The sequence below is a fragment of the Typopeltis vanoorti genome, chromosome 24 (assembly GCF_054136105.1).
Source record: "Typopeltis vanoorti isolate ZY-2024b chromosome 24, IOZ_Tvanoo_1.0, whole genome shotgun sequence".
NCBI lineage: Eukaryota > Metazoa > Arthropoda > Arachnida > Uropygi > Thelyphonidae > Typopeltis > Typopeltis vanoorti.
Genome location: NC_143572.1, coordinates 64927552 through 64999640, shown reverse-complemented (window position 1 = coordinate 64999640; position 72089 = coordinate 64927552). Strand labels below are relative to the sequence as shown.

The 72089-nt window shown below is 36.1% G+C and overlaps 1 protein-coding gene across 2 annotated transcripts; it reads left to right on the top strand.

The window, feature by feature from the left end:
• Positions 1-22020: 22020 nt before the first annotated feature.
• Positions 22021-28522, top strand: LOC150093333 (uncharacterized). Of its 2 annotated transcripts, none has more exons than XM_090413676.1 (2): positions 22021-22247; positions 25470-28522. In XM_090413676.1, the coding sequence occupies exon 2, from the start codon at positions 25949-25951 to the stop codon at positions 27044-27046; it is 1098 nt and encodes a 365-aa protein (XP_090269802.1). In that variant the 5' UTR covers positions 22021-22247; positions 25470-25948; the 3' UTR covers positions 27047-28522. The 2 variants fall into 2 exon arrangements, with proteins under 2 accessions (XP_090269802.1, XP_090269801.1); XM_090413675.1 differs by having other exon boundaries at positions 22021-22346.
• Positions 28523-72089: the final 43567 nt, after the last annotated feature.

Here is a 72089-nt window from a genome sequence, read left to right as displayed (position 1 = left end):
AAGTGTTGTCTGTATCCTTTGAAATGGAAAAAATTGAGTATCACGTGGTTATAATTTTTTTTTTTTAAAGAAGGTTTAACGCCAAAAGAAATGCATTCGAAGTTAATAAAAGATTACGGGCACTCTTCTCCTTCATTTTCAAGAATTAAGAAATGGGCTACCGAGTTAAAACGCAGCCATACAAACCTTGAAAGTGATCTACGTGAAGGACGTCCAAAAAGTGTAACAACTCCAGAAATCATTGATCAAGTGCACGATATGGTATTGGATGACTGGTGAGATAAAAATGTGTGAAATTGTTGAGACTATAGGCATTTCAAAAGAACATGCAGGATATATTTTGCATGAAGAATTTCAAATAAAAAAGCTTTGCACAAGATGGCTGCCACTCTTGCTCACAGTAGATCAAAAAGTCACTCTCATGAAAATCTCTGTACAATGCTTGGAGCGTTTTAACAAGAATTAAACTGATTTTGTGCATCGATTTATAAGTATGTATGAGACTTAGATTCACCATTACACACCATAGTCCAAACAGCAGTCAAAACAGTGGACACAAGCCAGTTGTTCATCGCCAAAGAAGACAAAGTCAGTTCCATCAACAAGAAAGATCATGGTATCGGTGTTTTGGGATGGTAAAGGCATTTTGTTTATTAATTATCTTGAAAAGGGTAAAACAATAACCACGGGAATATTATTCCAATCTTTTAACCAGACTAGATGAAAAAATTCATAAATTCATGTGAAAAGGTCCAGTTTGCCGAAAAAAAAAAATCATCTTTCATCAGGGCGATGCAACTGCCCACAAAGGTGTTTTGGCAATCAAAAAACTAAGGGATCTGCGTTATGAATTATTGGAACATCCACCCTATTCCCGAGATTTGGCTTCATCTATATATTCTCAAAAGTAAAACTCCTCCTCGCTGGTCAGTGTTTTTCTTGGAATCAAGAGGTGATTGCAGCTGTAGAGGGGTATTTTGCAGATCTTAATGAGAACCACTACAGGGATGGGATGATGGTGCTGGAGCATCACTGGAATAAATTATTATTATTATTATTCTTGACACCTCCAAGGAGTCCGAAGACTCATCGCGGGAGGACACCTACAATTGTCTCAACCACTACACCGAACCTCTACTACAAATCATCTCCATCAACACCATCTATGGCCCACCACAACTAGTATTTTTTGTCTGTAAATTGCATGTGTTCTGAAGGGCCGATTTGTCTGTATGCGGGATGAAACCCCGAGTTTCCGGGAGAAAAAAACCCTGCTACCTCCGTATGAGATCAGCTAACTCACCTTTGATTGAAATCGTCCAGATAAAGATTCCTCCCATTACAACAAGAATCGAACTTAGGCCTTAAACGTATTAGTCTTAAAGGAGATTAGAACTTAAATGTATTAGTCTTAAAGGAGATTATGTTGAAAAATAAAAATAACTTTGAAATTATAAATTCATTTTTTCATTGTTAGACCGATAACGTTTCAGACCACCCTCATATATCTGCTCTCCAACCAACAGGCCATTGGGTCATATTCCACTGTAAGCATGGAAGTATTGCACATGTCTTTATATCAAACTTGAATTTCCCCAGTGTGCAACCATCACTGCGCTTACTGAAGGCTTGAAATGGCTTGAAAATGTTCCATGGTTGGTCTCTAAAGCAAGATATCCAGTTTATCTCATCCTTATAAGCCCACTGATGACAGTATTAATGTATCATAGGTAACAGCCTTTTGTGAATTAGATTCACATAAAAAAGGAAGGGTAAAAAAAAAAAACATAACTGAATGAGACATGTTATTGCCCTTAATTGTTACTTTTTTTCATTAAAATTTCACTACTTTAAGTGATTTCCATGTTCATGGATTTATTCTAATTTGGCACATGTTTATTATGGCTTTTAGATGTATTCTTAAACCTGTTTGCAGGAAGAAAAACTGAGTTTTCCAGAATAAAACCCTGTATTTCATGTAAGACAAACTCATTTTTATTTGAGAAGAGACCTACCTAATGAAGTTTACCCATAACAGAGAGCATTTGAACAAGTCTCTTTCATAATCAGATGACACATATTAAAACTACTCATTTGGGGAACATTTTCATTAATAAACATAGAGATATTTTTATTATTCATGTTTGTTAATTGCCAAATTCTCAGGGTGCCTATATAGTCCTATAGAAGTGGTGTCTACATCATTAGTTTTAAATCACCAGAACAGTGACTGCTACAGGTTTGATTCTAATTTTGCCAACTAGAAGGAACTAGAACTATTTTCAGGGCACTTTTTTTCCATCTGATTCTTGACTTAGATGAACTTTGTCACTGGTAAGTAAGATACCCGATTACTGTCTAACATTTCCATCTCATTGGCAGACATCTTTACAAGTTATTTATTTTTATGACAATCCTGCTCCTGAAAGATTGTAATCTGTGATTGTGAATATTGTAATCGTAATCTGTATTGTAATGCTTCTGTAATACATTGGAAACAAACATATGATCCTTCCACATAGCATTTGCATTTACAAATAAAATTGATTGCCCACGATGTGTTTGTTCAGAGGTTTGTCTAATAGTTCTAAGTACTGTAGTATCATCAAAATATAAGGCATTTACAAACAAAACACCAACAATATCAAAATATGTCAAGTGATTTTATTTTATTTTTCTTAAGAGAAAGGAGAACAAACTCTTGGAAAACATGATATTAGTATTAGTATATGCCTACAGTTAATGAAAATAAGTTAGTTCTTAAAGCATAATTTTTTATATCACTTTGCATTGTGAAGTCAATAAAAAATTAAAATAGGAGTAGACTTGCGTACGTTATGCATATTATTAAATACATGCTGTTTGTTGTTTGGAAGTAAATTTGCTAAGAAAATAAAAACAATACTCCTTTCTGACAATGCTATTTGAATCCTTTTATTCTCTGATTCTCAGCAACCAAAAGTTGTCAATATCAAGTACATTAGTACCACAGGTGGGCTAATGATTTTTTTTTTTTTTCTGTTTTCATTAAAACATAATCACAAAGGGTTGTTGAGCACAAGCAGTACTAACAACTCTTATTGTGTTTTAACGATGTTAATACTTAATTGCAAAGTGACTTTTTCCAAAGCAAAATGTGTGATTATCAGGACATACCTTTATAGACCATCATTTTGTATTTTGGTTTAAGCCAATAAGAATACAATTTGGTCGGCTAAATCCCAAACTGCCAGCCCATCCTCGTTCGTTCAGTATTCAGGTAGATACCCAACAGGGTACACAACAAGAAGGTGAGTATTCGACATTAGGTCTGAAGCCCTGGTCGGTTCTCCGCATTCCTTTAAAGCTATGTGGAGGTCTCCTCTCAGTTATACTGCTTTGACCCTTAAGCACCCCCAGGATTCCCAGACCCCTGGACAAATTCCCGATGATTGAAGTAGAGCTCTCGTAGTACCCATATATAAAAAGAGAAATAAAACTGAATGAGAGAATTACAGATGTATTTCCCTATGAGTGTTCCTGGCAAGATTTATGCAAGTATACTTGAGAATCGGTTGAGAAGAATTGTGGAAGAAAAGTTTGGATTCAGGCGAAATAGACACTGTCAGGATCAGATCTTCACTTTACAACAAATAATTGAGAAAGCATGGGAATATAACAAAGATCTGTATTTAAGTTTTCTCGATCTGGAAAACGCTTATGACAAGGTGCCAAGAGAGAAGCTATTCAATACGCTACAGTTGTAAGGTGTCAATGGGGCATTATATCAAGCACTACTTTGTCTTTATTTGAGTTGTAAGTCAACAGAATTGAAGGAAGTACAGGAAGATGGTTTAATATTAAATCTGGTGTGAGACAAGGATGTACATCATCCCCTCTGTTATTCATTATCTATATGGATCACATTATGAAGGAAAGTGGTATTAAACGTGATATCAAAATTGGAGATGTTAATGTCCGCTCTTTGCTTTATGCAGACGATGTTATACTTCTAAATAGATCCGCTACAGGTCTGCAAGATTCACTGACTAAATTGAATAACTGCTGTAAGAGATACAACAATTAAAAATATTTAATTATTAATTAGAATAAAAATAATTAAATATTTATATAATATAAAATATTTAAATATAAATATTTATATATTTCTATTTAAATATAAAAATAAAAAGCAATAAACAGACAAAGACAATGAAAATATGCAGAATCATTGAAAATATCAACTGTTGTGAATGGGGAACCTGTGCAACAAGTAAAACACTTCAGCTACTTAAGCACGACTTTTAGTGAAGATCGTAAATTAAATATGGAAAGAAACCACAGAATCAACAAAGCTGGTATGGTAGGAAGTCAAATGAATAAATTTATATGGAATAAGAGAGAAATTAGTCAGAACACTAAATTAGCTGTATACAAGACAGTGTTCAAACCAGTTTTAACTTACAGATCTGAAAGTTGGGTCAGAAGTAAAACCAAAGACTAATGACTGCAGATATGAGAGTCCTGAGAAAGATTAGAGGCATAAACAGATGGCATGAATGGCAATATCATATTAAAAACAAGAATATTAGGAAAGAACTTGACATTGTCAGCATCCAGGAATGCGTCAACTGAGCTAATCTCAGGTTGCATGGTCACTTAAACAGAATGAGTGAGGAAAGATTAGCAAAACAAGTGTTCTTTGCCAGGTTGTCAGGAAAATGATCCAGAGCAAGACCAAGATATAGATGAATTGATAAAGTTCAAAGTGCCTTAGACGATAGAAATATAAGATCTGATAATGTTGGAGTCTTAACAAGTAACAGACTGATTTGGAGGAAAATTGTAGATAGGAAGTCAGTAATGATATAAATTTTTCATGTAGTACTATCGTATCCTGTATACCCCTTGAGGGTACATGGCAGGAATTTGATGATGTTGATGACCTTTATAGAGTGTCCAAGAGATTTAATAACACTAAAGATGTATGTGTTGTTAGTCTGAATATTTTTCACTTTTGTATGACACTCATCCATGAAATGGTGACATCACCATTGACAACCTATAGTATTGTAGATGAGCTAAGAATGCTTACTTTTTTTTTTATACTTTTTTGCATGGTCCCGACCCTCTAGCGACCAAGAATGGAAGTTTTCAAGTCACTTTTGGCATGCAATAAAGAATTCAATAGTTTAGTATACTGAAGAATGAAATTTGTCTTCCATCTAAAAACAGTTACAAACATGAGTGTACCCATGTTAGAATTCAAACTTGAGCCTGTTGATTAGAGGATAAGTACATTCAGTGGCACACCCAGGGAAGGGCCCTTGCGCCCCTCATAAAAGGAAAAAAAAAAAAGAAAAAACACTAGAAAATTTTCCAAAAATCTTTTCCTAATTAAAATTATTTTTTAATTAGGAAAAGATGACAGTGTCGTATCTTCTATTTCTATACTATTTATGAATTAGCGGTCACATAAGGTGGGAATAACCTATAACTCTCGGGAATCATGGCCACTGTCAAACACAAAAAAACAAAATTTTGACATCATATGTATTCACAATCTCTCTACCCAACTCTGCATCATCGACAAATAACTGAACATCTCTCAGATACTTTCCTATATCATTAATGAATAAATTAAACAGCAGCGGTCCATGAACAGAACTCTCCAGTCCACTAGTCACAAGCCTTCTTTTAGAATCTATTCCTGAATAAATTATTTTTTATATAGTTTGAACAAATGCATAATTTTAACTGCCTAGTAGTCAACACTATCATCTACATCTATATGCATCAAGAGATGCATCTAGGAAAAGGAAAAAAATTGAAAAAGTCACCATATTGGATATTTTGCAGTCTTACAACTAGAATTTAAAATTGTGGACAGACTTATGTGTTCGTCGAACATGTTGTTTATTATTTTAACGGTATAATAGAACACAGAAACTAAGTAAATAATTAATTTATTAACTTGATGCTGATATTTCGCTGGTATTATAACCAGCATCTTCAGAGCACAAAAACACTTTGTCACAATACGCGAGACTAAAACAACATGGTGTACATTAACAAAATTGTAGCAGCAACACAAAGACTAGAGTCCTGATTTTGGCGCCCTCTATCTGAAAAAAAAAAAAAAAAAACACGCTATCATATATTGCTAGAGTCCTAGAAAAGTGCTAGTTTTTCCTTAATATGACTGTCTCCCAGATCTTCGGCAAGTTAATACAGCCATATTTGTTGAGATTTGGGGTGTGTTTTAGGGCTTCTGTCGCCTCTAAGAACAATCTCTCTGATTTATATGCTACACAGAAACCCATATAAATCAGAGAGATTGTTCTTAGAGGCGACAGAAGCCCTAAAACACACCCCAAATCTCAACAAATATGGCTGTATTAACTTGCCGAAGATCTGGGAGACAGTCATATTAAGGAAAAACTAGCACTTTTCTAGGACTCTAGCAATATATGATAGCGTGTTTTTTTTTTTTTTCAGATAGAGGGCGCCAAAATCAGGACTCTAGTCTTTGTGTTGCTGCTACAATTTTGTTAATGTACACCATGTTGTTTTAGTCTCGCGTATTGTGACAAAGTGTTTTTGTGCTCTGAAGATGCTGGTTATAATACCAGCGAAATATCAGCATCAAGTTAATAAATTAATTATTTACTTAGTTTCTGTGTTCTATTATACCGTTAAAATAATAAACAACATAGAATTTAAAATATTATCAAGAAAATGCAGAGGAAGAAAAACTGGTTAAGCTTCTTACAATCGATATTAAGCTATCAGTGTGCCTGAGTAGCTCAGTGGAAGTGATATTTGCACTTCTTTTTTTTTTTTTTTTTCAGCTAGACATGGAGTTAATCGACCACTGAAACGACCAAATATTTTTATTTATTTCCTTCCTTGAAAGCGCGAGATTATGGCTTCGATAGAAGTCATAGTTTTGGGCAGTGATGATATATAGGTTAGGATAGGGACCTCAAGATAGCAATGGTTATGCGCTATTGTGGTTGTGATGTTCTCAGATGTCTGATAGCCTTGGACCAGCTATAGTGATGGCTAAGGGTGGTGAGTGACTGGCCATTAAACGTAAACAACAAAAAAAGTTACTTAGGGCTAAAAGGATCTCGACTACTCCCTTTAAGGGAGAAGAGGCGCTAGAGGATATTAGGTTTTTTTTATTTTTATTTTAAAAACGTAATATTAGAAACATTAATATTAAGGATATAACTATCCTGGCACCAGTTAGTCAGAGAGACCATGCAGTCCTGATTCAGATGTAACTAACTTTATGAATGCCACATTTGGAATACATTACATGCTGAACTACAGAGCAGCAAATTATGTTCAAAGGAGAAGTATGCTGGATTCTGCACCATGGTATCTGTTCTGAATGATAAGGATATCGAGAGTGCATGGGAAGGGTTTTAAAATACAAAAATTATGTAATATCCGAATATGTCCCTATAGTTCGAAGAATAAATATGATAGATGTCAAATGTTTAATCTTATTAAACAAGAGATTTTTAAGAAAGTAATGATGTAGAAGAAATACCGTGTGTATAAGAGAGAGAGAGAGATGTGAAAATTATAAGAACAGCCCTGAAGCGCTGTTGTATGCAGAGCTAAGTCTAACTATGAAAACAAACTTGTTCTGCAAGGTAAAAATAAATCAGAAGAATCCTATCGTTTTGCGGCAAGTAAAAGAAAGAATAACTACTCAATGGAGATGGTATGCAGGCGATAAATGCAGAGGAATCCATTCAACAAATAAGTGCCCATTTTCTTAAAAGCTATCAACCTAATGTGTGAAACATTCAACCGATTGCTTCCTATTCACTGGATGAAGGAACTCGGGTTTCTAAGGAGTAGGAGGAAATTCTATACATATATTGAGTCTTCTCAAGCCAGAGAAGATTCCACAGGAGCAGAAATTGTGCATGATTGATAATCTCATTTCACAAGTTGGTGCGAAGACTGCAATGGCGGCGAAGATTTTTGAAAAGTTGTTTAGGACTCGCATACAGAAATCATTGACATTTAGAGCCTACTGGGAATGTATACTTTGCAATAAACTGTATGGGCTTACTAAGGGAAAGTCATATATTTGAATAACTTGCTCGAATATTGTAATAATAGTTCCATTAAGCAAGACAAAGGTGATGAACGTACCATGTTACTTTTGGATTTTGCTAACATTTCTGACAGAAAATAGCATGAAAGCCTGCTGTATCAATTAGAGAATATGGGATTAGATTATAAAATATTAGTGTGGATGAGAGGATGGCCGACTTGCAGATATCAAATAATTTCAGCAAGTTGTTCGTATATCACTTTCCCTTAGTAAACCCATACTGTTTATTGCAAAGTATAGAGTCTCAGTAGGCCCTAAATGTCAACGATTTCTATCCTGTCTGCAAACCCTGACCAAATGTTCAAAAATGTTTGCCGCTATTGCAGTCTTTACACCACCTTGTACAATGGGATTACCATACATTATTTCTGCTCTTGTGGAACCGTCTCTTGCAGATATCATATTTTGAGTCTCAAAATAGGGAAGGTTCCACAGGAGCAGAAATAATGTATGGAAATCTCACTATACAAGGTAGTGTAAAAACTGCAATAGCGGCAAACATTTTTGAACAGTTGGTCAGGGTTTGCAGACAGAAATCGTTGACATTTAGAGCCTACTGAGAATCTATACTTTGCAATAAACAGTATGGATTTACTAAGGGAAGTCATATTTGAACAACTTGCTCAAATTCTTTAATAATAGTTCCTTTAAGTTAGACAATGGTAATGAATGCACCGTGTTACTATTGGATTTTGCTAAGATTTCTGACAGAAAGCAGCTGCGTAAATTGGACAGTATGGGATTGGATTTAAAAATATTAGCGTGAATCAGAGGACGGCCGACTTGCAGATATCAAAAATTGCATCTGGGGGAGGGAATGTGAGCCTGGAATAGTTAAAGTTTACAGCAGTGTTCCACAAGGATCAGTCCTTGGTCCATTGCCATTCAACCTTTACAGTAATGATATTGTGAAAGATTTGACAGCAGATATAGCTATTTGGCGATAATACCAAGATAGCCAGGGTAATCAAGAATGCAACTAATAAGCAGTACTTCCAGAATGAGCTGAATAGTTCGGAATTGTGTGGATGTAAAAATGGCTATCAATTCAATGTTATTACTGTATATGTCAAGTCGCGGGCTTTGGTGTGATGAGATATCCAATGTCATATTTTATTATTGGGATTATGCTAAAAGAAACTGGTCATGCTAGGGGCTCTAGCACTTTTAGTTCACTTGAAATTGAAGTTCAAGGGCCATATAGCAAAGAATTCAAATACAACTCAAATCATAATTGGAATGCTGAGACGAACTCTAACATGTAAGGAAAATGAAGTGACTTTATTTATTACAATGCCTTGATAAGACCTCGCATGGACCGTTTTGTGCAAATCTGGTCTTCTATTTCTGTGGTGTTTCTGCTACTGAGAACACATCGCAAAGGATAGTGTTACAGCTGATATGAGGACTGTAGGAGAGTTTGTAAAGTCAGATTGAGAATTTCTGGACTGCAGTCCCTAGCAAATAGGAGAAAGTGGGGTGAAATGATTCATAAAAGAATTTCTGAAAATTCCATAAAGGATGCGTCAAGATTTAATTTTTTTATTTTTATCAATGTTGAAAAAAACAAATGACAATATATTTTTTTCCCATGGTGCTAATGGATTGCCATTAGAAGTAGTGATTACAGATTGTGTAAACGAATTTAAGAACAGGTATGGCAGTTGGTACAAGCACTATATGGCATCTCTAGATGAGTCCGTGACTGGCTCGGGTGACTATAATAATAATTTTTAATAATAATAATTATAATGTTCTTGTCATTTCCACGATGTATCTGATTGTCTTCATGCTCTTTATACATTAAAGTATCTCAAATAAACTAGGATGGTATTTCTTCCAGATGGCATTCAAATAGATTCAATTTTCTCACAGACTGAACCGTGCTTCGAAAGCATTGTATAAAAGATGAACTGTTTCCGGAACTGCTTCCTTCACGTCACATTTTATCCTACAGTGGGCCTTATTGTCTACTTCAATATTGTTCAAAAAGAATGCTTTTTAAAAATCTAAGGAGACTTTGATCTAGTGTGCATGTGGAAAGATGTATTCACAGAGAAGAATGTTACTTTTATGTTTTCATGATATTCACACTCAGTTGTTTGGGTTATCAAGTGGATTATCCATCAGCAGTAATTTTTAAATGGTGAATTGCTGAAGTTCTGCAACCACATGTCGTAATCTGTAAATGTACCTGACTTGAATTCATGTTAAGTCGAGCGCTCACTATAGTTAATAATCTCCTCTGTGAAGCAAATAAAAAAAATCAGCTAATGCCTTTTATTCGCTTATAGTGAGTAGGTGAGGCCTTTATACCCTATCTAGCTTTTGGAGACTGAGTGGGCAGTTCAATCTCCACCAGTAACCAATCAGAGATAACTGGCTCATGAGATATCCAGTGTCTATCACTAATTATAGCAGCCACCGATGAAGAGGATGGCAAACAACTCCTGCTATCTCTTGGTACCTATCCCTAACAAGATATGTTACTATCTGAAATAATGTGGGTACTACGGTCGATTTTCTTGAGTTTACAGGATAAAAAACCCGAATTTCTGGGAGGAAATCCCGCTTGCCTGTGCCAGAGATCGACTAACTCAGGAATCGGTCGAAGAAAGGCTTATAAAAAGTTCCTTTAGTCGGCAACTAGACTTGAACTTAAGTCTGAGCGACCAAGCACCACTTCCACTGAGCTAAATAGGCCTCCCTCTGAGAAGTTAATTATATAAATTCCAGAGTTGAGATAAGGCAGCATTCTTATTGTTATTCAATTCACAATGTTGAGTGAAATACATATAGATGCATTCTTCCTTTGTTTTTCACTGAAGAGATGATAGATTTCTCTGACTTTCTCGATCTACATGATGCTGATTACATTTAAATGATACTTGTGCTCGAATTTTCTTTTATCCTTACCTTGAAAGTAGGGAATATAAGAAAATAATTTTTTAAAGAAAATCAAAATCAGCTACACCATCCATTCCCCTGCAGGGAGTAGGCGTGGCCTTTTATTAAGCCTATGTAGCTCTTTTAGACTGATTGGGCACTTCAAAGTCCACTGGTAGTCTATCACTAATACTAAATGGCAATCGACGAAGAGACTGACGAACAATTGCTGCCACCTCTTGAAGCGCGTGTATAGATCAGTGGAAGTAGTGTTTACACTCCTCAGCGCTAAACCACCCGAAGAAAGAGCATCACGTGTTGGATTCTAGTCGCCGAATACAGGAACCTTTACTAAGCCTTTTTCCCGAGTTAGGCGATTTCTGGCATGAGCAAGCAGGTTACTCTCCCAGAAACTCGAGTTTTTGTCCGGTAAACTCAAGAAAATCGACAATGGGAACATACACTATTTCCTGACATTAAAAATATTGTGTTAGGATTAGATATCACGAGATAGCATCCATCTGTTCACTGCATGCTGCTTAATTAGTGATAGCCTTGGGCCAGCTATCTGTGATTGGCTACCTGTAGAGACTGAACTGCCCAATCAGTATTCAAAAAAGTAAGATAGGTTAAAACGGCCTCAGCTACTCCCTATATGGAATATAAAGGCATTAGCTGATTGTTTTTTCTTGTTACCTAATTTGAACTTTTCTGGAATAGTATGGGTTTTATGGCTGATTTTCTTGAATTTACAGGATAAAAAACTAGAATTTCGTGAGTAAAATATTGATGGTGCCATTAACACTTAGAACTATCAATAATTTACTCACCAAATTCTAGTTTTTCTTCCTGTAAATTCAAGAAAATCACTCGTGTAAGTACTAGACAAAAAAGTTTCTTCAGAAACTAAAATCGTACTTAGAGTATCTATTTGGGATGATTGACGTTTGACTAGATGCAAACAGCAATCTGCATACCCCTTCTTAAATTTTCATTATTACCAAGTACCCCCGAATTCAAATAATAATAATAGATAAATAAGGTATATATCGTTGTAAATGTCTATTTTATTTGAATATATGTTCATGTAAACAAAAAATATGATTTATTTTTTAATAGCCCAAAATTTGGAATAGGTTCCTCTTCATTTCCCATCCATGAAAATCCACATTTCAAGTAATTCATATCATACAAAGATTTCTCACCTTCTTCCTAGTTGGTTCTCTAGAGATGTCAGACAACACATCCTTATCAATTTCCTTTTATCCAGATACAATATTAACATTTTCTTGTTGCTTACAGCTACTTCTATTTGTTATATTGCTCTCTTTTGTGCGTTTTATAAACCCAGTCTTAAACCAATGATCGATACTTGCGAATTTGAAAGCCAAAAAATTACCGTATTTACTCGAATAAAATTTTAGCTATAATTTTGGAAACAAAATTAAAGCTAAAAAATTTACGAAATATATGCTTACCAAAAAGCTCCTATTCGCTGTCGCTACTTTTGGCATAGGGAACAGTTTCCTTATGTGCATTGTCAAAGTCATCTACCCACATAGTTTCCTCTCCTTTTCTATTATTTCAAGCAAAAATTAGAAGTAATTGATAAGACTTTTGATACGTAATGAACAATCCTACACAAATGACTAATGAGAAGTATAAGCAGAGTGCGAAACAGACAACAATGGTAGGCCAAAAGAGATAGAACAGCTATAAATAATTGCATATGATTGGTGGGTGTTAACAAAAGATTGCGAACCAAAGGACAAAGGCAAGCCAACAGTTGTGTTGAAATGCTAATTCTCTTCAACGGAATTCCATAATATCTGAAACACATTCGCTATATATATATGTCTTATCTTAGTTTTAACACGTTCACAACGGGGTGGTGTCAAGCAAAACTGTATGATGCATAGGCAACATATGGTTTTGCTTGAGTCTATAGAGCAGTTTCTGTTGGAGGGGAAATGTGATTCATTTGTTAGTGCCGTTTTTATCACAATTGTCTTTAATTGCACTATATGTTGAGAAATATATTACAGAGACTTTGGCAGTCTCTGTACCTTATTCGGTGATTCAATAAACTACTTGTTTTTCTTGCATCTTCAGTATGGTAATGCTATTGTGGAGTGCATGTTGTTTATCGCAGGGAGCGACTTACTATCGCCAGGACGTGAACGTCGTGGAGATAGTACCTCGCAATTTGAGTAAGAGAATTCATACTTAACCACGCTACCTGCCAAGACGTCTATAGACGTTCACCTTATCATGGATGCGAAGTGCTTATTAAAATTGTAATACCATTGTTATAACAATGAAATATATGATGGATACGAAGCGTATGCGGATGCGTATTTGATCCATAACGGCCGGTAAGGTGGTTAATATATCATTTATTGAGAAATATATACGTTTTTGAAATAATTATTTTTTCTTAAAAATGATTCCGTGTGTTAATGATGTATAGCCGAAAAAGAGGGTATGTATACCGCATTTTGAGAAACACTGTTGTAGTGGAAAGCACATTTCCTTTCAGACATGCATAATGTTATATATTATGGGAGAGTGACCACCCAGTCCGGTTTCGACCTTATTGAGGTTCCTTGAGCAGGAGACCCACGACGGTACTAAGGTTTCATTACTGAAGAAGTCATATATTTCCTTGGTACAACTAAGATACTTCATGTGCAACCTCTTTTTACTTATTTTTATTCCTTTTTAATTGGATGAACAATGGAACAAGAATTTAATTTCTTGTAAGGGAAACTCTACTCTTCGACGAAGTGAATTAATAACTTCATTAATTCAACATAAGTTTCTTTATGGATCTAGCTCCCACTGATGTCAGTTTTCCATTGAAGTGGTTATGTACTGCTTTATAACGGATGCTTGCCTATGCGAAAACTTCTATTGAGATGGTCTTGATCAAGGGTCTTCCATGGATAATTGTCCACGGAACAAGTGATTGTGCTCAGTGATAAGCTTCTGCCTGTCACTGTGAACCATGTCTCATATTGGAGTGACCAAGCGATAATGAGTTAAAGTGATCTTTCATGTCATTCCCGAGATTAGGGTGATCTGAAGGATCGTTTAGTTTTTAGCGAAGATTCTAATCAGAAAAAAAATCAGCTAACGCCTTTTTTTTGTTCCCATATAGGGAGGAGGCGAGGCCGTTTTTTAGCTCTATCTAACTTTTGGAGACTGATTGGGCAGTTTAATCTCCACTGGTAATCAATAAGAGATAGCTGGTCCAAGACCATCACTAATTAATCGGCACGCAGTGAAGAAGGCGGCTAGTAAGTGCCGCCATCTAGTGGTCCCTAACCCTAACACAATAGTTTTCTAATGTCTGAAAACAGTATAGGTTTGACGGCCAATTTTCTTGAGTTTACGGTACGAAAAACCCAAGTTTCCACGAGTAAAAACCCGCCAGCCCGTGCCAGAGAACGACTAACTCTGGAACCGGTCGAGAAAAGGCTTTGAATAAGTTTCTCTAATCGGCGACTAGATTCTAACGCCTTTCGTCGTGCGGTCAAGCGCTGGAGTGTTCAAACGCCACTTCTACTGAGCGACGCAGGCTCTTGGGAAGAAAACTGTCTAGGTAGTACTGACTCGTCGATAATGCATAACATTATTCACGACCGAAAAGAAGTGTGCTTTGCATTAAATTGCGTGAAGGCATTTAACATACAAACGATCCTGGCTTACAGTTCAATAAAGAATTAAACTAGAACATTAATGATTTCTTGGCAAGGATAATTTGCTCTGTAGGATTACCAAACTACTGAATACCCCTTTAATTATTCCCTATTATTAATAAACAAACTGAACATTAATGGCCTTAGTCAGTGGTGTATTTAGGTATAGGCCTGGGTTTAGAGCAGCGGAAATATCTGGGCTCTCATTTTTGTAACTATATTTATATTACGAATTAACGATATACATAGGTTATGCATGTAAATCAACATTTTCATTAAATATGGTGGGGGGGGACTTTCTGCAGGCCTTGGGGTGGGAAATACCTAAATACGCCACTGGCACTAGTACAGAATCTCGAGGCACTCCCTCAGTTACCCCATTCTGCTAGATTACACTACAACATATTATGCTCACTGTCTCGGACACATCTCCTATCTACGCGAAAAGTTACATATCCATTCCTATTTGTCCATTTTATGCAAGAGTTATCCATGCAATATTCTGTTAAATGTTTTTGCGACGTTCAGTGAAATAACATGTGGATGTTTAAGCTGTTAATCTGTTTAAGTTATCATATACGAGAGAGATAAACCAAGGCGTCCGACAGGGATGCCCCCTCTCAGCAACTCTTTTTAATATCTACTTAAATGAAATAATAATAATATGGAATACAAATTTACACAAGGAATTAAAATTTCTCCTACAGTAAACTTAAACACTCTCCCCTTTGCCGACGACCAAATAATAATTACAAATTCTGAAGATAACTTACAGAAAGCTATTTTAGATCTAAATAAGATAGCCAAAGATTATGGTATGATAATATCAACAGAAAAATGAAAAACTACGGCCTTTAAAGGACAAGATCCAGCAAGAACTAAAATAGTATTAGATAACAAGATCTCAGAACAAGTAAATTCGTTTAACTGCCTTGGATGTATGATCACATACGAAAATGAAAAAGATATAAACGTAAAAATTGCAAAATCTTTAAAAATAACAAATGTGATTAATTCTATATTTAAACCAAACCTAGTTCAAAAACAAACCAGACTAAAAGTATAATACATTAGCCCTACCACTCTTAATGTACGGAAGCGAAATCTGGATAATTAAACAAAATGACAAACAAAGATTAATAACAGCAGAAATGAAGTTTATGAGAAAAACTGCAGAGTATACCCTATTTGATCACAAAAGAAACGAAGAAATTATGAAACAATTAAACCAAGAACGAGTAATAGAAAAAAATAAAAAATATAAACATAAATGGATGAAACACGTTCAAAGAATGAAAACAGAAAGATTACCAAAATAAGCCTTAAAGTACAAGCCATTAGGAAAAAGAAATAAACAGGACGTCCTCATAAACGATTCAATTTCGTTCAAGAGGACGGAACAGACCACGCTAGGCCTAAATCCTTGATACGCATGATGATGATGATGATGATGATGATTTAATCTGTTGGTTAGGCTTTTATCTAAACAATGTGCCAAGTATTGTCCGATGATATAATCAAGATCTGTCAGATTCCCAAGAAACGTCAATTCATGTTGAAGGGGAGAAAGAATTAAGGCGATGTACGAATTGTTCAACAACACGCGAAATCACGTGGATTATACGTAAAATTTTCCAACTGTTATACAAGCAAAATAGTTACCACTTTAAAACTACAATGATAATAAAAAGAAGTTAATTTTCCTACTTGTAATAATAAACTCATCTCACAATATTGACTTATTACCATATTCAGGGCCGGAGGAAGCGGGCATGCGGCGCATGCGAGCGCCGCTACGAAGGGGGCGCCGGGACACGGTCATAAGTTCATTTTTAAGAAACAAAATTTTTATCATAAAAACAAAAAATTCTTAGAATGATCAATATGAAAATAAATAAGGCCGGATACACCGAATAAAAATTTTTTAAAAATTGTATATTGCCGGCTGTTTACAATTTTCCAGCGAGAGCAGGCTAAATGCTTGCCTCCAGAATTTAAAGTGAAACGGTGATCGGTTTTAATGCGCAGAAACGAATTTTCGTACAAAACATTTTTTGCTACGTAACCAGTCATATGGTACTGTAAAAACTCGATTGTACTTAAATATTCCAAAGCACATTACATTCGATTGTTTAATTAGGTTATGTCCCATGTGAATATTGTAAAAAGAAACTTTGTGTGTCTCTGTATAGTTTGTTTTAGATGTTATTGTAAATAACACTCTGGAAGTTAACTGTATATACTGCTTTAATAAGAATATGTTAGAGTGTTAAAAACAAAGACAATGTTTATTTATATCGCCAAAGTTGCATGTAATAGATCTACGTGGTGACATTAGAAAGATTATTATTAAAATTTGTTTGTATGAGAAAGGCTTGCAGGGCTCTAAGTGTAAACATCTGCTAAGTCAGTTAGAAAGGTTCAAACAACTTTCCGATGGTCGGCAACTTACAATTAAAAGAAAGCGGAGGAGAGCAAAATGTGTGCCAAACTTGAAAGTTAAGATGAAAGAATCATACTGATTCTTTGGGGGTTGCCAAACTTCATGCAAGGTCTCAGAGGAAGTATAATAAAAATGGACTGAAGCAAACTGAAGGGGCTGCACGGATCCAGAGATTGCTGCAGAAGTAGAGGGGGCCCAGTTCCAGAAATGTCCACAGAGAGACAGGAGAGGCTGCCCGGTTCCAGACGCTGTCAAAGAGGAGGCAGCTCGGATCTAGACATTGCTAAAGCTGCCCGGTCCAAGACGTTGCCGAAGAGAGACAGAGCTGCTCGGTTCCAGACATCGTCAGAGAGCATCCAGGATCCAGACGTTGGTTGAGAGAGGAGTTTTCCGCTTCCAGAAAGGAGTTTCTCGGCTCGAGACGTCGCTAGAGAGAAACGACTTCTAGGCCCTTTCAAATTGCCGAAAGGAGACCTCCCAAACGCCGTAGAAGAGAAACGTTTCCGGTCCAGAGGGATCCTGATTGAGAATTGACAACAGTTTCATTTTTCTTGGAGGCGGCATTTTCAGTTTCTTAGAGGTGGCAATTCAAGCTACTTGAGACGGCAGTCGTCCAGGCATTTTCCGCGAGCCCAAGTAGAGGAGAAAAAGCGAGGCAAATTTCCCGAAGTACCTTCGCTCGTAAGTTTTTCTTTTCGCCGTGGATAACATTTTTCCGGAACTGTACGAGTCCCGCTACATTCCCAATTGATATAGCCGAAGCCAAAATTCCAGATGAAGATCTGAGATGAAAGAATTGCCACAGAACTTTTAGTGAAAGACTTTTGACTAATTGTGAGATACAGAGCCTTAGTACGTTCAAAACTTTTATATAATTCCTCTTATAGTTGTATTAGAAAGACTTTTAAGATATATGTTTAATGTTTAATAAGGTTAAGAAGTGTCCTTAAGAGAATCAATTGGCATGTTAGAAGTTGATATCAAATTTGTAAAGATAACTTAACAGAGAGATTTAGGTAACCACTTTGCGAGTAAGCTTGGAGTTTAATAAGTAAAATTTGTAAACTGAGAGTAGATAACGTTTTGTGTTAAAGAAAGTATTTTAAAGTTGAAGAAAAAAGGTTCTAAATTTTGCTAAAGAGTTTTTGTAAAAGGATAGAGAAAGCAATCACCCTAATGCTTAAAGTCGTGTACATTTCATAGTAAGGTAAATAAACGTTATTTGACTTTCTTGTAAACATAGCAGTAATAATATAAAGAAGAGAGAGTCTGAGAGAGAGAAAGCGCGCATAGCTACATTAGAATAACGGAGAATAAAGTATAAAGAAAAGGAAAAAACCATCACAAGTTATTAATAGAAATTACAAGTATACAAACTTAAAATAAAAATAAAATTTTACACTGTCGCAGTAATGACAGGATAGCAACAGTAGATTTATAACAGTATGCATCTCATTAGGCTACTGACAGTAGCGCAGTGCGGACTATTGTTTCGTCTCGGTGTCGTGTTGTGTAATAATTTCTTCTGGGTATAAAATAGAAATGGAATCAAAAATTTAAAAAAGTTATCTGGTGCACAAAATCGTAAGCGTCATGCTGCGAAAGAAGCAGATATTAAGAAACAAACTGGGGCTCTTAATAAATTTCTTAAATTATTAAAATATTCTGATCCAGATTGTAACCAACTCGATATGTCAGAAATCAGAGTTGACGAACCATGCACATCATCCAGTTTGAATGAAAGTACTATTACAACTGTTGAACAAGATAACAAGATGCAGGATTTAAGTGAAAAACAGTTAGGAGAAGATTTAGTTGTAGTTGACCATGAAACTAACACATTGTTACTCTCTGTAAATTTAGAAGATCCAGGTGTATGGGGGAATACTGATGAAAAATTACAAGTTGTTTTAATTGAAATGGGGCCTGTTTATAAGAAAAATATAATATTCCCAGATATACATATGGTCGTAAATTTGGCGACACGTATTATAATAGAAAAATGGTAAACGGGGAGCTCGTGCCAAGAACATGGCTCATTTATTCCGAAACTTTAAATTCTGTTTTTTGCCTTTGTTGCAAACTTTTCGCACCTACTGAATCAAGTAGTCTTGTAGAAGGTTATAACGATTGGAGAAATGTAAGTACAACTTTGCATAGACATGATACTAGTTTAGCTCACATGAAAAATTTCTTAAAATGGAAGGAAATTGATAAAAATTTAAAAAACAAAACTACTATTGATTGCCAGACTCAAAGCATGTATGAAATGGAAAAGAAACATTGGACGAGTGTTTTAGAATGCTTGATTGAAATTATAAAATTCCTTGGTAGCCAAAATTTAGGTTTTCGCGGATCATCTGATAAATTATATGAAAGGAATAATGGCAATTTTTTAAAATTAGTCGAACTGTTTGCGAAGTTTGATCCCGTTATGGAAAATCATGTTGAAAGCACCCTACAAGGAAACAATAGAGTACACTTTTTAAGTAAAGACAGTCAAAATGAAATATCGGAAACTTTAAGTAATGCGATTAGGGATACAATTTTATTATCAATTCGAAAATCTAAATATTATTCCATAATTTTAGACTGCACACCTGATGCAAGTAAAACAGAACAAATGACCATTATTATTAGCTTTGTTTCCTGTGACATTGGAATAGTCAAGATCAGGGAAAACCTTTTAGGTTTTGCAGATATATCAGATTCCACAGGACATGGTTTATGTGCAACAATAATGGAACAACTAGAAAAATGGAATATTCCCATTGAAGACATGTGAGGTCAAGGGTATGACAATGAGGAAAATTATGGGCTCCAAAATTTGCTTTTGAACAAAACTCCTCGAGCTTTTTACATGCTGCTCATACTCTAAATTTAATCATTAACGATGTAGCCAAAGTGAATGCAGATACAATTAGTTTCGTTGTAATTATTCAAGAAATATGCAATTTCTTTTCATTCTCTTACAAACGTTGGGCAATCCTTTTAAAGTTCTTAAAAAAATTAACATTGAAAGAGCCATCAGAAACGCTATGGGAAAGTAAAATTAATGCAATCTACCCTCTACGATATCAGTTAGGAGAAATTTACGATGCACTTTTTGAAATTTTAAATAATGAAAATTTTAATAAAGCAACTCTGCATGAAACACGAACATTATGTGCTAAAATGACGGATTACAAATTTATTTGTTCTCTTATAATTTGGCATGATTTACTTAACAGAATAAAGCCTGTGAGTAAATTGCTTCAAGACAAAAATATGAACATTACACTTCCTTTAGAATCTATCGAAAACTTAAAAATATTCTTACAAGCGCATTGATCAGATACAAATTTTAAAGAAGTTCTAAAAACGGCAAAAGAATTGAATGAAGAGGTGGATGGAGAACAAGAATTTAAAACAAGTACGGAAGTTCGACGACGAAAGAAGACAGTACAATTTGACTACGAGCATCATGACGAAACGCCACAATCGCCAGAATATAAATTTAGAGTGAATGTGTTTTATACACTTCTAGACGTTGTAATGTGTTCGTTAATAGAACGTTTTGAACAACTAAAAATACACTTCTAGACGTTGCAATGTGTTCGTTAATAGAACGTTTGAAAAACTAAAAACATATTATGATAATTTCAATTTATTGTATAGATTACTACAAATTAATAACGAAGATTTACGAAAAAATTGACAATTTTTTCGTAAATCTTCGTTATTAATTTGTAGTAAAATTTCAAAAGTAAAAAGTCAAAAATTTCGTAAAAATGACAAATTAGAGATTCGCTTGATGGACGACGACAATAACGTAAATGCAATAGAACTATATGATGAGTTATGTGCTTTCCGGGATATTTTTCGAAAGGATAATTTAAATATTCAAAACCCTTTCGATATTCTTAATTTTATTGTGTCCAATAATTTATCTTTCCCTAACTTTTCAATTGCTTTAAGAATACTATTAACCTTACCTGTTAATGTAGCGAGCGGTGAACATTCCTTTTCCAAGTTGAAATTGAATAAAACCTACTTAAGAACAAGTATGTCACAAAAAAGGCTTGTTAGTTTGGCGTTAATAGCTATTGAAAATGATATATGTGCGGAATTAAACGTTAAGACCATTGTTTCTAATTTTGTGAATGTGAAATGAAAAACCTTGAAATTTGAATAAAAAAAAAATCAAGTATATTTATGTAATTTAATTTATTTTCTGTTATTCTTTAAAGATTTTATTTTTTGAATACTTATATTAATATTAATAAAATGTGCTAATTATTATTTCTGAATTCTTTTCTTATTTTATCTTCTATCTTGAGTTTCTTTTATTTTCCTAAAAGATAGTTCCACTTATAAAAATTATTAAAAAATTTTTACAACTTACTAAGAATTTAGTAATATGCAAGAATTTTTAAAACTTTAGTTCAAATAAATTTTAACTTTAATTAAAATTCATTTTTATTTTGTTTGTGAATCGGATCAGTGAGAAGGCTATAATCCCTGTATCATTATATTCAACGATTAAAGAGAAGTGGCTTTATCAAAATTTGCTTTAACTTTTGAGAATTTTTTGAATATTCGGGTTTTTAATGATTATCCTGCCTAGTCAACACCCCCGGTTCGTTACATTTAGCGAACCAACGTGTGGCTGTTCTGTCAAAATTTATTTAAGAAATTTCAAATAATTTAAATTTTTATTATCGTAAAAGAACCACACACGCCTGGATCGTTACAGAGGCACTTAGATAGACATTGTATGCGGGCGACAAAGGCCCTATCACCCGCTCTGACCATATTATCGGAATGGATTCTTCTTCTTTAGACATGCGCAGAAGTGTCTAGGAACTCGTATCTGTGGGCGTACTATAGTTGAGAGACATTTAGTGCGCATTGGAAAATACGGGTGTGTCCATCTTACCTTTCTGTGTGGTACTGTGATCGTTTATTTATTTATTTTTTTTTTTATTTCGCCTATATTTGCAGCCTTACAAACGGTTTCGAGGATTATGATTTTGAGATTCACAAAAACTGTGTTCGAGATATACGTGTTAGCAATGATATGTTGTATTTGAGGATTAAAATCCCTTAAGATGAGGAGGTATTGCCTTTAGTAAAATGACTTCATATATATAAATAAAATTTAACTTAGGAATAAAGTTCTGGAAGTAAAATATTGAATTCAATAGTGCATTAAAATGTGAGTATTAAGTTTGTTTGGATATAATGATAATGTTCGCTAAGCCACTGTTAAGATTATGATTTATCCCTTTTCCTTCATTCAATAATTAACAAGAAAATCTTATCAGGCTATTCCTTACCTCTGTACGACATTAGAGCATCCATCAAAATTTTTATTATTATAATTATGTGACACATCCAGGGAGTCCAAAGACTGATAGAGGGAGAGTGTGCCAACAGGATCGAATGATTGAACTCTTCCAACTACTAACCGCGCTCAAACTTGCATAACGTTTTGTTGAGCCATAAGTAATAGAGGCTCGACCAACCTTTGCAATCAAATATTTTTTATTTTTTTAACATTCCTTTAAGAATAGCGAAAACAAATTACGAACTCCACAATGTATATCACCTTTATTTATTATTGCCTTTAGATTTATCCCGCAGTTTAGACTTAGTGTGCCTAATGATGATTAGGTAATGCGTCCAATGCGTGCCATCGTAGCTTAGTCGGTATCGGTGATGTCCTTTGGTTAGAAATAGCTGGTTTCAAAGCCCGAAGCCCCTGTATGGCATGAAGAACTTTTATTATGACTTTTCAACTAAAGGTGGATTCAGCAGTCTCATGTTTGGGGGGGGGGGGGGGTCATCCTGCAAACCAGTCATAAGTACATACACAATTCACAGATATTATACAATAACCTAAACAATAGTTTCTTCAGCCCTAAATCAAAAACAGTCAACCAACCCCTAGTTGTTGCACTATCACTGTGTTCTGTGGCATTGGGTTGTTTTGTTTTGAATTATGGCAAAACTTCTTTCCCCTCCTTGTCTTTCATTTATCTTCCCTTTTATAATCAATTGAAGTATCTTATATTTTTCATTACGAAGTATTTGACCAAGTATGTAGTTTTTCCTTTTTATGGTATCTTATGGTTTGGTATCTCTAAGGAATAAACAGGTATTCATATTAAGTGAACAGGTTGAGGTTTCAAGTTTCTCTGAAAGATAATATTACACTGAGTCAAGTTTTAAGTCATGTTTGGTTAGTGTTTCAAATGTACCCAACAGTTGAAGGATAAATTGAGTGAATTCTTAGAAGAGAATATTTAGAAGTGTGTATTTGACAACAGACCTTCTCCCCTTTGAAACCAAGCCATAGCAGCCCTCTGATAAGCCATTCACACATGGCTTATCACAATTTTAGTCCACCTCGTATGTTAAAAGCAGTATACTATTCATTCTGCAATCAGGTCAGTGATAGATGAATCATCTCGAGCCTATTAACTGAAGTTGGTGAAATAATTAGAAATGGCAAGCATTATGAATGTTTCCATAATGAAGGAAAATATCTGAAACTAGAAGCATGAAACAGCTAATTGAAAATGCACTACAACAAAAGGAGTTAGATGATAAGGAAATTAATGGTGTCTGAGAGGTAGAGATTATTAGATAACAACAATATCAGACTATTCTGGCAGATAGAGTGAGCCTAGTGTGAATAATCGAGATTAGGTAGGAGATTTTGCCTTAAGATTATAAAGTGAAGCTGGTGGAATATTTTGCCAAAAAATTTCAATATTGATAAAAATTCATGAGGTGAGATTATTGTTATTATTATTACCACCCCAAGACCTCATGGAGTCAAAGACTTATCTGGGAGGTCCTTTATGAAGTAGGCTCCTTTTCTATCCTTTACTTGTAGCCCATACTTGGCACTGAACCACAACAATTTCAAACCTTTCATGTGTGTGTGTGGGGAGAGTACTATATTTAAATTTTTGCCAAAAAAAAAAAATCAAAGAGAAATTATTATCTAACACTGTCATAAATGAACAGTTTGCTTTGTATTCACCTAATGAATGTCAAAGCATTCATTAGTGCTAATGAATGCTTTGACATCTCTTAGGTGAATGTCAGATAAAAGTTACCATTTCAAGTTACCAAAGTTATATTTATTGTGAAGAATGACTTGTGTAAAGAAGTTACAATAGAGAAACAAATATTTCCAGGGGAAAAAAAAAAATTAGAAAAGCATCTAGAGTGATTTGTCAATTTCCCAAAAGTAGTAGAGACAAAAAGTGAATAAGCAAGAAAAGAAGAGACAGAAAATGAACGAAATAGATGTTTCGAGAGAAAGGAAGGGAAGACTCCTGATTAAACACCTTTGATATAGAATGTTGCATTAAATATTTTCGAAATACCCTACAAGAAGTAAAGAATGGTAGGTTATGTAATTAGACTATCTAAGATGAGTGGTGCTTTAGGATGGCAATAGTCATTGAGTACTGTTACTTTTAATGGTTATGATCAAAACTTGGTGAAACATGAACTGTGATGAATGATATATGTAACATATATCAGAAAATTTTAATATCATTTTTGCTGCCAAATTTTAACTGAATTTGAAATTGTATGATGCTATTGTATTATTATTATTACATAAAACCTCCAGGGAATCCAAAGACCCATCGAGGGAGAGCACCTACTTCACAACTCTCCATCTCCACCAGTCAGTCCAGCAACTACAACTACGTTCATCATCTACACCAACGTCATCTACCTCCGACCACCAACACTAGTATTTTCACAGATAATCACAAACATCCATGCCCACAGTTGAATTCGAACCCGCAGCCTTTTGGCTGGTGACCGGATATGCTAATCACGCGGCCAGCCAATCTGCAAATTTATACTCTGTATAAATGTTAACTTAGTAATACTTTTACTAAAATTCATTTGTATGCAGAGTGCTATCCTCATGTTGTACTTAGTTGTAAATACTAACCAGGGAGTAACCTAGTTTTGGTAGAAGCAGTAATTTATTTCCAGTTTTTTATTTTTTATTTTTTCCATTCCAAGTGGAAAATTAGCCTCAAGTTGAGAATGCTCACATTCATACACATTGCACAAAATATGTAACTTGCAACTCCAGTCTGTGAATGGCCTACAAACAATTTTTTTGTTAATAATATAATTTTTGATATGATTCTTCCTTTTGATCTTAGTATAATCAGCAGGTGACATTGTTTGTTGAATAGATGTTTAATGTTAATATAACAGCATATGATTATATAAGATGCAGTTGTTTAGAATTGTAAAACCTACATTAATAATCAATAAATGTTTTCTCTGAATTCAGGAAACATAATTGAAGATTCAGTTGAAAAAAAGACAAAAGAAGCCAATGAAAATATTTCCTTCTAGAAATCAAAGAATGTCAAGTTCTGAAATTATAGAGAATGCATGTGTATATGTATAAAAGATATCCACATAGAAAAAAGAAAATATTGGATTCATTTTTATAAGTATCCTTAGTTTTCTGCAAAACATCTGAAATATTGTTCGAAAAGTAAGATATTTAATAATTATTTCACTGACAAAACTAATAATATAATACATTATTAATAATATTATTAAATGTCACATTTTATGATTCTAAGGATTTAATACGACATTTTTAAACATAGTCATTTGTTCAGAATCCCTTAGGTCTTGAAATAGTTTAATCTCTAGCAACCCTTTTCAAAATATTCCATAAAAAACATTTAAAAATATATAAATAAATAAAACTGTTTGTTATAGTCAGAAATGTTGTACTTTTGAGTATTCTTTTAAAAAATGAAATCTTGTAGCATGGATGAGCCATTTAGCAATGATTACATAACCACAGCACAAGTATTAAATGAAAACAAAATTGTTCCTGAAGGAAAGCATACAGTTTTTGAAACAGAAAGAAAAGATCATTGTGATCTGAATACAGAAATAGGTGTAGATAATCGAATGAAAAAACCTTTCTCATATGAAATTTCAGATATTTTATTATCCCACTCATCGCCTTCAAATGAGAAAATAAGACAGATTGTCAAGGAAAATCCTTTTGCGTGTGAGTTATATCGCAGGTCCTTTCCCAAATCATCAGATCTTAATGTTCACAGCAGAGTGTGCCACCCAAATGAAAAGCCTTTTGCATGTGAAATATGTGGAAAGTCATTTTCACAGTTATCATATCTCAAGTCACACAGAAGAATTCACACAAATGAGAAACCTTTCACCTGTGAAACATGTGGTAAATCATTTTTAAGAGCAGCACATCTCAAAGAGCACAAAATAAGTCACACAAATTACAGACCTTTTGTGTGTGAAATATGTAACCGTTCATTTGCTCGATCATCACACATAAAAAGACACAAAAGAATTCATACAAACGAAAGACCTTACATTTGTGAGATGTGTGGTAAGTCGTTTTTAGGTGTATCAAATCTTAAATCGCATGAAAGAATACATACTAATGAGAAACCATTTATGTGTGAATTATGTGGTCTGTCATTTGCACAGTCAAGTATTTTGAAACGACACGAGAAAATTCACACAAATGAGAAACCCTTTACATGTAAAATATGCTCTGCTTCATTTGCCTGCTCATCTGGTATGAAACAGCATCAGGGAATTCATACAAATGAGAGACCTTTTAAGTGTGAGACATGTGGCGTTTCATTTGTTCGGTTATCTTATATGAAACAACATCAGAGAATTCATACAGATCAGAAAAGCTTGACTTGTGAAACATGTCATAAGTTATGTTCCAATATATCTGGTTTAAAAAAACATAAAAGAATTCATACAAATGAGAAACCATTTATGTGTGAAATATGTGGCTTTTCTTTTATTCAGTCATCACATTTGAAAAGACACCAAAGAATTCATATAAATCGTTAGAAATTCACATTATTCCAAATCCAAGTCTAAAATGTGCAGCTCTTAATTTTTAGAAAACAGTTTTCTGTGCTCATAAGAGAAAAATTCTACAAATTAAAAACACTGTTATGAAATATATCACAAATCATTTTTTAAATCATCAGATATAAAAGTACACAGACCATTCATTCTAGTAATAAATAATGTTGCATATTGTTATGAAAGTCTGATATGGAGATTCAGCAATAAGAGTTAAAATCAGTAGCACATTCCACTAAAAAGTAATAGATTAAAAAAATCAACTGTGCTTTCTACTAAAAAAAAAATAAACAATTGCACATTCTCAGTAGTAAATCTATAGAAAAGCTTTCAACATTTTTGCTATTTAGGCATGTTTTGTGGTGAAGATGGAAATAGATATTGGAGCAAATAAAACTGCATGGTCTGAAAGCTAGTTGAATAAATTTATATGGTAGAACAAGAAAGAAATTAGCTAAAGCACCAAGTAGCATCTGAGACAGTGTTCTGACCACTTTTAATATATTGGTCCAAGAGTTTGGTACAAATAAAACAGTTGATCAGAGGCTACATAAATCACACTTTTAGAGAAATTATGAAAGTGAACAGATGAGATCATTAGCAGAACTATATTAAACAATTAAAGAACTCAACATAGGCAGCATTCAAGAATGTGGAAATATAGCTAATCTAAGCTAGCATGCTTAAACAGAATGAGAAATAAAAGACTTGCAGAACAAGCTGTGTGAAGATTGAGATAAAATAGCTGATCAAATTCGGAACGTATCAAATAACAGGTCAATTTGTAAGAAGGTTGTTGAATGTGAAGTACTCACGAAGGTATTTTATGCAGCTATCTGGTGCATTTTGTGAAGGTATATGCAAGAAAATGATGTTAATCAAATTTTTAAGGAACTTAATGGAAGAAAATGAGGCAGAGGGATGGAGATAAAAGGAAAATGAAAAAAAGAGACAAAGTAAGAAATAAACAAAAGAAGACACATCAAAAATGGAATGAAAGAAAGAAAAGGAAAATAGATGTGCTAAATAACTTTGTCACAGCGATATGTCTACATTAAGAAAGAAAGCTGCAGTATAAAAAAATTTGCACTGAATAAGGAGCACGAGACCATCCATTACACTAAATATCAGTCTCTTTTTAAATAAATTTCAAGTTTGATTGTCATATAATTACAGAAATATGCATTGCTTTTATTTATATAAACCTTATTTCTAAAATGTATTACTTTATGAACTTCAGATAATTAAAGTTGTTATTGAGGTATTAATTTGTCAAAATTATTTGATAATCACAGGAGACAGCACAGAAATGTTTCTAAGGTATGGTGACATCACCTTTCTCAGCTATGTCTCATATCTCATGCTTTTGTATTAATGAAAGTCATTTGTAGCATTCAGATGGTAAAAATATTTGTAAATACACAGTTGTCAAGAGAATAAAAAATAGCAGATGTGAAATCTGAGAGTTCTTTAATGAAATAAATACATGTTATAAAATTATGTAAACATTTTATATGGAAGTTTTTTCATAAAAAAAATTGAAGTCTGCTTTTGTTTCATATTTAGTTTATCTACAGTTAGGAATGTTACGCTTAATTTTAGATGCAGCAAGAAATATTCAAAAGAATTGTTCTGGTTGGCTAAGTAGTTAGTATGAGGGTGGTCTGAAAAGTTCTCGACCTCAACCATGGATGGAAACACTATTAGCAAGGTTTTTTTTCCTAAGATGGTATATCTGTCATAAGCATCCATGTGAAATTGAAGTCTTTTTACCAAGTACAGGGGGTCCTCAACATGCGTCGTTTCGACTTTACGGCGGTAATCCCATAAATAATTTAAAAAATAAATTTCGACTTGAAGCAGTGCAATGTAAAATTCAAACATCGCAGGTGAACTTATTTGTGAGCGCGGCAGAAGAATATGCCATTACGTGGCGTTTTGTTTCAGAGAGGTGGCATCGCTTGGGTCCCAGCATACACTCTTTGGGTACTGTGTGCTTTGTTTACATCTCCGCTCTCACTTTTGTGTTTGTGTTTTTTTGACTTTTTACCCTTCAATATAGCTTCCGAACGTAAGGCAGACTCTTCCGATGGCAGTGTGTCAAAGAAAAGGAAAGCCATTATATTAGAAGTGAAAGTGGACATTATTAAAAGGGCAAAAAAGGGAGAAACGCCAACGAACATCGGCTGCACGTTGAACTTAAGTCATACCACAGGCGGGACTATTATCAAGGATAAAGTTCGCATCCTTGAACACGTGAAAGGATTGGCGCCCATGAAATCGACTGTGATTACAAAAAAACATAGTAGGCTCATGATTGAGATGGAAAGGCTTCTTGTTCTTTGGCTGGAAGACCAGCATCGCCGTATCCCAATCGATATATGTATGACTTTAGGGTGTATTAGGTTAGGTAAGTAACTTAGGCTATGGTAATTCCAACTTGCATCAAAAATTGCCTTACGTCTATAGGAACGGATCTCTGATGTCACTCGAGAACCCCCTGTAGTTTGTTTTATAGCTGTCTGAAGCAAAAGTGTTGTGTGTATCCTTTGAAATGGATAAAATTGAGTATCATGAGGTTATAATATTTTTTTAAAAGAAGGTGTAACACCAAAAGGAATGCATTCAAAGTTTATTATTCTTATTATTGTTATCAACACCCGATCTCCATGGAGTCAGAGACTCATCATAGCAGGTACTTGCTATTGCAATGTTCATCCAACTGCTTCTTAAACTGGTTCAATGTGTCTACATCCACAACACACCCATGCAATGCATTTGGTTACATGAAAATTCAGTGAAAAGGCAATTCATCTCAAATGAACAATTAATCAAACGACAATTCGTTGAAAATGCAATTCTTCGAAAAAATAATTCACTGAAAATTTTAAATTTTAGATAAGTTATGATAAAAGTAATCCATTTAGAACAAAAACTGAATCATGCAGACAGCTTCTTGTACTGGCAACTTCTACTAATTCCACTAAGTCAGAGAGATTTTGTAATACAGTACGTAATTTGGACACGTTATTTCTTTGTCGTCCCAAATATAGCTGAACTGAAAACTGGAACGGTTCGACATTTTCTTGTAGAACTTTCAAATAGCGAATCTAAGCAAAATTCATTCCATAATAATTGCTGTATTGAAGTCGCATATTACTACTAGCAACAATAATAATAATGGAGCCTGTGTAGTTCAGTCGGTATAAACGAAGCTGTTTAGTTAGAAAGACCTGGGTAGTTGGAATCCCATTTACGACGTGCATAATTTTTATCAGTCCTGTTCAGCTGATGGTAAGTTAGCAGGCATAATACGGAGATGGCTGGGCTTTTCCTCCCAGAAACAGGCACATCAGTCCCATGAATTGACATGAAACAGTTATTGGACAAGAAAGACTAAGAAATGATATTGTTGTATAATTTTTGCCAATTATAGTAGCATTGCTATCTCCCTATACCCGGATCGGTTTTTGTTCTGTTTTTTGCATGTTTTCAACAATTAAGAAATGGGCTGCCGAGTTTAAACACAACTGTACAAGCCTTGAAGATGATCCACGTGAAGGACGTCCAAAAAGTGTAACACCACCACCAGAAATCCTTGATCAAGTGCAAGATATGGTATTGGATGACTGGCTAGTCAAAGTGCGTAAAATTGCTGAGACTATAGGTATTTCAAAAAAACATGTAGATATATTTTGCATGAAGCATTGCGCAAGATGGGTGCCACGATGCTCACAGCAGATCAAAAACAAACTCACATGAATATCTCTGAACAGTGCATAGAGCATTTTAACAAGAGTAAAACTGATTTTGTGCATCGATTTATTATTATGGGTGAGACTTGGATTCACTGTTACACAACATAATCCAAACAGCAGTCAAAACAATGGACACAAAGTTGTTCACAGTGACACCAGTTGTTCAGTGCCAAAGAAGACAAAGTCAGTTCCATCAGCAGGAGAGGTCATCGCATCGGTGTTTTGGGATGCTAAAAGCATTTTGGAACATCCACCCTATTCCCCAGATTTGGCTCCCTCTGAGTTCTGTCTCTTCTCAAAACTAAAACTCCTCCTCACTGGTCATCGATTTTCTTCGAATCATGAGGTGATTGCATGCTGTAGAGGGGTATTTTGCAGATCTTACTGAGAACCACTACAGGGATGGTATAATGATGCTGGAGCATCACTGGAATAAATGGATTAGTCTTAAGGTAGATTATGTTGAAAAATAAAAACAATGTTGAAATTATAAATTCCTTTTTTCATTGTTAGGCTGAGAACTTTTCAGACCACTCTCATATATTTGCTGTCCAACCAACAGGCTGTGGGATCATATTCCACTGTAAGCACAGATGTATTTCACATGTCTTCATGGTCAAACTTGAATTTCCCCAGTGTGCAACCATCACTGTGCTTACTGAAGGCTTGAAATTCCATTGTTGGAATTTAAATATGAGATAAACTGGATATCTTGCTCTAAAGCAAGATATCCAGTTTATCTCATCCTTATAAAGCCCACTCATAGTAGTATTAATGTAGTATAGGTAACAGCCTTTTGTGAGTTAGATTCACATAAAAAAGGAAGGGGGGAAAAAAAACATAACTGAATGAGACATGCTTGTGTCCATATCCTTAATTGTTAAATTTTTTTCATTAAATTTCACTTCTTTAAGTGATTTCCATGTTCATGGATTGATTGTAATTTGGCACATGTTTATTATGGCTTTAAGATGTATTCCTAAACCTGTTTGCAGAAAGAAAATCTGGGTTTCCCAGAAGAAAACTATGTATTCCATGTAAGACAAACTCATTTTTACTTGAGGAGCAGAGACCTATCTGATGAAATTTATCCGTAACAGAGAGCATTTGAACAAGTCTTTCATAATCAGATGACAAATATCAAAACTACTCATTTGGGGACCATTTTCATTAATAAATATTGAGATATTTTTATTTGTTTGTATTACTTGCCGAATTCTCAGAGTGGCTGTATAGTCCTATAGAAGTGATGTCTACCTTATTAGTTTCAGACCACCAGAACAGTGACTGCTACAGGTTGGATTCTGATTTTGCCAACTAGAAGGAACTAGAACTACTTTTTTTAAGGGTCATTTTTTCCATATGGTTCTTGACTTAAATGAACGTTATCACAGGTAAGTAAGATATCTGATTGCTGTCTAACATTTCCATCTCATTGTCAGACATATTTAAAAGTTATTTATTACCACTCCCACTCCTAAAAGATTATAAACTTACCCTGGAATCATACTTCTGAGATCATGGTACTTTTTCAAGCCTTTTTCTTATCCTTTACTTTCCAGTAAATGGCAAGACCACCCCCACCTTGTTTCTGTTATGCCATGGCAATTTATCCACTGTCTCGGCTTATTTGTTTTTTCACATCTTCTCTCATCATGTACTGTCTCCTTCCATGTCATTTGCATTCATTGATACAATCATTTCTACTCCTCTATTTATGCTCATGACTTGTTGCATCATGAATGTTATCTTCCCTCCCTCTCCAGCACAAAAAATGCTTCAGTTGTCCATCCAGTACCATTAATCACTGGATCCATGTACTACAAAGAGTCTTCTCTCTTATGTTAATATGCCATTATATTCTTTTTCTTCTAACCTAACAAACTGTTTCTCAACTTCGCTCTCTCTAAAGAGATAACATTCATTTTTTTTCCCTGAATTCTGTATAACTTCACTGTCTGAATTTGTTCCATTCTGTTCTTCAATGATAGCTTTCATTTCTTCTGATAGATCATTTACTTTTAATTCAGTTGTCTTTCATTGCTCTACTGTATAGTTCTGCTTTCATGTTGACTTTCATTACTTTTCATATTATTGTTTTCCTGACCTCCATGGATTCACAAGATCCATTGTGGGAGGTCAGCACAAAGTCTATCGTACTGCTTCTTAAAATCATCCAGTCTGCATGTTCAGCAACCTCTCTGTCAATGCATTCCATGCTCCTACCAATCTCCATGCAAAATACTTATTACTTATCCTTTTACTCACCACCTCCTTTGCAACTTCCAGGGATCGCTCCTTGTCCTTGCTCCTTTCCCTCATTCTTCTATATGAAATAATCTCCTCAGTGTTAATATGATAATAACCCTTGCCTTCTATCTACAAAAATCTACAATCTGCATGCCCTCAGTCTATCCTCATAATCAACATTGTACAGTCCTGATATTACTTTCATTATCCGTCTCTGAGCCGTCTCGAAGGTTACTTCATCCTCTTCAAATCCCAGGGACCAGTTCTGAGCACTGAAATCCAGATGTGGTTTGATCAAAGCTTTATACAATGGGACTAGCATGCTTTTTATCTCTCATGGTCAGTGTACTCCTAAACATTGCCACAATTCTCTGAGATGTCTTCACAACCTTTGCAATATGTCCTCAGAACTTCAGAATAATATCTAATATCTTCAGATCTCTATTCACAATCAACCCAAGATCACTTGCTTCCTCTACTTCTTCCAGGATAACTCCAAGTGAGTATGAAGCATTCAATCTGTGGATCCCAAATTTTAAAACCTTACATGTAGTTGCATTAAACTGGATCCCCATTCATTTACTCATCTTTCCAGCTTATTCAAATCCTCTTAAAGAGCAAAAAACATCAGCATTATGAGTAATAATCTTCCAACGCTTCACCTGATCTGCAAACGAATGGACATCTCCCTGTAGTCCTTTGACAATATCATTGGCATAAAGATTGAACAGCAACGGTCCCAGGACTGAACCTTGTAACCTTTCTACTCCCTGATACTGCTGTCCCATATACAATTCTCTGATATGTATCAGTGAGCCAATCCACTAACCTGATATCCAGTCCCATATGATGCAACTTAAAAATCAACTCATCTTGTGGTACCCTGTCATATGTTTTGGAAAAATCCAAAAAAATCATAGTGTATGCTTTACCCCCATCCACTGCCCTTGTTACTCTGTTGTAAAAGCTAACCAAATTACTGAAACAAGAATGCCTTTTAACAAATCCATACTGGCCTGCATAAAATAATATTACCCTCATCAGCCCAATTCTGTATATGAGTTCTTACTAGTTTCTACAAATTCTTAACTACATCAGAAATTCAAACAGGCCTACAATTGGATATCTCCATCACCCTTATGCAATGGTTCTATGTTACCCTCCTTCCACTTTCCACGAATCTACCCCATTGTGAGACTTGTGTTAAGCAGCCAAGTTAATTTCATGGTCAGTTCCACAGCACATTCCCTTAAAGCACTTAGGGAAATTCCATTTAGTCCCCATATTGATTCATATTGATGCCCTATTGATTCATACCCTCTTCATTCACTTCATCACTCATTATCCTTGTTGGAATAAAGCCTAGTACCAGGAACACTGTAATAAAGTGATCATTAAATACCTCAGCTATATCATCTGCTGTGGTCACCTGATTCCTATCTCCACCCAGCAAGATAATCTGTCCACTATAATATTTCCTCCTACTCACACCATAACCAAAAAAACTTCTTGGGATTCTCCTCTGATATTTTAATTTTTCTCTCCTTACAATACTAGTCGCTTTCCTAGCCTAAACCTTATATTCCTCAAGCAACTGCTCTCCACCTCTCTCTATATGCCTCCCATAATCTTTTTCTTCTGGAGAAGATAAAACAATTTGAAGTCAAAATGGTTTATCTTCTTCTTCACTCGAGGTGTACAATCTCATTGCTGTCAACCATTTTTTCTTTAGTATCTCCCATGCAGTGCCCCCTCTTCCTTCAGATTCTTTCATTCATTGTACTGCTGCATGCTGGTTTCTGATTTGTGATAGTTACCTTCCTTATAATTCCACATAACTTCCTACTATTTTGATTCCTCCACATGCTCATTCATCCTCCATGTCAAGACTATGTGGTCACTCTCACCAAACAGGTACAAGTATGTCATCTCAATCACAATCAGATCATCTGATCATTTGCTGGTAAAGTTGGTCGATTGGTAGAGACGATTGGATTTACTCATAAAGATGATTGCCCACGACTTATGTTTGCTCAGAGTTTATCTAATAATTCAAAGTTCTGTACCATCATCAAAACTTAAGTCATTTAGAAACAAAACACCAACAATATCAGAATATGTCAACTGATTTTTTTTTTTTTTTTTTTTTTTAAAGAAAAGAGAACAAAAAAAAAATGAATTTAACAATATGCATGGCATAATCAATCTCAGAAAACATAATATTGATATATGCCTACAGGTAATGAAAATGAGTTAACTCTTAAAGCATAATTTTTTATATTACTTTGCATTGCAAAGTCAATAAAAAATTAGCATAGGAGAAGACTTGCTTATGCCTTGCATATTGTTAAATACATGCTGCATTGATGTTATGAAGTAAATTTGCTAAGAAATTAAAAACAATACTCCTTTCCAACAGTATCATGATATTCTGTGACTCTCACCCACAAAAGGTTTTCAATCTAGAGTACATTAGTACCACGGGTAAGCTAAGGATCTTTTTCTGTCTTCATTAAAACATAATCAAAAACATATATGCTCACAGCAGGATTCAAATCCTGGCTGTGAGCCTGTTGGTTTGAAAGATATGCTACTCGACCAACCAGACCAGTAGCAGTTTTTAAATTCATTGTCAACTTTGACATAGATTGGGAGTAAAATGAAATTAAATTAAAGGAGAAATTTTAAAGTGTTTGGAAATCAAGTGTCATACAGCTGGCAATGAAATTTTTTTTCATTGCCAGCTGTATGACACTTATTAACAATATTATTAATAAGTGTTATTAATAATACTGTTAATAATGTTAATAAGTATAATAAAACACTTATTAACAATACTTAATCGACATAATAGGGAACCAGGGCGAACAGCGAAAAGTCAGCTACTGGAACAAATCTGAAAACACACACCAACATAACATCGCCAGAGTTAAAGATTGGTACAATCGACACACGAAGCCTGAATGGCAAAGAAATGGAGTTAGTTGAGGAATTAGATAAGTACCAGATTGACATAATAGGGGTGACTGAAACAAATGAGAGAAACTGGTGAGATCTTTCTGAGCAATAAATACAAAATGTCATATTCAGGCAATGACAATTAAGGAAAAGAAGGAGTAGCCATAGTATTCAACACTAAATATGAGGCTAATCTTCTTGAATGACAGGCAGTCTCGATTAGAGTGATTCGGGCAAATATCAGAATGGGGAACTGGACAATGAGACTTATTTCTGCCTTTGGTCCCACAGAAGGTTCTACTAAGGTAGAAGTGGAGGAATTTTTTGAGCCTTTAGAGAAAGCAACTGATACAATGAAAAAGGAAAAATTGGTCCTTGTTGGGGATCTTAATAGCAGAGTAGGAAATGATTGTCAGACATACAAAAATATTTTGGGAAAATTTGGAGAAAAGAGCAAAGCTAATTATAATGGCAAATATTTGTTGGATTTCTGCTCAAGACATGGACTGGTTATTACTAACACCATTTCCCAACATAAAAATCTGCACAAATTCACATGGAGAGAAGAGGCAAGGAATAAGAAAAGTCTCATTGACTATGTTGTTGTTGATAGTGATGTTTTCTCCCTGGTGCAGGACACCAGAGTGTACAGAGGATTTGAAATTGGAAGTAATCACTATTTAGTCTTGAGCAGGATAAAATTGAATTTCATATTGAAAAGAATAACATATAAGAAAGTTTTAAAGTGAATAAAAGTTGAGCAGCTCTCAGATGTGAACTGTAGAGTAAAATACACAAAGATTATTGAAGAAAAAATTAAAGAGTTTGAGAACAGAAACCAAACCTTGGAGAAAACCCTGATGATTCAGCCAGAGAGGCATGTGGTGAGGTTGTCTGCAAGGATAGAAAAATCAGAACTCCATGGTGGACACAGGAAGTTAAAGAGGCAGTGAAGGAAAAGAAGAAAGCATACCAAAAGTTCCTGGCAAATAACTCAGCTTGTGCTCTTAGAGAATACAGAGACAGATGTAAGAAAGCTAAACACTGTGTAAAACTAGCTAAACAAAAGTCATGGGGAGACTTTGGCAAGAACATAGAAAATAAATATCAAGCATTGGCAAAATATTCTGGAGGTTGTTGAAGAAGCTTAGAAATGGAGAAAAGAGTACTGTAAAAGGAGTTAGAGACGATAAAGGTGACATGAGTACGAGAGAAAAAAGATACCCTTGAAGTATTTAGTAATTACTCAAAAAATTGTTAAATGAAACATGCAATGATAGCACAGTGGTAAAAATTGCTCAACAGGCATACAGTCGGGAATACATATCCATACTTGAAGTAGAAAAATCAATTAAATGCTTGAAATGTGGAAAGGCAGCATGAGTAGATGATATTCGACCCGAAATCTTGATGTATAGTAGTGGTCTAAAAGTCTTACAGTGACTGCACTGCATAGTTAAGAAGTCATTGACAGAGGGACGAATTCCAGATGATTGGAATAGAGCTCTCATAGTACCCATATATATAAAAAGGGAAATATTTAAGGAATGGACAGCTTATACTAGAAATATAAATTAAATTAACTTTAATATATACTTTCCGATATTTCGGCAAACGTCACGTTGCCATCTTCTTGGGAACTTACTACAAAGACAAGTGCACACAAGTACTAATAACAGCAAATGAGACTGAAGCTAGGAAGCTAACGTTTTCCTAAAGTCCTGATGGTGCCCCCTGGCAGGCTATATTGGTAGTTCTTGGCCTTTGGGCTGAAGTTCTTCTGATAAAAGTTTCCCAAATTTGGGGCAGTCTCATGCATCCAAATTTGTTGAGGTTTGGCATGTTCCTAAATGCCGAGGCTGATTCCATGAATAGTCTTTCATACTTGAACTTGCTGCGGTGTATTACTGTGGCTTTCTTCCATCTTATTCTGTGGCGAGTATCCGGAGCGTGGTCTGCAAGCCTAGAGTGGCTGTACTGTGAAATCGGATGTAATCCTTGTGTTCTGAGATTCTGATATTTGCTGTCCTGCCTGTTTGGCCAAAGTAGGACAATTAAGGGATGCCAGAAAAACTGGCATCCCTTATCCGCTCCACTAAAGACCAACCACTTCCCCTAGACCTACCTGGTGTATACCAGGTCCCTTGCACCTGTAAATTGTCCTACTTTGGCCAAACAGGCAGGACAGCAAATATCAATCTCAGAACACAAGGATTACATCCGATTTCACCAGTACAGCCACTCTGGGCTTGCAGACCACGCTCTGGATACTCGCCACAGAATAAGATGGGAGAAAGCCACAGTAATACACCGCAGCAAGTTCAAGTATGAAAGACTATTCATGGAATCAGCCTCGGCCCTCAGGAACATGCCAAACCTCAACAAATTTGGATGCATGAGACTGCCCCAAATTTGGGAAACTTTTATCAGAAGAACTTCAGCCCAAAGGCCAAGAACTACCAATATAGCCCGCCAGGGGGCACCCTCAGGACTTTAGGAAAATGTTAGCTTCCTAGCTTCAGTCTCATTTGCTGTTATTAGTACTTGTGTGCACTTGTCTTTGTAGTAAGTTCCCAAGAAGATGGCAACGTGACGTTTGCCGAAATATCGGAAAGTATATATTAAAGTTTATTTAATTTATATTTCTACTATACGCTGTCTTTCCTTAAATTAAATATTAGTTATCATGTTTAACCAGCGTATAAGCCTCTCAACAAGAAAAAGGGAAATAAAACTGAAACATGCAAGTATGCTTGAGAAACGTTGAGAAGAATTGTGGAAGAAAAGTTTGGTGAAGGACAAGGTCAGGACCAGATCTTCACTTTACGACAAATAGATGAGAAGTCATGGGAATATAACAAAGATGTGTATTTAAAGTTTATTTTTCACTTAGTCAGACTATAATAAATTTAGTTTAATCCTTTATCCAAGTGTGTGCAAACTAAGTTTGAGTCTGAAAGTATCTTCAGGACTGGGGTAAAGTTGTACAACACCAGGCAACTCCTTGCAAAGGTGGAGCAAGCTACCAACACTCCTATCTCAGTATCTCCCATACTGCAAAACACATCTCCTTGCGGATATGTATAATGTTATGCATTAAGGGAAGGGCCACTACCCAGATTAGTTTCGACCTTTATTGAGGTCTCTTCAGTGGGAGCCAGGCCCAAGTGGAGATACCAGGCAGAAGAATTAGCAAGGTCATCTCCTCCTATAGGAGCTGCCAAACGGTGTGCCACCTTTTTATTAAATTACTCTGGATTTAGAGATAGATGTTGAACGTTTATTTTTCACTTGATCAGACTATAATAAATTTAGTTTAATCCTTTATCCAAATGCGTGCAAACAAACTTGGATCTTAATGCATAACATTATATATATCTGCAAGGAGATGTGTTTTGCATTATGGGAGATACTGAGATAGGAGTGTTGGTAGCTTGCTCCACCTTTGCAAGGAGTTGCCCGGTGTTGTACCACTTTACCCCAGTCCTGAAGATACTTTCAGGCGAAACTTTGTTTGCACACACTTGGATAGAGGATAACTAAATTTATTATGTGTATTTAAGTTTAGTCGATCTGAAAAAGGCATATGACAAGGCGGCAAGAGAGAAGCTATTCAGTATGCTACAGTTATATGGTGTCAATGGGGATAATATCAAGCAATACTTGGTCTTTATTTGAGTTGTAAGTCAGCAGTTACAATTGAAAGAAGTACAGGAAGGTGATTTAATGTTAAATCTGGTGTGACAAAGATGTACATCATCCCCTCTGTTATTCATTATCTATATGGATCACATTATGAAGGAAAGAGGTATTAAACTTGATATCAAAATTGGAGATGTTAATGTCAGCTCTTTGCATTCTGCGGATGATGTTATACTTCTAAATAAATCCGCTACATGTCTGCAAGATTCCCTGATTAAATTGAATAACTGTTGTAATAGATATGGTATTAAGGTCAGCAATAAAAAGACAAAGACAGTGAATAGAGGCAGAATCGTTGAAAATGTCGTGTGTTGTGAACGAAGAACCTGTGGAACAAGTAAAACATTTCAGCTACTTAGGCAGGATTTTTAGTGAAGATGGTAAATTAAGTATGGAAATAGACAATCGAATCAACAAAGCTGGCATGGCAGGAAGTCAATTGAATAAATTCATATGGAGTAAGAGAGAAATTAGTTGGAACACTAAATTAGCTGTATACAAGACAGTGTTCAAACCAGTTTTAACTTATGGACCCGAGAGCTGGGTCAGAAGTAAAACACTTGACCAAAGACTAGAGACTGCAGATATGAGATTCCTGAGAAAGATTAGAGGCATGAACACATGGCATCAATGGCAATATCATATTAAAAATGAGGATATTAGGAAAGAACTTGACATTGTCAGTATCCAGTAATGCATTAGCAGAGCTAATCTCAGGTGGTATGGTCACTTGAACAGAAAATGGGTGAGGAAAGATAAGCAAAACAAGTGTTCTCTGCCAGGTTGACAGGAAAACGACCTAGAGGAAGACCAAGATATGGGTGGATTGATACAGTGCAAAAGATCTGATAATTGTTGTAGTCTTGACAAATAACAAACTAATTTGGAGGAAAATTGTAGATACGAAGTTAGTAATGGTGTGAATTTTTCATGTAGTACTATCATATCCTGTACACTTCTTGAGGGTATATGGCAGGAATTTCATGATGATGTTACTTTGTCATTATATGTAATATTATGTATCATGTTTTCTTGATTAAAAAGATTGTCTGTGAAAGTGCTAGAGGTGGTAGTTGGCAGTAGATGGCATTGGTGTTAGATGATGAAGGTTGTTGGGGTAATGAGATGAAGAGCTGTAGAGTAGAGGCCCTCCCTCGATGAGTCTTTGGACTCCCTGGAGGTGTGATGTTATAATAATAATAAAATATTCTTCACATTACCATTCATCATTTAGAGAGGACTTGAAAGTATTGTTAAAAGGTAGCGAAAGAAAAGAGTAACAGAGTTAGAATGGTGAGTCTGTTGCCGCAGTATGACAGAGAGGAGTTTAGAAGGAAGGCCATAATCGCAAATGACATTATGGGCAGGTTATGCAGACGGTGTGGTGTGGAATGAGTTTGATGGGCGAAAGGATTTATACAAGATGGATGGCCTGCATTTGAATGGATTTGGTGTGCGGAGACTGGCAAAAGTGTTGCTGAATGGTGAAAATGGATGTGCTGAACCAGGGAAGCTAGAACTACCAAGAAGGAGTGGGGGGGTGGATATGCGGACATCAGTGAGACAGTTGAGTGTAAGAATGTATATAATGTACCCGAGCCAGTACTAAGGACAAAATATCGGAATGGGATAGTTAGAATAACGCATCAAGATGGGGGTGGTACAAAGGGATCACTGCATTTCATGTATACTAATGCCAGTAGTATTAGGAACAAGAAGGAAGAATTTTTGGCCTTGATTGGCTCTTCCTGGCCACAGGTTATTGGCATTAGTGAAACATGGCTGACGGAAGATGATATAGTTAGTGGGATAGAATGTGTAGCTGATGAACTGCAGCCAAGGAGAATTGAAGTTGTATTGCAGGATAGTGAAAAGAGCTCATTTGAGGCTATTTGGTGTGAGATTGAGACTGGCAGAATAAAATATACAGTTGGGTGCTGTTATAGACCAGGTGAAGGAATAGATGGTGGAGATAGTATGCATAAACAAATTGATGAAATGAGTGGAAGGAGGGTAATTATTATGGGGGATTTCAACTATGGTAACATTGATTGGAAGGAAGAGAGCACACATGTGAGGAAGGAAATGGATTTTATTCAGTTATTAAGGGATAACTATCTGAGACAGCATGTAATTGAAAATACTAGTACAGGTGTGAGAGTGCTTGACCTGGTAATAGCATCTGAGAATTTGACTGTAATGAATATGACCATGTTGCCACCTATTGGTGAGAGTGATCATAAGGTCACCTGGGAGGCTGCTAAAGGTGTGGAATTTTAGATTTAGACAGGGTATATTTGGAATTTTCGATTAAGACAGGGTGTATGTGGAATTTTCGATTAAGACAGGGTATATGTGGAATTACCATGCTGGCAAGTGTGACAAGCTGAAGAGATTGCTTGGATCAGTGCCATGGCATGTAAAACTGTACGTGCTGGATGTCGACAGAGCATGGGAAGTGATCACGAAGCATTTACAGGAAGTTATGGCAGATTATATACCTAGGCTCCGAATAGTAAAACAAGTAGGGGTTAAATGGATGAATAACACCATTAAGCTTGAGCTGCAAAAAAAGAAACAACTGTGGAGGGAATTTAAAGAAAGAGGTGACCTGCAGGCACACGAACGGTATAAAGTGCAGGCCAGAAGGGTAACGAGTGTGGTAAAAAAAAAAGCAAAAGCGGATTATGAAAGGAAATTTGCTATGCAAGCTAAAAAGAATCCCAAACAGTTCTTTCAATATGCTGCAAGCAAGGAAAAAACTGTACACGGCAAAATGATTTTAAAGAATGACGATGGTAAGGAGATCATTGAATCAATCGATATAGCGGAGTTACTGATCGAGTAATATCAATTATCACCTGAATGATGCAAAAGTATATCATCCAGGTGGTGAAATTGAAAAAATGAAGGAACCATTAATTTATACAGGAATTGTGATGAATGAAGTGGAGGTGAATACTCTTATAGAACCTTAATGTGAATACATCTGTGAGATTGTATTCCCGTGCCGGTCTTCACGCAAGACTGGCACGGGTCTTGCATGAAGCGGCTAAAGTATTATCAGTGCCCTTGACCATGTTGTTTAATCTGAGTCTCGGGTCTGGTTTAGTCCCGAAGGTGTGGAAAGAGGGGAAAATAGTTCCACTCCATAAAGGAGGATCCAAGATTACGGTTGCAAATTGCCGACCGATCAGCATATTAGGAGTTGTTTTCAAGGTCTTGGAGAAAGTAGTTAAGAGAAAAATACAGGAATGGATTGATGAAAATGAGATACCGTATGGGGGACAGCATGGCTTTGTGAAGGGTAGATCGTACCTCAGTAACATGCTCAAGTTCTATAACACGGTGACGGCTGAACTGGATAAGGGTAATGGGTTTACAGTGATACTACTGGGCCTGGCTAAGGTATTTGACAGGATAGATACCACATAGAATTCTAATCCGTAAACTACAACATATGGGAATGGATAGGTGGGTGGTTGATGGAGAGATATCAAAATCGTAGTTTATTCAGGAGTAGATTCCAAAGACGGCCTGTGACTAGTGGTGTGCTGCAGGGTTCTGTTCTTGGACCACTGCTGTTTAATTTGTTCATTAACGACATAGGGAAGGAACTAAGAGGAACACTTCATTTGTTCGCTGATGATGCAAAATTGGGTAAGGCAATAGTGAATGCAGAAGATGTCAAAATCTTGCAGGACGACTTGGATAGATTGAAGTTCTGGGCTATGAATGTCAATTTAATGTGACAAAATGTAAGGTTATGCATTTTGGGGTGAAAAGATTAGCAGCAGTATACCACATTGGTGGAACTGTACTCCAGGAGATTGATGAAGCCAGGGACTTGGGAGTGTTGGTGAATAGGGAGATGAAGTTTAGGGGGCATATTGCAAAAGTAGCTAAATCAGTTCATCAACTCACTTGGTTGAAAAATACCTTGACAAGCAGAGACAAGCAAGTTATTGTACCTCTGTACCGAGCCTTGATAAGACCTCATCTCGACTACTGTGCTCAGATTTGGTCACCTAGGTTCCTTCTTGATGGGGAGGAGGTGGAGAGGATCCAGAGGTGAGTGACTAAGATGATAGTAGGTCTACGGAATGAACCATATGAAAACAGGTTGAAGATTTGTGGGTTGCAGAAATTAGTTGTTAGGCGGAAAAGGGGAGATATGATTGAGACATTCAAATGGCTAAAGAGTTTCTATAGGATTAATTCAGAGGATAATTTTGAGATCAGGACTGGTTGTGGGAGAACTAGGGGACACCTCTGGAGGCTGGGCAAGAGTGTGGTTAGCAGGGATGTTAGAGCTGGGTTCTTTACTTTTAGAGTGGTAAATGAGTGGAATAAGCTGCCAGAGTCTGTTGTGGGTGCTATGACGGTGAGTGAGTTCAAGGCAAGGTATGATAGATACTGTGAGAATGTCATATAGTTGTGTGGACATGATGTTTGAGGTCTCCCTCGATGAGTCTAAGGACTCCCTGGAGTCGCCCGTAATAATGGTAATAGTTATAATAATTTCCTCTCCAATAATTTTTTATGAAAATTTTCATAATGGTTCCATGAAAAAGAAATATGTTTATGATATGGTTCCTTTATCAGATCTTGCTGCTTTCCGTACACCATTGCATTTTTGATGGTATAACTCATCCGCTGGTCTGAATTATCTCATTTAAGTTTCAGTTCTCTTTTCTCTTGTACCAATTTTAGCGTTTCCTGAGATCCATTTCTTGTTGATCTTTTCTCTTTCAGGAATTACTTCCTCTACTGCTTTTTGTAAGCAATGGAATCAGTCCTGCTCTTGTATTTATATTTTGTTTTTCACTTGGGGTCTTAAGCTTAGTTTCCAATATGTTTTGATATGCTGTTCTTAGCCTGTCTTCATTTAGTTTTGAAATGTCTAGCTTTTTGGTACTTTCCTTTCTGCTTCTGTTTTAGTCTTATATTCGCAATCACTAAGCTGTAGTCTGAATCAATATCAGCTCCTTGGAACGATCTGCACTGTTGATCTGAGGTTCTCCATTTCTGGTCAATTAATATCAGGTCGATCATATTCCTGTGTTTGCCATCGAAGGAGCACACGTCCATTTACGACAATTTTTTTTTGTTGGAATTTTGTATTGGAAATGATCAGGTTGTTATCTGTGGCAAATTCCAGAAACATCTTTCCGCATTCATTTCTTTCTCCATATCCAAATTTTCCCATAACCTTTTCCCATCCTGTGTTATTTTTGCCAATCTTTGCATTCCAGTCTCCTCCAATGATGAGTATATTCTGTTTCAGTACCTCATCAATTACTAGTTGTAGATCCCTGTTTTCATCTGCACTCTCTGCAGCAGACGCATATATTTGAATGGTTGTGATATTAAATGGTTGAGCACTGAATCTTGCAACCATTATTCTTTCACTAACTGGTTTGTTGTTATATTCTGAATGAAAGGAAAAGTCAAAACCTTTACCTTCATTCAGATTTAACAGTTTATCAATTCTGGTGCCAGTATTAATATATCAAGAGAGAAATAACCAATTGTAATTTATCAGTTACATTAATATTTAAGAAAGTTTTACCTAATGCATCGTATTGAAAATAATTAAGTGTTTTGTGAAGTTTAAACTGTGTGTAATCTATGTAAGTGCTATTACAATGTTGAAAGCAAAGGAAAATCTGATTATACAGCAACGGCCTGAAGTCATACACATGCACCTAATAGAACACGCACGCGGATGTCCTCTGAAGCGCACGCTAGGGAAGAGATTGGTGCTAGGTGCTGAAAGGAGTGACATGCCGTGAGGAAAGGGAGAAATCAGGATGACGTAGGTAAGAAACATAGGGTGCGCATTTTAAAAGGCGCTGTGGCGCCAGCTCGTGGTTTTTTTCTCGTTCCCTGTACTGGAGTGGTCATCGGCAGAGAAGTCCATCGTGAGGTCATCGCAGCAACCGGCAGTGTCCTTGGGCAGTTCTAGGCTATGGAATGACCTGACACGGTAAAGTTCTAGATCATGCTGGAGATCGAAGACCCATACCCAGCCAATTGATGAGAGAGCGGGGAGCCAGAATTGCTTCCCCCGTCAGCAATGTGTCATGTCCGAATTCAGCTGATGAGTAGAAAAGCCGAGGTAAATCTGGAAAGTAATCTGAAAATTGAAGGTGTTGTAGGGATACACATGAAGGCCTAGTGCGTCCCCAACTACTGGTAATGTAGACTCTTGTTTGTTATGTGAAATTGTGTTGGAGACAATAATTAGATATAGGTAAAATCTTCAACTCAGGACTGAGCCCTCATTGAAAGAACTTGAGTTATGCTGATGAAACTTAGGAACTCTATACTTTAATTGGAATAATAGTGTGAAGATAATTGTGAATGTATATGTGAATTATAGAAAGAATAGCCTTTAATGGTGTCATGTATAGATGAGAGTTAGATCTTTGTTAGAATTAATGGCATGAAATTATGATCTAATATGAAGGAGAGTTAACAATCATAAGTGAAACTATTTACTTCCCAATATTATCAAGATTAATTATATGTCAGTAAAAATTTCTTATAACATGTATTATGTCTATTCAGTGAATTAAATGTTAATTTCTTTTGAAATGAATATGAAGCCTTGCCTGATTTTCATTTTACTGAACCATTCATAAAAGTTCGAACCAAGGTGGGAGGAAAGAATAACAAACATAAAATAGGGGGCTATGACTGCAAGATAAATCCTAACAGTGAGATTAATTGAGAATACTCTGCTAAGTGTTTAAGAATTACGAGAAGTGTGCTGATCTAGACTTTGGTTCCATGAATAAATATTCATCAAGTACATTTTAGGGTGGCGCGGTATAAATATAAATTTTCCCTAAAATTAAAAAGAACCAGTACCAGAATTGAAACAAAGGAATTGGCGCCAATTAACAACATTTCCTTTGTCTTCATAGCCCACGTGCACATCTTATAAAATTGCTCATCGGCCTAGATTGATAGTTAAGACATGGCTCACTGATGTTAGATTAAGAAATTACTAAAGGTGCAAGTCAGAACAGAAGATATATATATATATATATATATATATATGAATACAAATATTAAATGAAGATTGGAACACCAGTTTAACATTGTATCCTATCATTGCCTGACAGGCCTTGTTACTTGGCAGGAAACCTACTCCTGCTTCATGCTTGCTTTCATTTCCTGACCAGAGAACTCTTCCACCATTTGATTCTCTTGACAATATCCATCTCATTTCTGAAATACCCAATATTATTATTATTATTACCCCAAGACTTCATGGAGTCAAAGACTCATCTGGGAGGTGCTTTTATCACACACATCTCATCATACCGTGTCTTGAACACACTCAAACTCCTTGCAGACACCACACTCTCAGGTAAGCCATTCCAATCATTCACAACTCTGCATGAAAAAAACCTGCCTCTCACTCCTCTACTCATACCCTCTTTATACAGTTTCCAGGGATGACCTCTGGTTCTCCCCTGATCTCCCACTATTCTCTGTAGAACTTCTCCACCATTGATCATATAACAACCCCCTTACTAACTTGTAGGTCTCTATCATATCTCCCCTCTTCCTCCTCTCCACCAGACTCTGCAGATTACATCTTCCCAATCTTTTCTCATACTCAACATTCCAGAGATCAGAAACTACTTTAGTCAGTAGCCTTTGGACCCTTTCCAACATCTATTATTCCTTCTGAAAACTCGGTGACTAAATCTGGGCTCAATAGTCCATGTGTGGCCTAATCAAAGCTTTATACAACAGAACAGGAATCTCCCTACTTCTACACGTCAGTGTCCTCCACATCATTCCCAGAAGCCTTTGTGTTGTCTTCACAATTTTGGCAATGTGTCCCCTAAATTTTAGATCCTTATCCACTATCACCCCTAGATCTCTTATTTCCTCTACCTCCAACAATATATTCTCACCAAGCATAAATTCTGCATCCCATCATTGTTTTCCAAATTTTAAAACCTTACATTTTGCAAAATTGAATTCACATCCCCATTTCCGTGCCCAATCACTCAATCTATTCAAGTCTTCCTGTAAGGCCACAACATCTTCACTACTCTTTATGGTTCGTCCCAACTTTGCATCATCTGCAAACAACTGAATATCTCCATCCAATATCATTAATATAAAAGTTGAATAGTAATGGCCCTAAAACAGACCCCTGAGGCACTCCAGTGACTTTCCTTATCCTGGATATCGCTCCCCCATACACAACTTGTTGATACCTATCAGATAGCCAGTCTCCAATCCAATGCACTAATCTAATATCCAACCTCATCTGCTCTAGTTTGACTGCCAACTTATCATGAGGTACTCTATCAAAAGCTTTTGCGAAATCCAAGTATATTACTGTATATATCCTCCTCTGTCCAAGGAAGCAGTCACTTTATTGTAATAAGTGAGTAGATTACTAAAACATGACCTCCCTTTAGCAAAACCATGCTGTCCATCAAAGATTATACCATTGTTGTCAACCCAACTCTGCATCCTAGTTCTCACAAGCTTCTCCAACAACTTAACTACAACACCTGACACAGAGATAGGCCTATAGTTTGATGCTTGAGTTCGATCACCTCCTTTATGAAGTGGCACAATCTTGCCCTCCTTCCACTCTTTAGGAACTTGACCACGTGCAAGACTCGTATTAAAAAATATGTCAAGGCAGGTGTCAACTCTCTTGCACATTCCTTCAGAATATGCAGTGATATATTATCAAGTCCCACAGCCTTATTTACATCTAGTTTACTCAGCTCCCCAAACACCTCTTGCTCACTTACAGTCAGTCTCTTCCCCATCATCAACTGCTCTCAATCCCTCCATGAATTCACATTCACAAGATTGAAAGATCTTTATGAACTGCTCATTAAGTATATCCACCACACATTCTGCATCAGCTGTCTTTATATCATTTTCTCCAATCAATGTCATCCTTCCATAATTATTCTTTCTTTTGCTGGCTACATATCGAAAGAGCTCCTTGGGATTCTTTTTGGCTTCGTTAGCCAACTGCTGTTCATACCTCTCGTTAGTTGCCCTTACCAAGCAAGTAATCCTCCTTGCTTGGTCTTTGTAGACTTCATGGGATTGGTTATTTCCACTTCTCTTATGCTGCTTCGACAATGCCCTTTTTCTCTCTATCGCACACTTAATCTCTTTATTCATCCATCTCACACCCACCTTATTTAACCTTCTCACCCTTGGAATACATTTAGACATTGCATCTACTAAACATTTTTTGAAAATCCCCTAAGCTGCATTGATCTCTTTTCCAGCTAACTCCTCGTTCCACGCTACACCCGCAAGCTGTCTCCTGAGCTCTTCATAATCACCCCCCCCCCCTTTGTAGTTCCACATATACCCTTTTCTCACAGAGGTCCTCGCACTGCTGGCAACCACCCAGGTAATCACCTCATGGTGACTCTCACCAATTGGTGGATGATTTGACACCTCGTTTACAATTACATCCTCTGATGAGATGACCAAATATTAGACCCTTGATCCTCGTGTGCCCTCTGTTACATACTGTCTGAGGTAGTTATCCCACAAAAACTCGAGAAACTCATTTTCTTTACTTCCAGTGGCTATCTCATCATTCCAGTCTGTATTGCCATAATTAAAATCACCCATTTTCTTATTTACTTGGCTAATTTGATTGTACATTTCATTATCACCACCATCCAATTACCTGGTCTATAACAACATCCCACCAAGTATTTGATTCCATTCACCTCTATCTTACACCATACTGCCTCAAAACCACTGGCACTATTTCCATCTTGCATCTCCACTTTATATGGACATAACTCTTTCTCTGTCATCAATAGCACTCCCCCTCCCTTTTTACCCCCTCTGTCCTCACGAAACACATCATACCCTTCCATCTCTATTCCTGTCAGGATGTGATCCTCTTCCATCCATGTCTCACTTATTCCGGCAATCGTTGGCTGAACAGACGCAATTAGTGCAACCATTTCATCTACCTTGTTTCTTATACTTCTAGCATTTGTATACAAACACAACAGGTCATTTCTGGATCTACAGCTAGTTCCATTGATACTACCACTCACTTGATGTGATCTCTCCATGCTTGACTGGGTCCATTTCCCTTTCTGCTTCTTCATTTTAAAACCCTTTTCAATTCCATCTGTTTCCTCTTGATTCTTGGTCATCCCATTTCTTTCCTGCCTACACATGCTCACCTCCTCTTGGAGCATCCCTTTCTCATGCTGTGTATCCCTGTCCACCCTGAGCCTCCCCGTTTCCCTGCTCCTCTTGAATGCCCATTCTCTCATTTTTTATCCTCATACCACTCACTTCCCCATTCATAACCACCTCTTCAATCTCTCCTGTCTTACTCCCCTGCTCTTAAACATCACTCCCCACTCGATCTGATTCATTCTCTCTATTCACTTCTCTACCTTCCAGCAGCAGTCTCTCCAAGCGACTCACACCATAACCACTCAAATGCAGTCCATCGCTCCCATACAGCTCACTTCGTCCCTCAAACTCATTCCACACATTATCAAACTGTACTCCTGTCTCCTCACACATTTCAGCCAGCATATCATTCGTAATCCCTTGCTCTCCACCTCATTTCACCACAGTCATACCTAGGCAACACATTAACTACCCTTCCTGTCACACTATTCTCTTTTATCCTTCTCAGCATCCTCCTGATATCCATTCTGACACACTCTTTGTCATCTCTCAAATCATTCGTACCTATTAATACTATTAACTCTTTTGCTCGCTACTGCCTCTTAGGAGGACTTCCATGACTTTGGCAAGAACATAGAAAATAAATATCAAGGTGGTAAGATATTCTGGAGGTTGTTGAAGACGCTTAGAAATTTAGGAAAGAGTGCTGTAAAAGGAGTTAGAGATGATAAATGTGACATGAAAATGGAAGAAAAAGATATCCTTGAAGTATGGAGTGATTACTTCGAAAAATTGTTAAATGAAACAAGCAGTGATAGCACAGTGGTAAAAAAACACTCAAACAGACATACAGTAAGGAATACATAACCATACTTAAAGTAGAAAAAGCCATCAAAGGCTTGAACTATGGAAAGGCAGCAGAAGTAGATGATATTCGACCAGAAATGCTGAAGTTTGGTGGTATAAAAGTCTTATAATGGCTGCACTGCATAGTTCACAAGGCCTGGACAGAAGGATGAATTTCCGATGATTGGAGTAGAGCTCTCAGCGTGCCCATATTTTATTTCCCTTTATATATAAAGGGAAATAAAACAATGTGAGAATTACAGAGAAATTTCCATACTGAGTGTTCCTGGTAAGATTTATTTATGCAAGTATACTTGAGAAACTGTTGAGAAGAATTGGGGAATAAAAGCTTGGCGAAGAACAAGCTGGATTCAGACTAAATCGAGGCTATCAGGACCAGATCTTCACTTTACTACAAATAGTTGAGAAGTCATGGGAATATAACAAAGATCTGTATTTTTAAGTTTTGTCAATCTGGAAAAGGTATATGACAAGGTGCCAAGAGAGAAGCTATTCCAAATGCTACAGTTATATGGTGTAAATGGGATTATATCAAACAATATTTGGTCTTTGTTTGAGTTGTAAGTCAGCAGTTAGAATTGAAGGAAGTACAGGAACTTGATTTAATGTTAAATCTGGTGTGAGACAAAGATGTTCATTATCCCCTCTGTTATTCATTATCTATATGGATCACATTATGAAGGAAAGTGGAATTAAACCGGATATCAAAATTGGAGATGATAATGTCAGCTCTTTGCTTTATGCAGATGATGTTCTACTTCTAAATAAATCTACAACAGGTCTGCAAGATTCCCTGACTAAATTGAATAACTGTTGTAATAGATATGATATGAAGGACAGCAATAAAAAGACAATGAAAAGAGGCAGAATCGTTGGAAATGTCAACTGCATTGTGAATGGAAAACCTGTAGAACAACTAATCGTGCCTGAGTAGTTTCAGCTACTTAGGCACGATTTTTAGTGAAGATGGTAAATTAAATATGGAAATAGACAACAGAATCAGCAAAGCTGGTATGGTAGGAAGTCAACTGAATAAATTCATATAGAATAAGAGAGAAATTAGTCAGAATACTAAATTAGCTTTATTCAAGACAGTTTAAAACCAATTTTAACTTATAGATCTGAGAGCTGGGTCAGTAGTAAAACGCGTGATTAAAGACTAGAGACTGCAGATATGAGAGTCCTGAGAACAATTAGAGGCATGAACAGACTGCATCAATGGCAATATCATAATAAAAACGGATATTAGGAAAGAAGTTGACATTGTCATCATCCAGGAATGCGTTAGCAGCTTTTCTCAGGTGATATGGTCACTTAAACAGAATGGGTGAGGAAAGATTAGCAAAACAAGTGTTCTCTGCCAGGTTGACAGGAAAACGACCCAGAGGAAGACCAAGATATAAGTGGATTGATGCGGTACCAAGTGCCTTAGTCTATAGGAATATAAGATCTGCTAATGTTGGAGTCTTGACTAGTAACAGGCTGACTACATGAAAAATTTACATCATTACTAACTTCCTATCTACAATTTTCCTCCAAATCAGTCTGTTACTATTCAAGACTCCAACATTATCAGATCTTACATTTCTATCGTCTAAGGCACTTTGTACTGTACACTCCTTGAGGATATATTGCAGGAATTTGATGATGAAAGATCACAAATGATTTTTCTAGTGCATATTAGTGCAATGTGTAGAACAAATTTTTAAGAAGGGAGAAGCCTATTTCTGTTTTTCTTTGGTAGATATTGTGTTTAGAAGGCTGTTCTAGAGGATGGTAGCATATGAATGTGAAAGAGGAGGAGTTGGACCAAATGACTCTTGACCAAGAGCTGCATGGTTTAAATAAGCTTAGAAGACAGTGGTAGAATAATGAAAATTAGATCACTAGAAGAGTATCGATCAAAATACTTATAGAAAGGGCATATGGCACAAACAGAACATCTATGAGAATGTGGGTGGTAGGAGTCTATAAGAAAAGGCCATCCAAATACTTCTTAGTTGGTTTGCACTATCCACTGACTTCCAATATAATATTATTCACAAAGATAAACCATACCATCCTAAGCTATTCCTTAAACACTGTTGATCAAAAAGCATCCATTTCCCTATTGTCCTGCTTTATAGAGTGTCCAGTTTTTGTTATAGCATAGAACAGGTAAACAGACTATTGGAAATCTCTAGTTTTGTTCTGTTTTACTATCATAACTTTCCATAAGCTTATCAGCACTCCTCAAAGGTGTTTGTTCAAAAACGTATGGAGATTAGATCACCATTTCTTCTACATTATTGGTGAATATCCCAAATAATCATAATCAAGATTGCTTTAGATCGAATTCAAAGGTATATTTAACACAAAATCAATAACATATGGTCTAAAGGGTGGTATAAAAAGTTCTTGGCCTACCAATGAAAAAAGGGAGGAATCTTTATATGGCATTTTCAATCGAAGGTGAGTTAGCCGATCTCATACGGAGGTAGCAGGGTTTTTCATCCCGCATACAGACAAATCTGCCCTTCAGAACACACGCAATTTACAGACAAGATAATACCAGCTGTGGTGGTAGTGACCAGTAGATGGCGTTGATGATTGGTGGTAGAGGTTCGGTGTAGTGGTGGAGACGGAGAGTTGTACAATAGGTGTCCTCCCGCGATGGGTCATCGGACTCCTTGGAGGTGTCACGAATAATAATAAAACGAATTTATAATTTCAAAATTATTTTTATATTTCAACCTAATCTCCCTTAAGACTAATACATTTATTCCAGCAATGCCCCAGCACTGTTAACCCATCCCTGTAGTGGTTCTCAGTAAGGTCGCAAAATACCCCTCTACAGCTGCACTCGCCTCTTGATTCGAAGAAAAACGCTGACCAGCGAGGAAGAGATAGAAGTCAGAGGACGCCAAATCTAGGGAATAGGGTGGATGTTCCAAGAATTCATAGTGCAGATCCCTTAATTTTCCCATTGCCAAAAGACCTTTGTCGGCAAGTGCATTGTCCTGATGAAAAATGATTTTTTTTGTTCTGCAAAAGTCTTTTCTCACGAATGTTTTCGTCTAGTCTGGTTAAAAGATCAGAATAATATTCCCCCAGTTATTGTTTTACCCTTTTCAAGATAATTAATATACAAAATGCCTTTAGCATCCCAAAACACCGATGCCATGACCTTTCCTTCTGATGGAACCGACTTTGTCATCTGTGGTGCTGAACAACCAGATTCTGTCCACTGTTTTGACTGCTGTTTGGATTCTGGTGTCTAATGGTGAATCCAAGGCTCATTCATAGTAATAAATTGACGCACAAAATCAGTTTTATTCTTGTTAAAACGCTACAAGAACTGTTCAGATATTTTGATGCGAGTGTGTTTGATTTGCTGTGAGCAAGCATGGCACCCTCTTGCACAGAGCTTTTTCATTTGCAGTTCCTCATGCAAAATATATCCTACACGTTCTTTTAAAATGCCTATAGTCTCAGCAATTTCACGCACTCTGACTCAGCGCTCATCCAATACCATATCGTGCACAAGATCAACGATTTCTGGTGTTACACTTTTTGGACTTCATGTGAATCATCTCCAGTGCTGGTACTGCTATGTTTAAACTCGCCAACCCATTTCTTTATTGTCGAAAACGAAGGAGAAGAGCGCCCAGAAACTTTTATGAACTTTGAATGAATTTCTTTTGGCATTAAAAATTTTTGTAAAAGGTTTATCTATTTCAAGGGATACAGACAACACTTTTGCTTCAGACGGCTGTTTAAAACAAACTTATGAAGTAGAATTTTCAATTTCACATCGATTCTTATGACACATCTACCAACTTACCAAAAAAATCGTACTAATAGTGTTGCCATCTAGTGAAGGCCAAGAACTTTGCAGACCATCCTCATAATTAAAATTTAAAAAAAAAAATTGATGGCCTTATCTATCTTTTTCGGTTTCTTATTATGTTGAAATCTCCAAGGAGTCTGAGGATTCATCGTGGGAGAGCACACTACTACGCTACAATTGACCGTCTGTCTTATGTAATATTTCAACTACACTATTTCACTACCATTAACACACAGTGCCATCAACCACCATGACTATTAGAATATGTTTATCATTTTAAATCATTCACTATAAGATTATCCAGTTTAAATAAATAAATAATTAAATATTCATCATCATCATGCGTATCAAGGATTTAGGCCTAGCATGGCTGTTCCGGCCTTAGAAGTCATCGTTGAATCGTTTAAGAGGACGTCCTGGTTTTCTTTTTCCTAATGGCTTGTACTTTAAGGCTTGTTTTGGTAATCTTTCTGTTTTCATTCTTTGAACGTGTTTCATCCATTTATGTTTATATTTTTTATTTTTTTCTATTACTGGTTCTTGGTTTAATTGTTTCATAATTTCTTCGTTTCTTTTGTGATAAAATAGGGTATACTCTGCAGTTTTTCTCATAAACTTCATTTCTGCTGTTATTAATCTTTGTCTTTTTGTTTTATTGTCCAGATTTCGCTTCCGTGCATTAAGAGTGGTAGGGCTAATGTATTGTATACTTTTAGTCTGGTTTGCTTTTGAACTAGGTTTGGTTTAAATATAGAATTAATTACACTTGTTATTTTTAAATATTTTGCAATTTTTACGTTTATATCTTTTTCATTTTCGTATGTGATCATACATCCAAGGCAGTTAAATGAATTTACTTGTTCTAAGATCTTGTTCTCTATTACTATTTTAGTTCTTGCTGGATCTTGTCCTTTAAAGGCCGTAGTTTTTGATTTTTCCATTGATATCATCATACCATAATCTCTGGCTATCTCATTTAGATCTAAAATAGCTTCGTGTAAATTATCTTGAATTTGTAATTATTATTTGGTCGTCGGCAAAGGGGAAAGTGTTTAAGTTTACTGTAGGAGAAAGTTTAATTCCTTGATGTAAATTTTTATTCCATTTTATTATTATTTCATTTAAGTAAATATTAAAAAGAGTTGTTGAGGGGGGACATCCCTGTCGGACCCCTTGGCTTATCTCTTTCGTATATGATATCTCGTGATTTAATCTTATTTCTATTTGATTATTTTCATATATACTTGATAGCTTTTAGGAAATTATTTGGTATTTGTCTTTCTTTTAATATGTTAAATAATTTTTCAAAGTCAATAAATGCAATATGTGTTTCTAAATTGTCTTCTCTTCTTTTCTCTATTATTAATTTTAGGCAAGATGCCGGGTTTATACATGATCGTCCTTTTCTAAATCCATTCTGTACTTCTAAAATAAAGTTTTCGGAATATTTCATTAGTTTGCTATTGAAGGTTCTGCTATATATTTTGCAACAGGAATTTAGTATACTGATACCTCTATAGTTTTTAGGGTAATCTCTATTAACTTTTTTAAAGAGAGGAATCACAATTGCTTTTTTCCATTCTATTGGAGGGATACCAGTTGAATAAATTTTATTTAAAAATAATGAGAGTCTTTCTTTGAATATTGTTCCTGCGAATTTATATAGTTCTGAATCTAGCATATCTTCTCCAGGTGATTTTCCGTTTCTTGTTTCTTTCAGGCTGATTTCTAATTCTTACTTATTTCCTTTTCATTTTCGTTAATTATTTGCCAGTTGTCTTTTTTAAGATATTTTTTTTGTCCACAATTCTGTGTAGTAATTCAGAAATTCTTCTAATTTCAATTCGATGTTTAATTTTATGTTTTCTTTGGTATCTGCATTTAAGTGTTTCGAAATCTTATATACATTGGGTCTTATTTTATATGAATCATGTTCTAAATTAGAAACAAATTTGTTCCATGATTCTCTATGTCTTTTTCTGACTTCTCTTTTAGCTGTGGCTCTTATTCTTTTATATTCTATTTCATCTTCTAATCTTTTAGTGCTTAACCATTTGTGATAGGCTTCTTTTTTCTTTTTGATTATTTCTTTGATTGTATCATCCAACCACGCGGTTAGCCTAGTGGCTTTGCTCTTCGCAACCATATGCCTGGGGAAGGAGTGTCCCAGGTTCGATTCCCGTTGTAGACGTGAGGAATTTGAGGATCTTCCTCAGGCATAGCCAAGTTAGCCGGTCTTGGGCGCGGTCAGTAGGGTTTTTTCCGCCAGTTTATCTGGCGTTTTTCATCCCGCAAACAGGCAAATCGGCCCCATGAACACACGCCTCTACAGTCAAAAATATACCCCCCCAGCGGCAGATCAGGCGGCGGGTCGGTTGGGAGTAGTACTAACAAGAAGTCGCATCTAAAGTAACACGCGGACCCTGCATGGGAAGCGGGAATAACGCGTAATAGAAGAAGTTTGATTGTATCATCCCAGATCTTCAATTTTTTTCCTTTTATTGAATTTTTTGGTCTTTCCTAAGCTTTCATTTACTGCTGCATTTAGTGTCGTTTTTATATTAAGCCATTCTATTTCTATTTCTTCATTTTGTTTTATTTTATCTAGATATTGGTTAATTCTTTGTTCATATAGCCATTGTACATTTGTGTCATTCAATAGTCTATGTAGAAAGTATTTTACCTTGGGTATAATAAATGTTAAAGATACCAAGTTATTTTAAACCTGGTTTTACTCCATTTCCCAAGTAAGCAAGCAGACAAACAAGTCAAGTTTGCACCTGCACGTATTGCGAGTCTAGCTGACCCTCAAAGTAGTGCAAGACCAAGGCAACTCATGGTAAAAGTAGAATAAGCTCTGATCACTAATCTTAATATTTATCCTTAATGCAAAGCACATCTCCTAGAGGAGATCTATGATGCTTTGTATTAAAGGCAAGGGGTCACTACCCAGACCGGTTTCGACCTTTATTGAGGTCTCATCAGTGGGTAAAATACTTATAAGCTCTGTATTACTAAAATCTTGGTATTTCTAGCCTGGCTCCCACTGATGAGACCTCAATAAAGGTCGAAACCGGTCTGGGTAGTGACCCTTGCCTTTAATACAAAGCATCATACATCTTCTCTAGGAGATGTGCTTTGCATTAAGGGTAAATATTAAGATTAGTGATCAGAGCTTATTCTACTTTTACCATGAGTTGCCTTGGTCTTGCACTACTTTGAGGGTCAGCTAGACTCGCAATACGTGCAGGCGCAAACTTGACTTGTTTGTCTGTTTTCTTACTTGAGAAATGGAGTAAAACCAGGTTTAAAATAGCTTGGTATCTTTAACATTCAATAGTCTAGTTTTATAAACAAATGTTTAATTTTTCATTCTGTTCTTGTTACTTGTAGCCATTTAGGTGGTAATCTTAATTTTATTTTAACGAGGAAGTGGTCACTGCGTATTTCATATCCTCTGTGAACTCTATCATCTAGTGAAAATTTTGATGTATTTTTATTTAATATATAAAGTAATCTAATATTGATTTCCATCCTCTTTCTGTCCAAGTATATTTATGCATGTCGTTATGTTTATAAAAGGAATTCATTATTTTTAGGTTATTATAAACTACAAAGTCAATCAATATTTTACCATTCCTATTTAGGGTATGTTCTCCATGTATTCCTATATTATTATTAATTTTCGTGTTTCCAATTTTTGCATTTAAGTCTCCTGCTAAAATTACGTAATCATTTTTATTTCTTTTATTATATATGTTTTGTAACTGATTATAAAGATCATATTATCCTGTTCTCTTCCTTCTTCTGGGCCATATAAACCAATCATTGTTAAATAGCCTGTATCTGTTTTTATTCTAGCTTCTATTATTCTTTCATTCCATAATTTAGTGTTTTAACTGTTTTGAAAGGGAGTTATGAATCCAAATCATGACTACTGCTTGTGCTCTTTGGTCTCTGTCGACTCCACTGTATATCACATTAAAATTTTCGGTTCTCGTAGTTCCTTTTAATTTATTTTTTGTTTCAGTGATTACTGCTATTTTAAAATTTCTTTCATTTAATAGTTTGGTCTAATTCTATTTCTTTATATGGTATTCCTCTTACATTCCATTTTGCTGTGTGTATTATATTTTGTTTCCATTTTTGTTTTACCTTTTCCATTCCCGGGTCGTTTCCCATAGATTCAATCCGATTATCTTTTTCTGTCAGCTTACAAGTAGAATTATGTTCTCCATGTCAGGGGACTAGCCTGACGATGGAATTGTTCAGTGATAGGGCTGCTACCTTAAGGCTTCTGAACTAGCCTTCTTCCGAATTTAAACCTATAGGAGGAAATAGGATATATTGAAAGGGAGAAAGAATAGATTATAGAAGAATTATAGTAGGTTCATAGAGAGGGCATAGTTGTAAGGCCAGAAATGAAAAGACCCCATGGCCCTCGAGTACTCTAATAGCATAAGGGTCATAAAATAAGAAGAGTTGGCTGATAAGACCTTATAGGAAAGATTAAAGTAAGTGGATCTTCCTCAAAGTAGAAGAGGATAGATCCAGCTAGGGGTCCATGGGAGTGCCACTTCCCTTACAATCAAGATGATTGCCCGTTATGGACCTGTTGGTCCACGAATCCGTATTCAGTATATTCGGACCACCCCACCATACGCACGCACACACTCACACACATGGTGGACTCTCCTATCCGCCACCCAGGGGATGCGCTCTCTAGGGGTTACAGGCTCCACCCGAGAGATAAATAAATAAATGAATCGAGTTTTCCTGGAGCAAAAATTAAGAATATAAAGGAAGCAATTCAAGAAAAGAAAAGTAAATGAGATCGTAATTGTACTAATGACTTAACTAGCGATACGTTCATATCGCTAGTTAAGTCGATATGAACAACCAACGCCTCTTCCAACAACAGAAGGGGTTGTTGGAAGAGGCGAGTAAAGAATAAGAAAATGAAAACCGTCAGTATTTTACCTAGATATGATAAAAATGAATTAAGAAGGGCTGATGGCAAATGATTCGATGTATAGGCTGTGTAGAAGGAGTGGACGCAAGTTTTTCAATGTGTGGAGTGAGTTTGAGGGAAGATTGGATTTGTATAAAAAGAACAGCCTGCACCCAAATGCGTTAGGTATCAGGAACACAAAATCAGGGAAACTAAATTATAAAGGGAGGAGTAGTGAGAATATGAGTACTAGAGTTACAAAGTTATATAACTGTGTTAGTGACGGGAATTGGCATTGTCATGGAAATTTTGACGAGGAGAGAACGATTTTGATTTTGTGTTCGTCTGGTTCGGACTCATCAAACGTGTACAAAGATGTCTACAGGTGTAAAGCACTAGAGAAGAATAGAAATCTGCAAGTTGTCCGACTGAGTCATGCAGACTGCAGACAACAATATACAAAAGAACATGCTGTGCAATGACCAGCGTATCCAACTATCGAAGAATTAGTATATCAAGAGTGGTGGTGAAGATTTTGGAAAAATTGGTTAGGGCTCGCATTCAGAAATCGGTTGACAGTGAATCTTTAGTTTGCCATGAGCAACATGAGTTTACTAAGGGTAAGTCATGTTTTAGCAACTTGCTCACATTCTATAATAATATTACCATTGAACTAGACAAGGGGATTGGATACATCATGATACTTTTTATTTTATTGAGGCTTTTGACAGAATACAGCATGGTAGACTGTTGCATAAACTGGAGAATACGGGTTTGAGTTATAGAATAGCATGGATAAGAGGATGGTTGATTGACAGATATTCAAAAGTGGTATACAGGAGATGTGAGTCTAAGATTTAAGGTAACCAGTGGTGTACCACAAGGATCGGTGCATGGTCTACTGTTATTCAATCTGTACATTAATGATATTGGGAAGTATTTGACAAGCGACTATTTGCTAATGATGCAAAGATAGGTAGGGTAATCAGAAATGCTGCTGATATGCAGTACTTGCAGAATGATTTAAATAGGCTGGAATTATGGACATGAGAAAATGTATGTCAGTTCAATTTCAGTAAATGTAAAGTCATTCACTTTGGCATGATTATATATCCAATGTATCATATTGGTGGGATTATGCTAGAAGAAACTAATGTGGCTAGGAATCTTGGAGTGTTACTAGATAGGAAATTGAAGTTCAGAGGTCATGTATCAAAGACTGAAATGAGCGTTCACATGTAAAGATAAGGATGTCATTTTCCCTCTTTACAAGGCCTTAATAAGCCTTCACTTGGACTATTGTGCGCAGGTCTGGTTTCCGTTGTGATCCTGATATATTGGAGAGAGAGCGCTATAAATGATATCAGGATATTGGAATTCTGATTATGAAGACAGATTGAGAATTTGTAGACTGCAGACACTAGAAACATAGTGTTGGGAAAGGACGAGAGGGCATCCTTGGAAGCTGAGAATAAATGATTCAAAGAAGGGAGTGTGGGCTAGATTTTTTTTCTCATAGGGTGGGGCGTGATTGGAATGGATTGCCATTGGATGTTGAGTGCAAGCAGTGCAAATGAATTCAAGAATAAGTATGATAGCTGGTGCATGGAGTATGTAGCCTCCCTTGATGAGTTTCCTGACTCCCTGGAGGTCTGTCTTAATAATAATAATAATAAATCAACTAATGCCTTTTATTCTGCAAAATAAAGACCAGGCAGCGCAATTTAGCACAAACTTTTGACAACTGGTGATCAGCCGGTTTTCACCTTTAGTAATGATTTTCATCTAGACCAAAGCTATCAATGATTTTGGGTGGAAATGGTTTCCAACATAAATCAATCCCGATAAAAAAAAGCATACCAAGTGCAACATACAAATCATGCAAGAATCTCCACCAAAAAAACCCTCTCATATTCACTTTCTCAATACCCATGGAATAAATACCAATATGAATGATATTCACCGCTAAGTGATTCAAACTAGACTTATTCTTGATACTCCCAAATTGCAGCTATATCCACCACTGCTTATCTTCAGTGCCCAAATTACACACTTCACAATTCCTTTTGCCACGTGAGTCACACCTATGTGAGATCTCACCTACTTACCAGAGAATAGCTAATTTATAATCCCTTCATTTTAACCTACTCTGGGTTCAAGGTTTTCCTCTCATCCAGTAACATATACCGATTTCCAAATATCCCCAAATCACTGAACATAACCATGCTGTCTGTGAAGTTTGGCAATCTACAACCTTGTTATGAAATAGTGAAATCATCCTTCCTGGGTGATCTTATTGTTCACAACCCCCAACTAGCTTTCCCTTTTCCAAAACTACCAGACAAACTGGGCAATATGTAGAATCGTTGCTATATGTTGAATTCCTGATGACATTCTCTGCTCTCCAATACACTTGTTCTCATAATAAAATTTAAATGAATGACTACAGCATAAAGCAAAATAATTAAAAGGTTTTCTCCTTGTGCTGTAGTAATTCCATTTAATTTTACTACGAGTGTAAACCAGCACCTAAGCCTACATATTAGGTTAATGATATTCTAGGTCAGTGGAAATGGCGTTTGCTTTCTCAGCGCTAGGCCATGTGAAAAGAAAGGTGCAGATTCAATTCTAGTTGCCTACTAGAGCAACTTTTTGCCGGCCTGACTGGCCGAGTGGTTAGTGTATCCGCTCTCCATCCAAAAGGCTGCAGGTTCGAATCCCTCCTTGGGCATGGATGTTTGTCTGTGAAAATAGTAGTGGTGGTCGGCGGTAGATGGCATTGGTGTAGGTTATGAAGGTAGTTGCGGTTGATGGAGATGGAGAGTTGTAGAGTAGGTACCCTCCCTCGATGAGTCTTTGGACTCGCTGGAGGTGTTATGTAATAATAACAATAATATGTGGATACTCTTGATCTCTTTTTTACATTCTCCTTCCAGATATACGGTAGACATCTCTATAACTCATCACAATCTTGTGCAAGTCACACAAAATTCCTTCCTCCCAGCCTCGTATTCTTTGTACTAAGTGGTTCAGCCTCTAAAATTTCTACATTTTCTTTCAACGATCTGCTTATTGCTTCTGCTCTTTTGGTCCAACAACCTGCTCTCAGCAAGTCACAAAAATTATCACCTGCATGAAGGTCTTCAGTCCCCATTCTACCAAAAATTCTCATCCACATTCCAAGCCTTAGTTTAAAAGAAAATGTGCCAAAGCAGGCTTACATCAAGAATTGCTTCATGTGCTGGATGTTTATGCTGAAGCATGCAAAAGATCATCAGGAAATCTAAATCTGAATTCATCAAGGTCAATGGCAGAAAACTTTCCTCTATCCACATTGAAGCCATCCCTTGTTGTCCTGTTCTAAAGCCATTGGATGCAACATCTGCTTACCTGCACTGACCTCTAGACATCAATCTTCTCCTGCATACATGCCCAAGAGAAGTTTGCTATTCAGAATCTGAGCACTGTATACCTCCTGTGGTTTTATGGCAAAAGGACATCAGATTGCTAAACAACTTGGACACTATAGTCTTCCAGTCCTGATTGTCTCTTAGGTTTTGAAAGTTTTTTCACTTGGTTATACTATAAATTGAAGATACCAAGAAATTATATTCTTGGTTTCATCCTTTATCCAAGTGTAAGCAAACAAGGTTTGTGCATGAAGTCACTTCATGACTGGGCTACTTATGTATAGAGGCTAACCTCTATTTCTGTTAGCCTCTCTGATTGTATGCAAACATTGTGCTCCAGTGCTAACATGTATATTGACATCATGTCTACAATCCGTTGTTCTTACCTAGTACTCATCCCAATGTGTTTAACAGTCATATATCCCATTCCAAACACAGATGAAAGTCTACTGACCACTTGCCATCACATAGGTCCTTCAAAATAATGGGGAAAGTCATTAATAGTTAACTTCTCCACTACCCACCACAGTGACCACCAGGGTCTAATCTTCTCCATCTCTCAGCTAGTATCCATATGTGCAGATATGTTTGTTCAAGGGGGTTGTTTGGAAGCACAAAAAAAAAACATAGTTTCTCTGAAAAACCCTCAACAACAAACACATGGTCTAGCTTTGAACTTGAGCTTAAGCCACCTAAACCAGTAGCCAATGGGAAAAAAGTTCATGCTGAATAGATAGACAGCTGAGTCATAGAATTACACAGCCGATCACACAGCTTTACTATGCGTGTACAAAAGTGCTTTTGGTTTTGAATCCGAAACCTTTCATATGTGGGTTTTGATATTAGAGAAGCAAGCAAGTGACATGAAAATTTTAATGAACATAGAAGGCAAGACCGGAAAGAAAATGAGAAATCATACAATAAGAACAAGTTTTGGAATTAAAGCCCTTAAGACAGTTATTCGGAAAGCATGAGTAACATGAGCTGGAATGTGCACGGAAAGGATAATATCCAAAGAAATGCTGACAAGCACACAATTTGAGGAAATTATCCAGAGAGGGACTTATAGAGCAGGGTACCCATCCATCGATCCTGTATTCATAAAAATTCTGGCAACCTTAGACATGCTTTCGAGACACCAATATATCCGGTTTTTCAACATCCAGTTATAAAGATGAAATGTCTAAATAATGTAACGTTCATAAAACAAACTGTTGAAGAAATAGAGAGTATTGTTATCTGCTGGAGATAATATTTGAGTCGTGTATGGATTTATTTCTATTATCAAGGTTTAGCTTTTCTTCTTTATGTTTAAGAGATAAGCTGTCAAGATGAAAAATAAGCAATAGACTTTTTAAAATGCTCAAATCATATTTCAAAGCTTATTTTAGCCGTTTATTGATAAATACCCAACGTTATCAACATTTTTTCTTTGAAAATACCTTTCGTTTATATTAATGCATTTCTTACACAGTGAACGTAAACTATTTTCATCTAAAATTCTGAGTAGAAAGCAAGACACATCAGAATGATGTCAGAGCTGCAATTGAAATATTTATTGATAAAATTAAAACGAAACAAACAATTATTTACCTGCTAAAATTGAAAACTTACTATATGATGTAATTAATCGTTTTCTCACAAATAAAATATAGATGAATTTTGTAATACAGTAATAGGATACATACAAGCGTGGCCTCACTCATCCTTTCGACTATTTAGTTTATGTCCAGGAAAGTTTTTAGCAGAATGTTTAAAATGTTCACCCAAGATTTTCGCCCGCATCGATTCTAGTTCTTAACAAAGCTCTAAAATTGCCTTCATTGGCGATTGGCTCCTGTTCAAATGAAAATTCTCCATAATCACGATGTCCTCTCAAGGGTATATTTTGCCGACCACAAAAAAAATTACTGTTTTTATAATCGGCTTTAATCGTTTCCGATTAATTGGAGCTTGTGATGTACTATCTACATCAATTTGTCGATTGATTGGAAAACATTTTTCATCTCTAATAATGTTTAGCCTTTCATAAGTCATAACAGCCGTTATATGATATTTTGTTTTTTGACGATTATTAAAATGTTCAATGGCTTTCTTCCAATTATTATAACCTTGCGTAACTAACTGGCCAGGTACTTCAGATTTTGATTTTCCAACATTAGCAGGTGCAAAAAACACGCAATATTTACAGTACGCACAATTTTCAACCTGAGAGTACACAAGCCTTGTAAATGTTTCAAACCATATGTATTGAAAACTTCGGTTAGAATTGAAGCACAGGTTGCAGGAAAATTAAAATTTGGTTCTGGTTTCCACAACTTTTTCACAATATCTAAATTATCGTCAGAATTAAATGTTTGTTCTTTCAAAAATGCGATGTCGTGAGAATTATTAATAACTAAGAAAGTACTTTCTTATGGATAATTCGATGGTTTTTTCAGACCTACAACTGGGGAAACCGAATCCAAATCGGTATTGATAATCTTAATAGTGCAAACATTGCTACTAACATTTGAATCATCATTTTTTTTTTTTTTTTGAAATAGTTCAATAATATACTCTGCGTACGTTTTTCAGTTATAATTTGAAGCACAAAATCCAAAAAATAAAAAAAATAAAATAAAATCTTTTACAAATTTAACTTTAAAATTTTAACTTTAACTTAACTTCAATGTTATTGAAGAATCCAGGTGGTGATATTGCAGAAATGAATGAACCAATTGATTATACGGGAATTGTGGTGAACGAAGTGGAGGTGAGTAGTATATTACAAAACCTCAATGTCAATACATCTGTGGGATTGGATGGTATACCAGCTCGTGTTGTACGAGAAGCAGATAAAGAATTGTCAGTACCCTTGACCATTTTGTTTAATTTGAGTCTCGGGTCTGCGTTAGTCCCGAGGGGGTGGAAAGAGGGGAAAATAGTTCCACTGCATAAAGGAGGTTCCAAGACTGCTGTGGTAAATTACCGACCGATTAGCATATCAGGAATCGTTGTCAAGGTCTTGGAGAAATTAGTCAAGGAAAAAATACAGGATTGGATAGATGAAAATGGGATACTGTATGGGGGACAACATGGTTTTGTGAAGGGTAGATCACGCCTCAGTAATTTGGTCAGGTTTTATAACACAGTGACGGCTGAACTGGATAAGGGTAATGGGTTTTCAGTGATTCTACTGGACTTTGCTAAGGCCTTTGACAGGATACCACATGGAATTCTAATCAGTAAACTGCAGCATACAGGGATGGATATAAGGTTGGTGAGATGGATAAGAGGGTGGTTGATGGAGAGATACCAGAGAGTGGTTTATCAGGAGTTGAGTCCAAAAGATGGCTTGTGACTAGTGGTGTGCCACAGGATTCTGTTCTTGAATCACTACTTTTCAATTTGTTCATCAGTGATATAGCAAAGGATCTGAGAGGAAGTGTTCACATGTTTGCTGATGATGAAAAGTTGGGTAGAACAATTGTGAGTGCACTGGATGTCAAAATTTTGCAGGATGATTTGGATAGTTTGGTGGACTGGGCTAAAGAAAATGGATGTCAATTTAATGTGGCAAAGTGTAAGGTTATCCATTTTGGGGTGAAAAGATTACCAGCAGTATATCACATTGGTGGAACCATACTCCAGGAGATTGAGGCCAGGGTTTTGGGAGTGTTGGTGGATAGGGAGTTGAAGTTTAGGGGGCACATCGCAAAAGTGGCTAAATCAGCTCATGAAATCACTTGGCTTCTGAAAAATACTTTAACAAGCAGAGACAAACAAGCCATTGTTCCTGTGTATCGAGCCTTGATAAGACCTCATCTAGACTACTGTGCCCAGATATGGGTGCCCAGGTTTTTTCTTGATGGGAAGGAGGTGGAGAGGATTCAGAGACGAGTGACCAAGATGATAGCAGGTCTGTGGAATAAACCTCATGAGAACAAGTTGAAGATTTGTGGGTTGCATAAATTGGTCGATAGGCGGAAAAGGGGCGATATGATTGAGACATTCAAATTACTGAAGGGTTTCAATAAGATTAATCCAGAACATATTTTTGAGAATAGGACTGGTGGTAGGCAGACTAGTGGCCATACATGGAAGCTGGGCAAGAATGTGGTTAGCTGAGGTGTTAGAGCTAGGTTTTTTACTTGGAGAGTGGTGAATGAGTGAAATAAGCTGCCAGAGTCTGTTGTGGGTGCTATGACCATGAATGAGTTCAAGGCGAGGTATGACAGATACTGTGTGAATGTCGAATAGTTGTTCCTGACATGATAATGGGGCCTCCCTCGATGAGTCTGTCGACTCCTTGGGGTTGCCCGGAATAATAATAATAATAATAATAGTAATAATAATAATAATAATAATAATAATAATAATAATTTATGTACGCTAAGGTTACTCTTCAGAGATGGAAAGAAGTTTCATGTTCAAGACATGCTTTTCAACAAACTCAATGCAAAATAGCACAGAATACGAGCGTATCGCACAACCTATGACTGAGCATCTGCAATGATTCGCCAATAGATGATACCCGTAAACCTCTCTGGCCCGGCTCGGACAGCTATAGGACAGGGTTTCTCACCCTTTCTAAGCCCAAGGACAAGTAAACTGCCTAAAACAATTCTATGGATCACTAAGTCATGTAATTTTTTAAACAACGTATGTGGTAATTACTAACATTTCGGAAAAACTGTACCATTTATAACATAATAAATCTAAAAGCATGTTTTGAATATATATGGAAACTTAATTAACTTGGAAGTAAAAGTAAAAGTGTATCTCATCATCGAACAAAGTTTTAATTTTTATTAAACAAATAAATAATATGATAATATTATTTACTCTTTACTTTTAATGAGATGGATGAGCTTCTTGGCATTGCAGAGTTGCTGGATATCTTGCTCAATATTGGTCAACTTCAGTCGAAGATTGGCACACACACTAAGACGAATTCTGTATTTTGTTTTTATTTGAAGGAGTGATAAAAATCCTTCCTCGCAAAGAAAACTGCATAACGATTTTCGATGCTTCTTCAGGTAATTCGGGAAATTCACTTCTCAGTGAAGGCGAGATCCAGAATCGAGCCAAACCACGATCATGGAATTGCATTTTAAGTCCACTGTCACTTGAAAGCTCAATTAGCTGTTCTTTTTACGATAACAAAAGGTCGTTCTCGTGACTGCAAGCCTGAAATGGATCGCGAACCCACAGAAATTCATTAATTTCTGTGGGTTCGCGATTGTGGGATAACTAATTGTATTTACCTTTTGAATAATATCCGGGGAAGCTCCAAACCTCCCCGTCCCTTTCATCACGTGTTCGTAATCAGGCTACTGTTGATATTGATTTATATAAACATTCAAAACTGTAAACAGTTGTTGAATAATAACACAATATGTAGGCGTGATTACCGGGGGAAAAGTCACAAAACAGAAAAATGTTCCTACAAAATAACCAATTGTATTTACCTTTTAATGAGATCCACTGGTCGAGTGTCCAGAAAGTCAGCAAATCTTTCCTTTCGTTCAGCGTATTAATATTATCGCATTACAACTGACGGGAATTCTCTGTTTCTGTGGATTCGTTACAGACCTCTTTCTCTTCAGAAACTACACACAAACTGTCATTACAAACTCGTTTTGTATTATCACTTTCATCCGAGCTATTTTTCCATTTAAAGAAGGTACTTACTCGAATATAACTCGCAGCCCTGATTTTACTTTTCGAAAAAAGAAGTTAAAAACTTTCGCATCTATACCTCGCAAATGAAAAAAAAAGCTGAAACACATTCAGAGCAGGGGATAGTAATTTGCTCCTGCGGTAAACAACATGCCCTCCCCAATAGCCACTATATTGCAGAGGCAAGAAAAACAAGTAATTTTATTATTTCAGTGAATAAGGTACCAGCAGTCTGTGTAATATATTTCTCAACAAATAGTGCAATTAGAGACAACTGGGATAAACACGACACTAATTAATGAAACACATGTCCTTTCATACAGAAACTATGCTATTCAGACTCGAGCAAAACCATATGTTGCACCGGCAAACACAGTATATAACTAAAAAATATTGTTATTAATTAGATATGTGTGAGTTCGCCTGCTCCAAAGCAGCAATAAAACTCAACCGAGGGTGTTAAAATTCGTAAACGTATTAAAACTTAGAGATATATATATAGTGAATGTTGTTATGGCTATTTCACATATGGAATTCGGTTGAAGAGAGTTAGCATTTCAATTCAACTGGCAGCTTTTATCTTTCAGTCGTGCGATTTCCTAAAATTATATAAATACTGGAGTTAACTCACAACACACTTTGTCCAAGTATTACTTAGCGCTTCTGAAGATATATTGAGCCTTGGTTAAAGGAGGAAACCCTTCAACAATAAAAATCAATAAACAACAAGCAATTGGTTGAAATGTGGTCATGTGGACAACAGATGTTCACTTCAAATCTGAAAAATCAGCAAGGGAAAGTGGAAGCAATAAAACCATATTGTTGTTCACTTAATCCCTCTTTTATTAGTCGTCATCCTGCCGCTACAAATTAAAATAGTGGCAGAATGTTCATGGAATGAACATTGCCGCTATTTTTATTTTATTTTTTAAGTATCCGTTTTATTTCAATACATTTTACTTATTCAATTTTAATTTGTTTTGTTTGGATAATTAAAATATATAGATTTATTTGGTTAATTTAAGTCTGCCTGTGGACCACCTGTCCCATCGTCGCAGACCACAGGTTGAGAAAACTGCTATAGGGTACTCTCACCTTATGTGACCGCTAATTCATAAGTAGTATAGAAATAGAAGACACAACACAACATAAATGAAAAAATGAATTTTAATTAGGAAAAGTATTTTGGAAAATTTTTTAGTGTATTTTAACTTTTTCTTTTTGGGGGCCAGGGCCCTTGGCCCCCTCCCTGGGTGCGCCACTGACAGTATATATACCTATACTGTAAATTCAGCACACTGGAATACTTAAAAGTACGTACGTGTTTCTTCTACAGCTAAAATAAATGTGAATGTTTTGAAAGTCAGTATACTGAAATTCTTATCCAAGTTTTATTTTCCATATATAAAAATGCAAGCCTGTGTAGCTAAGTGGAAGTATCGATTGCATTCTCTGCACTACGCCACTTGAATGAGGACTAGGTTCGATTCTAGTCACCAACTAGAGGAACTTTTTCTTCGACCAGTTCCCGAGATATCAACACATGTTAGTCATCTCTCCATTGGATGCCGTTTAATATTAGTGATGGTCGTGGCCAGCTACCAGTGAAGATTGAACTCTCCTGTCAGTCTCCAAAAAAGGTATTGTTAAAACGGCCTTGCTTACTCCCTATTAGGGAATAAACGGATTTAGCTGATGTTTATACAAGGGGGGTCTGAAAAGTTCTGATATCTACCTATAGCAAAATTGATATTAATGCAACTGATATAACTATAAGAAAAAACATACTAGGAGCAGAGTTATGAAGTAACCTATGTTCTTATGTTTTTTTTTTTTTTTTTTTTTCTGGATGTTATCCGTCCATCAGTGGCTTTCAGGCACTTAAGTGCCCATAGCCTTTCAAGCATCCTTGGATTTCTTAACCATAATGCGAGGATAAAGTGGTTACCCCTATAATTCTTCTCTGTAAATTGCATGTGTTCTTCTGGCTAGTTTGTCTGTTTTGAGGGACGAAAAACAGAAAAACGAAGTCTCAAGTCTCCTCCTTCACTTATTTGCAATCTATTTCGCTGCTTACCTAACAATTGCAACATGATGCTGAATCCTTTCTTCACCAAGTATGAAGAAGAAAAAGCAATGAGCAGTAATTTTATTTTTTGCCAAAGCTGAGGATACTTGCATTGCATGTTTGGCCAGAATCCTACCCGAGCTGTTGAAATTGTACTTTATTATTATTATTATTATTATTATTATTATTATTATTATTATTATTATTATTATTATTATTATTATTATTATTATTATTATGCGACACCTCCATGGAGTCCAAAGACTCATCGAGGGAGAGTGTGCCAACAGCATCGAACGATTGATCCCCTTCCAACTACTAACCGTGTTCAAATTTGCTTAAATTTTTGCGTGAGCCATTAGTAGCAGAGGCTCTACCCAATCAACCAACCTATGCTATTTTTTAAATCAATAAATTCTTCACACAAATTTGGATGAACAGATGTGGCATCAGAAAGAAATTAATTTTTAAGGTATAAAGAGCCTGTGTAGCTCAGCGGATGTGGCGTTTGCACACCGCCGCGCTTGGCCGCACGAAGGAAGACTTGGTTTCGAGTCTAGTCGGCGACTAGAGGAAATTTTTCTAAGCCTTTTTTCGACCGGTTCCCGAGTTAGTCGATCTCTGGCACGGGCAAGCAGGTTTTTCCTCCCGGAAACTCGGGTTTTTCGTCCTGTAAACTCAAGAAAATCGACCGTAGAATCCACATTATTTCAGACATTAAATATATTGTGTTAGGGTTAGGGACCACGAGATGGCGGCACATTTGAGCCGTCTCTCTTCACTGCGTACCGCTTAATTAGTGATAGCCTTGGGCCATCTGTCTCTGATTGGGTACCAGTGGAGATTGAACTGCCCACTCAGTCTCCAAAAGTTAGATAGGGCTAAATGGCCTCGCCTACTCCCGTATACGGGAATAAAAAGGCGTTAGCTGATTTTTTTTTTTTTTAACGGGTATTTTAAGCTCATCGAAGTCTTTGAATCTGATTATCAAGTCTTCTTTCAGTGTCAGAAAATGGGAACAATAACAATCCAAATCTGTATCTAATAATAAATCCTAATCTGTTATTTGTAGACTTGGGAACTGCAAAAAATCTCGTCTTGCAATGCTCGGAGAATGTTAATTTGTGATAAAAGCATTTATAATTCCCTTTGCTTTAATAAGATTCGTGTTGCTTCCCTGCAATTTGATGTTAACCTCATTTAATTTTGTGAAAAATATCCGGAAGATATGTGCGATGCCAACCTGTTCTTTTTTTTTTTTTTTTTTAGAACATTACACATGTTCCCATCACGTGAATTAAGAAATTCCAAAACAGTATCGCGGAGATCATTAAAGCGTCACATACAGTTTCCATTTCAGAACCACATAAGTTCAGTTTCGTTTTGTGC

What these genes read in the sequence shown, in the direction of transcription:
- LOC150093333 (XM_090413676.1), top strand. Translation starts at nt 25,949, where the DNA reads ATGAAATCTTGTAGCATGGATGAGCCATTTAGCAATGATTACATAACC.